Below are 72089 nucleotides of genomic sequence, written 5' to 3'. Positions count from 1 at the left end.
GTAACAAATGTACCATTCTGATGTGGGATGTTGATAGTTGTGGGGGGGTGCTAGGGGTTTGCAGGGAGAGACAATAGGGGAACTTTCTGTTCTTTCTGCTCAATTTTGAGGTCAACCTAAAACTGCTCTTAAAAAAAAAATAGTCTATTTAAAATGAAAGAAAAAAAGCAACAGTCTTTGACGGTTTCACAATTGTTTCATCAAACTTTTGAAGACAGGTAACAAAAATTTAAATAAAACATTAGCAAACTAAATCCAGCAATGTATTGAAACTTAAACACATACACACACACACACACACACACCCGTAAGGCTTATTTCCAGAGTGAAACAATGGTTTAACTACAGAAAATCTATCAATGTAGGAGACAGCCTAATAAAGAAAAATAAATAATTTAAAAAGAGAAAATATATAAATATTTCAATAGATCTAAAAAAATTCATTTAACAACTTTAAAGCCCATTAATGATCAGAAAATATACTGTTAGCAAAGTAGGAATAGAAGGGAAACTCATGGGTCACCTGGGTGACTCAGTCATTTAAGCGTCTGCCTTCGACTCAGGTCATGATCCCAGGGTCCTGGGATCGAGCCCCGCATCGGGCTCCCTGCTCTGCGGGGAGCCTGCTTCTCCCTCTCCCACTCCCCCTGTTTGTGTTCCCTCTCTTGCTCTGTCTCTCTGTGTCAAACAAATAAATTAAAAATCTTAAAAAAAAAAAGAAGAGAAACTCATGACCCCACAAAAGATGTCCTCTAAAAAATAATAGCAAACATTATACTTAAGAATGAAATATTAGGGCGCCTGGGTGGCTCAGACGGTTAAGCGTCTGCCTTCGGCTCAGGTCATGATCTCAGGGTCCTGGGATCGAGTCCCGCATCGGGCTCCCTGCTCCTTGGGAGCCTGCTTCTCCCTCTGCTTCTCTCTCTCTGTCTCTCATGAATAAATAAATAAATCTTTAAAAAAAAAAAAAAGAATGAAATATTAGAAGCATTTCCTCACAATCAAGAAAAACTCAAGGATTTTCCAGTATTATCACTTCTATTTCACGCAAGGTTTTAGCCAACACAAGAAGCCCAGAGGTGAGGGGTGCCTGGGTGGCTCAGTTGGTTGGGCGACTGCCTCCGGCTCAGGTCATGATCCTGGAGTCCCTGGATCGAGTCCCGCATCGGGCTCCCTGCTCAGCGGGGAGTCTGCTTCTCCCTCTGACCCTCCTCCCTCTCATGCTCTCTCTATCTCATTCTCTCTGTCTCAAATAAATAAATAAAATCTTTAAAAAAAAAAAGAAGCAGCCCAGAGGTGAATATAAAATGTATAAGGAATGGAAAGGAAAAAACAACCTTGCCATTAATTGTAGACAATATATTGTTTATGTGTGTATCTGTCTTCTGTGTCTAGATAACAAATTACCGCAAATTTAGCAGCTTCAAACAGCACACATTTATTATCTCACAGTTCTGTCGGTCAGAACTCTCTTCTCTGCTCAGGGTGGGAGGAGGCAGAAATCAAAGTGGGGCTCTGCTTCTGTTCTCAGCTGGATCACAGGGTCCTTTTTCAAGCTCACATGGTTGTTGGCAGGATTCAGTTCCTTGTAATTGTGGGACTGAGGTTTCTGTTTCCCTGATGGCTGTCATCTGAAAGCTGCTCTCAGCTCCCTGAAGCTGGCCACATTCCCTTGCTACACGGTTCCCACTGTGACAGCATACTTATTTAAAGCCACCAGGAGAATCTCTCCTTTCTGTGGGCTATGTCTGAGTCTTATATGATATAACGTCATAGTGGGAGTGACTATCCCATCACCTTTGTCATACAAAATAACCCAACCAAGGGAGTGACCGTTCTATCATATTCTTAGGTCCTGCCCACACTCAGGGGAGGGGATTAGATGGGGTGTGTACACCAGAAGGTAAAAATCTTGGGGGCCTTCTTAGAGTTTTGCCTACCACAACATGGTAAATCCAAGAGATTTTTTAAAACTATTATAAGAAATGTGACAGTTTAACAGGTTGCTAAATACACAATCAACAGACGAAAGGCCAAAGTATTTAGACCAGAATCAACTAATAAAAATGTAATAGAAAACAAGATTTCAGTATTAATACAAAATAAAACCACCAGGTACCTAACTAGGAAAAACAAAACAAAACTAAAAACAAAAGCAGTTCAAGATCTAGGGAAGACTCTCAAACTATAATGAAGGACTTGAAAGGAAACCTGAGCATGTGGCCCTATTTACCACAATCACAAATGGTTAAAGTTAATATCTTAAATAAGTCAGTTCTCTCCAAATTAATAAATGCAGTGCAATTTAAACAAAACTCAACAGACTTATTTTCATTGAACTTGTCAAGTTCATCCTCAAAGTAATAGTGAGGAATAGAAAAATTACAGCTAAGAAAAAACTGAGGAAGGAGAAGGAGACTCATGTTTCTGGATAATGTGACTGACTATGAAGCTAGAAACTCTAAAATAATGAGTGCCAGGTATTGGCCCAGACAGAGCAAGGAACACATCTAGATGCAGGTCCTCACACATATGAAAACCCCATTTATGACAGAGGTGGCATTACAATTTAGACCATTAAATGATACTGAGACAACTGGCTGTTGATTTGGGAAGAAAATCACTTTCACACGCATATTCAAAATTATGTATAATGGAGACTCAATATGGAAAACAACATCTTAATATCTTTATAAGAAAATAAGAGATAATTTTTATGACATTGAGATTATTTTTATGACGTTTCCTGAATAGGATATAAAAGCATAAACCATGAAAGAAAATTTTGATTACATTGAAATGTAAAACATGGGACACCTGGGTGGCTCAACAGGTTAAGTGTCTGCCTTCGGCTCAGGTCATGATCTCAGGGTCCTGGGATTGAGCCCCACATCGGGCTCCCTGCTCAGCGGGGAGTCTGCTTCTCCCTCTCCCTCTGCTGCTCCCCCTGTTTGTGCTCTCTTTCTCTCTGACAAATAAATAAAATCATTTTTAAAAATAAAATAAAATGTAAAACATATGTAGAACAAAAGTCAATACACATAAAGTGAAAAAAAAACAATGCACAGACTGAGAGAAGATATGTTATAGGCATATAATTGACTACATCAGCAAGGTCCCCCACTCTCTTGCTTCCATTGGGTTTATCAGTGAAGAGCTCAATAGACTGGAGGCAGGCAAACGTTACAAAGCCAGAGCATCTCCCAGTATCCATGGATGTCCCCATAACTGTGACTGTCAGCCAAAGACCACAGCTCCTGAAAGAGCCCTCTCCACATAGCCTCACTGTCTCCAGGTTCCTTCTCTGTCCCGTCAGCCTAGGGGTACAATACCCCCCATATTAAGAGCCCTTATGGTTTCCCTAAGTCCTGCCCACACTTTTATTATACTCGCTTCTAATTGCTCAACTTAAGTTTGCCATCTGCTCTCTTCCTGGACACTGACTGGTATACCTAGTACAAATTCTGCTTCTTTTTTTAAAAAAAGATTTTATTTATTTGACAGAGACACAGAGAGGGAGGGAACAAAAGCAGGGGAAGTGGGAGAGAGAGAAGCAGGCTTCCCGAGGAGCAGGGAGCCCGATGTGGGGCTTGATCCCAGGACCCTGGGATCATGACCTGAGCCAAAGGCAGATGCTTAACAACTGAGCCACCCAGGGGCCCCACAAATTCTGTTTATAACCTATTAGGCAAGTTACTTAACCTGTCTGACTCCAATTACTTCATCTATAAATGGTCCTACCATGGGAATTAATTCAAATGATCTACCCAAACTCCTCAGTGCAGTTTTCAGCATGATGAGCAGTCAATAAATTGTTACTATTATTATCATGATGAGGGTAATTATTATTGTTTCTAGTATTTCTTCTTTGCCACCTAGTGATCCGAGTATCAACTAAGCATAGCTGGGCAAAAACACCAAAGCTGAACCTACACAGAAGAGCTAAAACATAATTTGCTATCAGGCTTAGAGAACGTCTCAGGATTTTCCTAAAGTCACTGTTGTACTAGTAAATGGGATGCACTCTTTATCAAGTGGAATTACAGAGAGCTGTCTTCTGTCCACCTACGATGAATGGGCCAGTCCAGTTCATCTCCCGCCTTCATTATCTGCAAGACCAGTCGGCACCAATCACTCACATTCCACAGACACCTGCAGGTACGTCAGCCCAGCAGTCAGGGATGCTCTTGCAAATGCAGGTCTCCATAAACAGCAGCCAACACAAACCAGTGGTGGGGGCTGGCTAGCGCCCACTCCTGCACCTGTGTGCACCTGTCCCAGCTATAGACCTCATGGGTCAGTTCTGCCAATCAGTTACCATGAAGGTCCTTACATACCTAAAGACGTTCATGACCAGGGAGATGGTCTCCATTTCAATTCAATTTTATATACATATTTGAAAAATACTACAAGTTACAACACAGAATAAATGCTTTAATTGGTATGACATACTGAACTATTTAAAGAAAATTATGCAATGGGAAATGTGGGAAAACAGCATACTTAACACTTGGTTACCTGTCTCATGGAGGAGGATAGGGAGTTTTAAACTATAGGTATTTGTAAATCATGTACATCTGTTTCATTTTATTTTTATAGGATATTTATTCTCTCCCCCCCCATTATATTTGCATAGGGTGTAAGACCTGTTAGAGTGTTAGAGCCATAGAACATGTGAGGGATAAGGAAGGGGACCTTTCTAGGGTGATGGACACGATCTGTAATCTGATCAGGATGCTGGCTACATGGATCTCTACATTTGTCAAAACTCATGGACGTACACACTTAAGATCTGGGCATTTCTCTGTCGGTATTAACCCAGTTTTAATTGACATTACAGGCACATGTAGAGGAATAAAAAAGTTAAAACACGAACTCTAAAAGGTTACACTTGAAGGTATATCCCACCAGTTTCTTTATGATGGAATAAAATCTTGAAGTTTGATAAATAGTCGAAGGTGAGAGGAGTGACTCAGAGACCTCAGAGTGGGAAAGGGAGTCAACTGAAGATTAGGCCTTTGCTGGGAGTATACCGCCCACATAATTACAGGGTCAACGCCTCAATTATCTGTGCTCATTCAGAGTGGAGTTTACCCGATGACACCCTATGCTTTCTGGAAAAGGCTTCAACCCCTAAAGGATCCCAATTTTTCATGAACATGTGCTCAAAAGCCTCTAGGCTTACCCCTGAGAGCCCAACCACAATTCTATCTATTCCTAGGTGGCTGGACAGGAAAACTATAAATTATTGACTGACAGATCCTCAAGGTTCTTAAACATTTGAATCAACAATTCGGATGAGGGCATAGAAGATGCATTTACCAAATGTTCAGAAGCCACACACAGGGGTGAGACCAGTAAGATGCGCCACAGGCTCACAATTCACATCACCTAAACAGGAGCATTGACTGGGCCCAAGCCAAAAAGTTAAACTAGAATAAATTAAAAAGTAAACTGCCATTAGGTCCAGAAGCCAATTGCCAAATCCAGGGTGGGAGTGGGGAACCTGATTTGACAGAAGAAAGCCCTGTGGTTTTCACTGATCACACGTGCAGTTCTATGTCAATGGTGGGTACAGTTGGTGAAAAATTGAACACATTGACAGGTCCACTAAACTCAACGTTGATTATCTCCTTTGGTTTACAGGTGCTGCATTTTAAGAATGACATTGACAAACTGGAGTGTCTTCCAGAGAGGGGGATCAGGTAGAAGTAGACACCTCATTTTACCACAAACATTCTAGGAAATGCATTGTTTAGGCTGAAAAGGAGTAAAAAGGGTAGGTGACCAACCATCTTGGTTTGCCTGGGGCTGAGGGGATTTTCAGACACAGAACTTTCAGGTTTAAAACCTGTGCAGACTCTCTGCCTGGCTTGCAGATGGCCACCTTTTCACTGTGTCCTCACATGGTGGAGAGAAGGAGCATGCTCTGGTCTGTCTTCTGCTTATAAAGATACCATTCCATCATGGAGAATAGTGTCACCCTCATAACCTCATCTAAACCTGATTATCTCCCAAAAGCTCCACCTCCAAATATCATCACATTGGGGATTAAGGCTTCAACGTATAATTGGGGGTTAGGGGAGAGACAGAAGCGTCAGTCCCTAACAGAGAGATACAAGCTATGGGAGCCAGGGTCATGAACCTCGAGACCCAACTCCAGACACTGAAGGCAGAGGCCTTGGGACCAGAGTTGGAGGGGTCAAGAGTCGTGATGAGGCATGGGGAGGTCAGACAGGCCCGGGGCAGAATCCCAGCTCCACCACTTGCTGACTGTGTTATTTGGGCTCGTTACTAAAACCCTCTGAGCCTCAGGATTTGTCATCTGCAAAATGACCTGTCTAGAGCATGGCATTGTTCCCAACCTAGAGTAAGTCCTCGGAGAAGGTGGTTAACACTTGTCACCATCACCATCATCAGTGCCAGGGAGCATTCTCTTGTACCCGCCCCCCGCAATGGCTTCTCTTCTTTCCCAGACCTCATGCTTCCTGAGGCAGGCAGAGCCCTCCCAAGTAACAAAAGCCTGACAGAGAGAGGCTCTGTCTAGTCAGAGGTTTGTTTTCTCACATAAGAGAGTCTGGAGTCCTGCAGCTGCTCAGGGTCCTGCTCAGGGACCCCGTTCAAGAGGCACCTCCTTCTCGCTCCTGCCCCGGCTTCCTCGGTGCATATGGGCGCATAGCGTCTGCTCCGGCAGAGCCGCTGCTGTACCTCCAGGCCTACCATCTGCATTCCAGAAAGAAGAAAAAGAAAGGGCTGAAGGGTAAAGGCCCGTAAGAACACCCTGGCTGAGCCAAACCCCGCCTTGTTTAAATTTTACTTTTTTAAAAATTTAAATTCAATTAATTAACATACAACATTTTATTGGTTTCAGAGGCAGAGGTCAGCGATTCATCAGCTGCATACAACACCCAGGGCTCATCACATCACGTGCCCTCCCCGATGTCCATCACCCAGCCACCCCACCCCCCTCCCCCTCCCCTCCAGCAACCCTCAGTTTGTTTCCTGTGATGAAGAGTCTCTTATGGTTTGTCTCCCTCTCTGGTTTCGTCTTGTTTCATTTTTTCCTCTCTTCCCCTATGATCTTCTGTTTTGTTTCTTCAACTCCACATATGAATGAGATCATATGATAATTGTCTTTCTCTGATAAGCCAAAGCCATTCCCAGAAGCCATGTGTGGAAACTCCTTGGATGTCATTGGCCAGCATCAGGTCCCACAGCTACCCCAGCTGCAAGGCCACCGGCGCAGTATTTGGTGGACACACAGCCACTCTGAGCAACACTGGGGTTCAGTTAGTGAGGAAGAAAAGGAGAATGGATATTGGGCAGGCAGAGAGCAGCGCAACCCCCCGCCCCCGCCAGCTAGCTCCTTTGGGCTATACATTCGTCCGTCACCTTCCCACCTCACTTCTCCTTGGGAAACTGAAAAACCACCAGCCCTAACAGCACAGCCTGAGTGTGCAGCCCCCAAACAGGAAGGCACGAGGACATCCGGAAGAGAGGGAGTGTGGGCTGTAGTGCTGTGTTCTGGCAAGGAGCTCTGTGCCTCCCAAAGCAGAGGTAGTCACAGTTAACACTGGGCCCTGGGATTTTCCTTTAAGAAAAGTAGCAGTTGGACAGTGGGACATGGAAAAAGGATTAGGTAAGTCTTTTTTTTTTCCTCAAGACTTTGGTGGCATTGGCATAGCAATTAAGAAGAATGTTCTACCAGGACCCTCTGTTCTAAAAACAAAAAACAAAATGATTGAAGAGTGGGCCAAGAGGAAGCAGCCTTGTGCAGAGTGGGTAATATTATATGGCTTGTATTGCGATTAAGAAATACAAAAGAAAATGCAAAAGAGCTAGGCCTGGTTAGATGATTCACAATTCTGACTCTCTTGCTCACTGCCTGCCCATGCCTGGAAGATGCCAATGGGTGTACCTACATTAACAAGGTTGCCTTTTGGCATCTCCCACGCAGGCACCCAGAGACGAGATGTATACGAAGGCGGTTCTCCATTATGCCAACTGCAACTTCCTGAACCACTGGTGTTTGATGTCTGATCCCTGGGCTGGTACCAGCAGCATCCGAGTCCCCTGGGAACTGGTCAGAAATGCAAAGGCTCAGGCCCATCCCAGGTCTACTGGGATTCTGAGACATACACAGGTTTGAGACCCACTAGCCTAAGTCATTGTCCCATAGCAGGGACGTATTCAGTAAGAACAATCAGTCTATGGTTTTCTAACACATTTTGTAAGAAACTCATTAAAATCAGTAAGAAGTTAAATCAGGACTCTGAACTATCTAATCAATTGAGAGAGTTTAGGGTAGAGAAGAATGAGGGAAATCCTCCACAGACCTGTAATTAAATTTGTATTTTTTAATGTTTTTTTATTATTCTAATCACAGCATCTCTTTATATCTGTCTTGAAAGTTGTAGTAAGAAGTGATTTATTTACAAAAATTGCTCTCATTAGAGTTTTGGCACCAGGTATAGGGATAAAAATGTACTGAAAAGTTTTGCATATTCCTGTCATTGTTATAGCCTTACTTAGTGAGACAGGCCCCAATTTTAAGATCATATCTATTATGGGCTGAATCGTGTCCCCCAAAATTCATGTTGAAGTCCTAACCCCTAGTACTTCTGACTATATTTGGAGATAGGACCTTTAAGGAGGTAATGAGGTAAAATGAAGTCATTAGGGTAGGCCCTAATCCACTATGACTGGTGTCCCTATAAAAAGAGGTGATTGGGACACAGACACACAGAGAGAGAAGACCACGTGGAGACACAGAGAGGGCAGCCATCTGCAAACCAAGGAGAGAGGCCTCAGATGAAACCAACCCTGCCAATACCTTAATCTCAGACTTCTAGCCTCTAGGACTGTGAGACAATGAACTTCTGCTGTTTAATCCACCCAGTCTGTAGTAGCTTGTGATGGCAGCGCTAGCAGACGAAAATGACATACAAAAAGACTTAGGACTAAGTAGGGCCTTGCCTGATAATTACTGTTGTGGTAGACATGTGTTACCGTTCCAGATAGCTCCAGCTTGCCACCTCCCGGGGAACATAATGTTATGGTACCTCTCCACCCCCTGAAGAAGTTAGGCACGGCCACGTGACATGCTTTGGCCAATGAAATGTGATGGGAACTTTAACAGCCTGAGCACACTCCCCCTTGCTCCTTTTCCCCCTCAGCCGCAGCAAGGAGCCCTGCCCCCGAAGAGGCTGTTCCCTCAGCCTGCTCCCTGGAACGAGGGATACAGGCATAGCCTCCAGCCAAACCTTAACGGACTTGTAGTGAGAGCAACAAAGTAAACCTTTGCTGTTTTAAGTCCTGAGATTTAAGCCTCGTTCACTATTGCAGCATATCCTAGCCTATCCTGACTGCTCCATCAGTCTAAAACGTGCGTCATCTCATTTACCGAATCCCAAACATCCGATTGTCTCATTTAATTCAGATAACAGGCATAAAAATTAAACTGTGAATCTTTTTTTGGTTTGGATTTTTAAAAATCCAAAAATAGCTGAGAAATACACAAATAAAATGTAAATTAAATAAAAGAGAAGTACTGAAAATAAGATAAAATATCAGGTAATAAGTCTATCTATGATAGCTGCATGCTGGTGAGAGAGAACGGGGCTTCTTGGAGAAGATGGGACAGTAGCACTGAGACTAGTCCAAAGAAAGGACAATCCAGCAAGTCTCTCTGCCTTGGGTAGGCACAGCTAAAGGAGAATATAACCACAGTGTTCCAAACTGGCTCTTCTTTCTGATTATCATCCAATTCCACCGAAACCCAGCACCTTACCCAGAGGAGACCGAAGCCAGTTAGGACAGCTGAGCTGAGCTAGAACTCTTTCCTCTTGCCTCTCAGACCAGAGCCCTTTGCACTCTTCTGTACTTGTTAGTTCTTTAAGAATCAAAAGATAGAATTTCATATCAGCCTACACTAGTACCTCCTTAAGTCTGATCATATTTGTTATTTACCAGTGAAGAGAAAATCATTTTATACACTAGCATTTATTTCCAAAAAATAACGTTCATATAATCTTACTCACCTTGTGCATTGTGCATTCTTTTCAGCCTACGTGTGTGGGAACTTCTGGGGCACCTCTAAGAACAAAATGCCTGTTTCTGGGCTTCAAGGTCTCCCACCTTTTTTCCTTTAGCTGAGGGAGCCTCTGGCACCACGCCAGCCAGTTCACTGCTGTCCTGTGCTTGGCCCTCCCTACAGTTCATTCATTCAGGCCACCCCTCCTGCCTGGAACAGTCCCCTACCTTGATATTCTCACAACTTGCTGACACTTCTAAATCCACCACAAATGCAGCTTTTCTTGAATAACTGCCCAACCTGAAAATCCACCCACTGCATCATTACAAGGAACTCAACCGACTCTGTATGTATATAAGTTGTCTAGGTGATTGTGTCATCTATTTATCGGCCAGGTGATTTACTTATCAGTATTTTGTTCTCACTATTCGATTCATGCCTTGTCATGTCTGTGGAAAGAATGGTGACAAGGAAAAAATACAATGTGGATTTTATAACACATTGTCTTATTATCTAGGTTGCCGTATGTGGGCAGATGCATCCTTCTGCAGTATGAGGAATTGATTTTAGTTTGCCCTGATAACATACTCTATGAAGTTTGATTGGTGAACACTAGTGTCATTAAACAGAGTTTTGTAAATCAGTCACTCCAGGAAGTTCATGGTATACAAATATTAACAATTACTAGGGATTTTTCTTTGAAGAACATAAAATTATAAGTATTACTGCCAGGGGGGAAAAACTTTAAAATTTTTTATTTCACTCTGAACAAATACAGCATCTTCTCAAATAAGAAAGAAGAAATTTTACAATTTCAAGCTTTACTTGAATATCCTTTGCTTGGAAAATTAAAACAGTCCCAACTTGTAATTTACTTTACATCACAGTTTATAAATCAAGTAGAATGTTAATTCATTCTTGGAATGGCAAATATCCTGTCTTAAGTAATTGATAGAAAAACAAAATGCCATGCCAGATTCGTCAGAAAATGTATAATTGATCTATAAAGATGGTGCATTCCTAACTAGCATGACATGACAAAAATGAGGGCTTACTTTGGAAAATTGCAAAATCCAATACATTGGGTACTGACCATGTTCATCACATTTTTAAAAACATCTGTTGGCAATATGTGTCAAAACGGGCTTGTCAGATCTTGGCAAGAGAAGAAATTTTTGTCAAAGCCACACCATCTAAGTTACTTTCAGTTTTAACTGTGAACACGTGGTGGATTTTAAAAGAATTGTTTCATGCTCACAGGTAAGTGGAAGAGAGAATTGGGTAGCGGTTCTATTCATCTGCTCAAATGTAGCAATGACTCCAAATCAAGAGTATCAAGCAAACAGGTTGTCCTCACTCACTATGTACATTAGCTAACAACCAGTGTTGTGATCACCAAATAATTTGGATATAGGAATCCTGATACTTATCTTCTTTAGAAGCCACCAGTTTCTGGTCAGCCCAAATGCCACTCATACAGTGTCCTAAGGCTCAGGCTGTTGAGTTCCTTCTGGGGCCCTGAAGTCCAACCAGGCTCATGAGATATAAAGAGAGATGCCCACACCTCAGAACCAAGGCTATATTAATCCCTCCATGTCCCTGAGAATAACCAGAATAAAATGAAATTTTCGTTAGTGGTAATAGAGACAGCCCACTGCTCTCCTCTAAAAAATCTTTTAATTTAGCACTGAAGATTGAATGGATCCTTCAGTATTCTTCTCTTGATATAAAATAATCCCAAGTCTTCTGACTGCACAGTTGTATTTTCTCGCCCTTCTTTAGCTTTGTTGTTGTAATCTAAACCCCTCCATCTCGAGTCTCTGGTTGTGGAATCTACCAAACAGTGCTTGGAGAAAAGGTGGGCCACACCTGAGTGTGGACCCCTTTCCTGACCCTTGCTAGTAATGCAACCTTGGGCAAGTCATGTAACCTCTCTCTGGCCTCCAGTTTACTCCTCTAGACTGTGAAGATTGAATGAGATGATTCTGTCACAGAAAGCATGTAGCATCCTATCTGAAACACGGCTCCCCAAAATCTTATTTTCCCTCTTTCCCCAAATCATTGCTGTAGTGAAAAGTCAGTTGTCTATAACTGTGCTGTCTAATACGGCAATCATCAACCACAAGTGACTATGTATATTTAAATCAATTAAAAATTCAGTTCTTCAGTTGCACTAACCACATTCCAAACAGTCAGTAGCTCCATGTAACTAGTGGCTGCCATATAGACAATGCAAATATAGAAACATTTTCATTAGAAAATTCTATTGGATAGTGCTGGTTACCTTATCCACTTGGATTGTGAGGCTTTTCAAACACACCCATGTCAGTCTCTAACTATGTCATGTGAAATCTTTCCTTGGTGACAGGAATAAATGTTAACTACTCTGTTTTCTATCACATCTCTTTTAGAAAGAACTTGTCTCCAGTTCTGCATCTCAAAGGATTCATTCTCACTGGTTCCAGCTAGAAAGTCTCCCTTCTTAACCTCACAAATTCAGAAAACTATCACAGCCCATCACAGCCCAGACTTGCATTCTAGAGCCCTTGGTGCTGCAGGTGCCCCTCGCTGTTTGCCTTGCTATTCAGAGTCTGGTGGGGTGTAGGGGTGATGCTCCAAGCCCTGGGTCTTGTGCCCATCTCTGGGGACTTGCTGCAGACAGTGTGAGCATCAGGTAGCTTTATGGGCCCAATGTTGAGGACAATGAATTCCTCATAAGTCCTAGGCACCTTCAAGGAAGCGATCAGGAAGCCAAATGTTCTAGGAAAACAGCTCACTCCGTCAAGCAAGGTTTCTGTTCTTTCCACAACCAGCAAAATGCCTTCCTCCAGGGGTTTTAGGACAGACGTTACAGGCCTGGAGACATAGCATGGAAAATATGTAGGTCTCCAGGGCTTAACTGAAACAAAAGCTCGAGTCACCTTAGAGCATGCAAGATGCAGACCCAAGGAACCAGGTGAGCAGCACTTTCTCCACAGGTGTTCCTGGTTCAAGTCTCAGAGAAAAAGGATCATCTCAGTCACACCTGAGCTTTTGTTAATCAGGTTTCAGTAGTCAAGGGTTGATATCTATATTCTCCCAATCCCACCTACCTTTGCTTTCACCTGCCAAGGAGAATAGAAAAGGGGTATAGATTCACATTTTCCGACTTGCTAATAGCTCTGATAAAAGGTTGGGTTAAAAAGGCTAAAAGTAAATAGCTAAGATTTTATTTAATGGCCCAGCAGGTTTTAGTCCCTGCCATCCCCTCTCATCATTTGTGAAAAGAAATCCACAGCTGACTGCATTATTTTCAAGATTATATCTAATTTTTTAGGTTAACACAAGCAATCACTCACATAGCCATTACTGTGTGCTTTACGTATGTATAGATATTAGCACATGCAAACCATTAGGAGGCACCACAAAAGTGCGGAGCAGTCCAGGAACACGCTGGTGAAGCTGCTCTTCAACCCCTGCGGTCTGGCTCCGCCCCCACGCTCCCAGCTGCTGTTACTACCAGTAAGAGATGATAGCAAAGAATCAAAGTCTTGCAGTTAGAGTAAGCTCCTCCCACCCCCAGTTCCCTCTTCAGAGGCAACCACGGTTCCCGGTTTCTGATTGTCCCTCCAGACGGTCTGTGCAAACATCAGCATGTAGAAAGGGAGTTGTGTTACAGCGTGTGGTCTCTCTCATGTATAAATAGTTGTTTTTACCGGTTTTCTAATAATTGCTACCATCTGTGCTTTCCAAGCCCCACGTGGGTGCTTGCACTGGAGAGACCAGGGGTGACGGGAAGGGAGAAAACTAAGTTATCAATAGAGTACTCAGGCCTTTACAAAATATTCCATCCACCCCACTGATTCCATCATCTCTGGATGGGACTCTGAGCCCTGGCCCAGGTTCAAGTCTCCAAGGGATTCCAGCCGGGTCCCCGACTGGGCTGGGGGCGCGGCGCTCCCTCGGGGGAGGAGTCTCCACTGCCCCCTCGTCCCTCTGCCAGCGCAGCCCGGGCCAGGCACCCCCGGCCCCGCGCCACGGAGGCGCCGCCGCGTCCCGGCTTCGAGCCGGAGCAGCTGGGGCCCAGGCGGAGTGGGGCGGGGCGGAGGGGCCCCGGGGCTGGAGGAAGCGCTGAGAGGGCGCGGCCGAGCGGGGACCCGGGCTCCCGGCAGCGGGCCGCCCCGGGGGCGGAGGGGAGTGGCCCGCCGCGGCCTTATTTCCTCCAGCGCCAGCGCAGCCCGCCCGGAGCCCGAACCGTCGAACCCCGCGCCCGCCCGCCCGCCCGCGTCCATGCCGCCCCGCCGGCAACCGCCAGCCGCGTCTGGGCCTGGGGGCCCGCGCCCCGCCGTCCTGCTGCTCGCGCCGCTGCTGTTGCTGGCCCTCCAAGGGGTGGCGGCGGCACCCGCGGCGCCCGGAGGGGCCGAGGACTCCCCTGGGCTCCAGGACGCCGAGCTCCAGCGCGGACTCCTGCAGCAGGCGGCGCGCGCGGCGCTGCACTTCTTCAACTTCCGCGCGGGCTCGCCGAGCGCCCTGCGAGTGCTGGCCGCCGTGCTGGAGGGCCGCGCCACGGTGAGTGCCCGAGTGACACGGCCGCGCACCGCGTGGGCAGCGACACCTGTGCGCGCGCGCCCGTCCGCCCGCCCCGCGGCCGATCCGAGACGGGGTCTGTGAGGAGTACGACGTTGGGGGAGATCGGGCTAGTGCCTCGGCGCCTCCGAAGTGGTCAGGCCGTGCAGCGGCCCGTGGTTGCGCAGAGTGCCCGGGAAGCTGGCTGGCTCTTTCGGCGTTTACGAGGCCGTAGATTTTTCACAGGGCAGCTCCCATTCCTGGGAGAGAGGTGCATGGGGAAACTGAGGAACAGGCCCCAAAGGCGAGGCTCGATCTTGTTTGGGGGTATCCAGAGGTGCTTGCCAAAGAGGTGGTCACTGCGCGACCCACCATGGCTCCAGCAGAAGTCCTGGGTGGGATTTCTAAAATCTGCGCCCGTTCCCCTGCGGACCGTAGACGGACTGTCTCCACCGCAGGCGACCCTGCAAGGGCTTCCGGATAAAGTGGTTGGAATCGGTGCGCTGGCCGAGGGTGCAGGCACCTTCCTAATACTGGCGTCTGCTTTAATGGGAATGGACCAGGGCTGTTATCCATGTGAATGGAATGAATGAGAATTTGGCAGCTCCTGATTTGGTTGCTGATTTCCAGGCACTGGCTGTTGGAACCTTATTTGTGTGTGTGGAGCTACACTGCTTGCTTCATCAAACAGAAGATTGCAAAGTTACAGAACTCCACTCTGTCCCAAGAGCAGCGACACTCTTTCCAGTAACCCCCAAATATTCCACAAAGCCTGCGGACTCAGCCTCACAAAATCTAGAATTGAGTGTAGAGTTTTAAAGAGGGGCAGTAGGATTTTTGTTTAAGATTGTTCTAGTCTTGGTGTCAGATACAGGGGTGGGGAAGGCCTTTTGGAAACACAGACTTTGTTCCTCAAAGACTTAATCCTGTAGCTAAGGTGGCTAAATTTATTGACTGATGAAATCAAATTTTTCCTAGAAAAAGGCAACCTACTCTTCTCACCTTTTTAAACGATCCTTGCTGTCTCAGGGAGAAAAGTTCAGTTTTACTAGTTCAAGAGAGAAGTGCAGAAACAGAGCTTGAGAACTTTCTATCAAAGTAGGAGAGTAGCCACCTCCCAGAGAGTCTCCCTGAAGATTTGCTCCCTGGTTATCATTGAGGAGCATTGCCTACAGAAAACTCAGTTTTCAAGTTCCAGGAATTCTTTTCTTCCTTCCAAGACCATAAAAAACTAATAATACTTTGCTTTTTTAATGAATTTAGTCATCCCCTTGAAAGAACATTAAATACTTGGCATCTTTCACAAAATAACTAAGTTCTCAAAACCCAAATGAGTTAAGTAAAAATTCCCCTGCTCTTCCTCAAAGAGCTCAGTTAGTGTTTTTCATTTGTAATAGTATAATGTTCCTGAATTTTAAAGGAATTTTCCTTGTGACCAAAAAAAAAACCACACAAAAAAAAACCAAAACGGGGTGGGGCAATAAATCAATAAGTTGGAGGCAGATATGCATGTGGGGAGTGGTGGGGGGGAGGGTGGTAGTTAATAAGTAGGGGAATGCAGGGTATTGACCCTAAGAAAGGATAACCTATTGTCATTTGGTTTACCTTTACATTTCTCCTGAAAATAGTTATAAATGTTTTTAAATCAAGGAGCCAGGAAAAAGAGCTCAGTGACTTTCAGGACCAAGAGACTCTAGACACTAAAGTGGTTTCAGTTTTTCCCAGAAATTCAGTGAAATTTTTTCTCCATTCCTCTACCACTTTCAAACATCACCACTAAATGGGGGCCCACCTTCAAGGGTGATCAAGGCAGCCTAGGGCAAGGTATATCTTAATTTGTGGCCGTGGCCTGCCACGATCCTTGGGGCTGGGGTGGGGGGCGCCCTGAGAGTGGGGTGCTGTCTCCTACTGGGGAGCTGCCATGGGCTGGTTGGTGTGGTGTTGTAGGGAACCCAGATTCTAGCCCCTGCTTTGCCTCCAGTGAGCCACACAACCTAGAGAAGAAAGATCATGTCTTTTCTGATTATTTCCTCATTTGGGGTGGAAATAATCCATGATCCATGACCTCGCCAACCATGCTAGGTGTTTTTAAGAGTTCTTTAAGAGGATAGAAGTACCAGTTGTAAAATATAAAAAATATGAGTCACCATTATACTGTCTGAGGGGTGATCCATTTATCCATGAGTTATTTCTTGAGCACTTACTATGTGCCTGGCACTGGGCTAGATATTATGGCCCTAATTCAGATTGGGATGGGATCATCGGGAAAGCCTCTTTGATATTCATTCAGTTTTGAAGCAGTTTCTTGGCTACCTGAATGAGCAGTGCAGACCTCACCTGAGTGGAGCTTTCAGTGTAGTGGCTGAAGGAATTTCTGCTGTACTTACAAGAACATAGTATTGACAAGAAGTGAAAAATGGTACAGCCCCAAATGGGTCTGCATTCTTTTTTTTTTTTTTTTAAAGATTTTATTTATTTATTTGAGACAGAGAGAATGAGAGACAGAGAGCATGAGAAGGAGGAGGGTCAGAGGGAGAAGCAGACTCCCCGCCGAGCAGGGAGCCCGATGCGGGACTCGATCCCGGGACTCCAGGATCGTGACCCGAGCCCAAGGCAGTCGCTTAACCAACTGAGCCACCCAGGCGCCCTTTTTTAAAGATTTTATTTATTTTTATTTGAGAGAGAGAGAATGAGAGAGCGGGAGTACATGAGAGGGGGGAGGGTCAGAGGGAGAAGCAGGCTCCTCCCCGAGCAGGGAGCCCGATGCGGGACTCGATCCAGGGACTCCAGGATCATGACCTGAGCCGAAGGCAGTCGCTCAACCGACTGAGCCACCCAGGCGCCCCTGGGTCTGCATTCTTTATTAAATCGGTGCATTTCCAGGATGAGTGCTCAGTTGCTGCACAATGTCTGTCACTCATCCAGGACTGCCCCTAGGGTGAGCAGGTGGCTGGGCGTGTGTGCAAAATGTAGCTCCTGGGGAGCCCTCTTCACCCTAAGGGCCCATGCACCCCTCTGTAAGATGAGAGGCTGGAGCCAAGTCAGCGGTTTTCAAAGTAATGGCCCACTGGTGGGGTAGGAAATCAAGTTAGTAGGTTGCCGATGTTTTGTGGCTTGTTGGTTAATTTTTAACAAAATTGGTTGGCATACAAACTAGTGGAGTGTTTCAAAAATAAGAGTAATTAGTACCTACAATGTGTTTCAAATATATGTTCACGGGGCGCCTGGGTGGCTCAGTCGTTAAGCATCTGCCTTCGGCTCAGGTCGTGATCCTGGAGTCCCGGGATCGAGTCCCGCATCGGGCTCCCTGCTCAGCGGGGGGTCTGCTTCTCCCTCTGACCCTCCTCCCTCTCGTGCTCTCTCTCATTCTCTCTCACACACACACACACAAATATATATATATATATATATATATATATATATATATATATGTTCCTGAACTGGTTCACTATGAAGAATGCAGTTCTTGCTGTGGTTTCAGCTAAAAAGATTTTGAAAACCGGTGAACCAAGTGTTTTAAGACCTCTCCCAGCCCTGATTGATTTGATTTCCTAGCTGTACAAGAATCTCTCATTTTAGAAACCTTTTCGCCCTCTTGTGGTGAAATCCAGTAAGAGCTGTGGCAGTAAATGTAGCCAAGTTTTGGGAAGAAATCCGTGCTAGCTGCTGAAAGAGCCAAGCGAGCATTCTGTTTCCTTTTGTTTACTAAATAATAGGGAGAGATCTCAGACCACAGCTTGTGTCCCCTCACTGTCCTACCCGGTGCCGTCTTTTTTCCTGGCTTTCCCCTCCACTTAGCATGTGGCACAGCCTCATGACCCACAGTGCAGAGTGGTGGGAGATGATGGGTGGTGTTGATACCCAGGGTATCCTGGACCAGCCCCACTCCCAATTCCTTCTTCCCTTAAGAGGCTGCCCCTTACACTGAGACGAGTCTTAGCAAGTCCTGAGACCACTGCCCCTAGCAGATGATGAGAGGCCAGCCCCTCCCCTGACATTTAGAGATCTTTGCATGCGCGTACTTTATGAGAAAGGCAACCCACTCCGGAATCCGCCATTGCCTGGGGATTGGTCACTTAAGGTGAGTGCCCGCTGCACTTCTTGGCTCCTGTGTTTGGGGGAGGGAGGTTATATACCCATGCCTCAAAATGCTTCGATTTAAATTAAAATCAATAAATGTAAATCTATCACCTATTTTTGGGTATAGGGCCAAGGCCATTTCATTGTCACCCCTTGCAGTTTTCTGGCAAGAAAACTCAGCCGTTATGGATCCTCTGTGATTTCTATTTTGCTTTACTTACAGTGCTGGGAGCACTTGCAAAGAATACAGCACAGTCCTCTGCTTTTACCCTTTTTTCTTCTTTCTTGCTCAGTCTTGACTCATCCACACCCTATTCAACAGCAAGAGTTTGAGAGACTTAATTTCTTCTACAAATTTAACTTGGATTTTGTGGACATGATACCATGATACTTTTTTTTTTTGTGCTTCCACTCTTCACAGTTTATGGGACCGTTAGTTTGCAATTAGGCAATAGGTACCCCTGGCAGGAGCGAGTTTGGGAGCAAAACAGTGGACTTCTGGCAAGCGTCAGGCCACCGTCAGGGCAGACAGGCTGGGCTACTGGAGGCACCCGGCCACGTGTCTGACAGCGGAACGGAGCCTGTCTGCTGAGTCACAAGCGTTTAGGACAGCACTTCCTCTACTAAAAAAAACCTTCTTCCTCTATCACTTTCCAATCTTTACTTTCACTCAAGGAAGCCTCCCAGGCATCACAGAAGAACAGGGGTGGGATTTGCAAGATGAACACTCCCTCACACTGCCCTGGGGATGGAACCTAACAATCCCGAGAGTGCAAAACAGATACACTCTCCTTCCTTCCCAGGCATTGCTCGTGCTGAAAAGGCCCAGGTGCTCCCAAGGTCTCTGCCCAGCCTTCCACCATAGCACCCATCTGGTCTGCACGCTCTGACTGCAGAGTCTGGGTCGAGCACGAGACGGGAACAGGCCACCTGGCCCTGATGATAAACTTAGGCCTTGGCCTCCTTGGCACCTAGCCCCAGTCACCCAAACCAGCTGCCCCCGGATGAGATAGTAAGTAGGAATGCTTCTGACCTTAGTTCTCCTTGTATGGACAGTGAGTCGCCCTAGAGATTTTCCTCACATATGCAGCCTCGCTACTTATTTGCCTTTGCGGTAATGCCTCAGCTGGAGAGGTTTTTACAGGGCCGGTCCCACAGGAGACGTTGGGGATAGTAACCATAGCAAGTGTCCACTCTAGGTTACTTCTTGTGCTTGTTCAGCATGTCTCTACCCAGTAAAGTCAAGTTATCAAAGGGGGTCTTGTACCGTAGCTGTGAGCAAGATGGATATAAACCCACAATGGCCCCCAAAGGACCTGCCCACACAGAGAACAACATTAAGAATCACTAACATCTGTAATTAGTTTCACTGCTGTAACAAATGACCACAGACTTTATAGGTTAAAAGACCCCACAGATTTATTCTCTTACAGTTCTGGAGGTCAGTAGTCCAAATGAGTCTAGATCAGCGTGTTGGAAGGGCTGCCTTTCTTCCAGACACTCTAGGGGAGAATCTGTTTCCTTGTCTTTTCCAGGCCCTTGGCTCCTGTTTCCATCTTCCATCTTCAAAGTCAGCAGCACAGAGTCTCCTGAATGAGTCCTCAGAAGGACTCTTGTAAATACGTTCATTCAGCCCACCTGGATCATCGGGCTGTCTGCCAATCTCCAGATCCTTAACTTGAGGATCCTCAGTCTTCACACTGAGGACATTCCCTTTGCCTTGTTAGGCCACATACTTAGAGATTCCAGGAACTGGACGTGGGCATCTTTGAGGGCTATTAATCGGCCTACCTCACCCAGTTTCTGGGGTAGCTATGGGCTCATGCAAGTACTCCCCAGACTGCTGGACACGTGATTGTGCCCAAGAAATAGCAGCTCTTGCCCACACCTCTTGTCTGGCTGATCTCTGCAGCCTTGGTAACCTCCTCACCGCCAAACACGTCTGCCCCCCGCACACCGTCTCGGTGCTTGACTGGGGGCTGCTTTATGCTTGCTCCTCAACAGGGCTAGGCCTGTTGCTCTACCGTGGAAGGGCTCAGACCTCTTTGTTCCTCCATTCCTCTGACATCAGGCTCTGTAAGAAACAAATGCTATTTGTTCAATGAACGTAAAGATAGCTGGAAGGGTGCTGGGACCTGGGGCATCTGGAACACAAGCTGGGCCGGGCCCAGCCCTTCTAGAGGAATGCGGCAGACCCAGCACCTCTTATCCCTCTCACGGCCAGCCTTTTCTACTTAGCCCCACCCTGAGCTAGAGGGGAAGCCGAGGGTAACATCGCCTCGGGCCATGTCCACTTTAGCTTCTTTCCAAGGGCCGAGAACTTGGAACTAGAGTTGGCTAAACAGCACTCTTGAGTCTTTCTGTCCACTGCTACTTAACCTAATAAAGCAGAGTGTCCACGTGCAAAGGTCTCCTTGGACCCCACGGGATGGGGCCTGATCCGAAGGTCACGGACTTTCGTTCCATAGACTCTGCTTTATCTGGCATTGCTGAAGAGAAGGAAAACGCAGGAAGATAATTCCCGGGTATAATGTAATACACTGAAGCTCTCTGTCCAGAACATAAGAACAGCACAGCAATTTTTATCCACAAATGATTCTTTTACTTCTCTGCCACCGAGCCTGACTCATAAAGCTAACCTTACAAAATGAAGGAGTTTGCTTTTACTGAAATGGCATGACATTTATGTTTTTTTTACCAAATGTGAAGGCTGGAGGGGACATTTAGAAGCTGAGTCTGTCAGACCAGCGGGGCCCAGTGTGTGTGGGAAGGGAGATTAGAATCACCTGGGAGGGGGGTCTGGGTGGCTCAGTCGTTAAGCGTCTGCCTTCGGCTCAGGTCATGATCCCGGGGTCCTGGGATCGAGCCCCGCATCGGGCTCCCTGCTCGGCGGGAAGCCTGCTTCTCCCTCTCCCACTCCCCCTGCTTGTGTTCCCTCTCTCGCTGTATCTCTCACTGTCAAATAAATAAAATCTTTAATAAAAAAAAAATCACCTGGGAACTCGATGACAACAGGAGTTGTCCCCACCACCCGTCCCCTCAGGCTGAAAGCATGAAGTTTAATGTTGTCACCACCAGCCCTAAGGCAACATGAAGGGATTGTGCTGAGCAACCATCCACAAAGAGAGGAAAAGCAAAGACAGCGTTTCCCCAGAGCACAGGGTTTTCTTTCTGTAGATTAGCTTTTGGCAGAATTGTGTCTTTGGAACCCCCCCGAGTCACGGCATTTTCATGGCCCCCTGTGACAGCCGACAGCAGGGCTTCTTGCGGCCGTTCCTGCTCTTTTGTCGGTTCCCAATTTTTGAGTGAGTGTAAAGGGGGTGTTAGGTTTCTAAAAGGAAATAAATACCTATCGTCTCTCCCTCATGAAGGTCCTCAGGTTTATTTCCAGTATTCACACCGATATTTCAGTGACTTGACTTCAAACAAACATTGTATCGTATCTAATATACATATAGTCCAGACATGTGGTGGAAGAAGAATCTTTGACGCGTTGACATGAAAAGAAGCCTTTACGTTTTACAGTACACAGCTTTTTACTGAAAATAAACCATGACTTTGTAGAGGTGCTATTAGAATGGGCAGTTTTAACTTATTTTTTCAGTTTAGTTTTAATTTTTGAAAGCTTTTATGTATTCATTTACTTTAGAAAGCGCATGCATGAGTGGGGGGAGGGACAGAGGGATAGAGCGAGCAAGCGAGAGAATCCTCACACACACTCCCCACTGAGCATAGAGCCGAATGTGGGGCTCCCCATCCCGGGACCCTGAGATCATGACCTGAGCTGAAACCAAGAGTCGGATGCTCAACCGACTGAGCCACCCAGGCGCCCCAGTTTTAACTTCTTGATGCATATATAAATGTCTTTACTTAGCAAAGTAGCTCTCCATGTAATAGGAAGCTAGGAGTGAATTTTCCTCAACACTGTATGTATTTGAACTGTTTCAGTCCGGAGTGCCGCCTTCAAAGGTTCCTGCTTGCACAAGAGCCCACGCTGGGTTGCCATGGAGTTTACTGACGGCACTCCCTGGAGCAGGGGCCAGACCTGCCCCCTTAACCTCCTGAGGCCCCATGACCTAACTGCCAAAGACCCTATGTCAACCAAACTTTGAATTATGTTCCTCCATTTCCTTCAGTCCTCATGAAAGCCTTGGGCCCTCCGAATTGTCGTGTCCTTGGACTCTCAGTCAGCTGTATGCTAGTGACGGTCACTGGAGCTACTTGTCACTTCTGCGCCTCCCTCAGAACTTCAGCTGTTCCACCCAGCACCTCAGGAGAAGGGCTCAAACGGTGGTCCCCAGACCAGCAGAAGAGCCCCCTTGGAACTCCTTAAAATGCAGATTCCCGGGGCCGGCCCCCAGTTTGCCGACCCCAAACTCTGGAGGGAAGGCCCACCACACTGTGTCTCTGCAGGCCCTCCGGGAGATTCCATTGCCGCTTAAGTTTGAGATCCACCAACTCGAGAGTAACCTCTCTGTAAGAGGCCTTCTCAAATCTGGCCCCAATCCACCATCTTAACCTTCACTCCAAGTATATCCTTCCACTAACTCGCGGACCTCCCAACCTGGCTGCTCACCTCCTTCCTTGTGCTGGGCGCCTCTCCCTTTCTCTCGGCTTCTCTCAGTCCCGGTCCTCCCTGGAGATTTCCTCACCTGCACTGGCTCATGCTCCCCTTTGTGCCTCGCCTGAAATAACACACCCGAGGCTCCTTACAAAATCTCAGATTGTCTTCACTTTCATGCTGTTGGGGGTTCTTGTGCCATCAACCATCAAAGAAGATACACCGAAGTCCTAACCCGTGCACTTGTGATCCTGACCTTGCCTGGAAATAGTCTCTGCAGATGTAATCAGGTTAAGATGAGGCCATGCTGGGTTAGCTTGGGCCCTATATCCAACGACTGATGTCCTTAGAGGAAGACCACTTGAGAGAAGATGCCCCCTAAAGACGGAGAAGAGGTTGAAATGCTGCAGCTGCAAGCCAAGGAAACGCCAGGACTGCCGGCCATCACCAGAAGGCAGGGAGAGGCAAGGAGGGATCCTACGCAGAGTCGCCAGGGGGCACAGCCCTGGTAACACCTCGATTTTGGACTTCTAGCCTTCACACCTGTGAGAGTATCAATTTCTATTCAGGCACCCGATTTGTGGTACTTAGTTACAGCTGCCCTAGACACAGGCCTGGCCAGTTCCTTCCAGAGGGTTTGGGTGGTCCTGTCTGTAGTACCATGGTTATAAGCACCGTCAGTCTCCCTCCCCTCCCCCACCCCCCCATGCACGCATTCAACAGCTTTCTTTCCACCCTCTCTCAGAGGCTGCTGGCTCTGTCTTACAGCTTCTGTGCCGTATAAGGGCCGAGCAGCCGTCCGAAGCCAGGCTTTATTACTTACTAGCTCTGTGACTTGCGGTGGTTGACTCCACTTCTTCATCCTTAAAATGGGGCAATGATGGTATCTACCTCAAACGGCTCCCGGGGGGATGTGCTAATCCACAGGCACTGTGTAGAACCACAAGAAGCATGTAGCAAGAGCCCATTATATGTATTCTAACTTTATCATTTGTTCTTTCCCAGTGGTTAGCAGGATGCTTTACGTACAAGCATTAAATAAATGCATGATATTGATTTGCTAAGGATGTGAGGAGCATGTTTCTTACGCTCTCCCCCAAAATCTAATATACTGAGTTCAGTCATCCTTTGTACACTTCCCTTTGAACACTTTCTCAAACAGGACTTTAAAAGCAGCCGGTTTCCCTCCTTACTGCAGGGGAAGCCCCAATCAAAGTGCTGCTCATTCCCCTAAGAGCCCGTTCCTTGTGAGGCTCGGTGTGTGGAAAGCACACATGGGAGGGGGCTGCCTTCCCTCGCGGCCAGTGGGAGCAAAACCAAGAAACCTGGAAAACAAAACACACACAGAAGCCAGGTTAGAATATAATCCATATGATTAGTGGTCCCTGATTGTAAAGCATTGTGTTCGAGGCTATAGCCCATAAATCCTCTTTTATACATAATTAAAAAGAAATCTGTAGCAAAGAGCTACTAATTCATCCCTTCAGGTTATATAGTCACACAGTCATTTGCTCTGTTTGCAGACTTTTCTTTTATATAAAGCGCCAATGTTCTGGAAAGTATTAGAGCAGTGCGGTACCTCTTGCTGTGTTTTAAGAAACGGGTATGAGACTTCCTAATCTGTCTCCCATTTGGACACTTGGGAGTGGGGGTGGGGGGAAGGGAGATGAAAGGGTGTAAGCACCGTGACCTGCTATTCCAGGAACACTTCTTCCCTCAGGGAAGCCAGAACTGTTGTCACCTTTCCCAGAACTAGAGTAAGCTCTTTCAAAAAGTATCTACTTTTTTTTTTTTTCATAGCTTTGAATGGATGGATTAGCTCTGCACCATGCAGCTGTAGCAAACCAAGAGCCAGCGCAGAGGGAGGGCCACCTGACCTGGAGAGTTTGGCTCCATCCCGGGAGTAGAACGTCTAGATTCGAAACCAGGTCTCATTTGTTTAGCACACTCCTCAAAGCTAATCCCACTAACTGGGAAAAAAACAAGGACCTAAATCTAAGATATGGGGTCAAGACATCCATGCTCAGTTACTTTAGACTTAACATTTTTAAATGACTTTTTATCTTTTTAAAAGCCTGTTCATGTGGTCTTGGTCCCAGGTGCAAAGCTGAGGGAGGACCACGCCTCATTTCGGGGACCATTTTTGTCTTTGGTCCATGGAGGCTCCTTCTGGAATTTATTCTTTTATCCGCATTCCCATTCCACCCCCACCCTCCCATGGGCCACCACTCAAAAAAGTCTGATGTGTATTCATCTGTTTGTCAGTATTCTTATAAAAGATATTGTTGGGTTTGTGTGCAAACTTTTAAACAATTTTTTGTAAATCGTTTTATGCTATACATTTTGTCTGTTTCTGTTTTCACTCACAGCCTTTAGGATCTATGTACATTGCTGTATGTCAGCTAGTTTGCTACCTGTCCCCCCCCCGCCCATGGCACTCTGTGGCCGGCACCCCCATTTTACCTGCCCACCCTCCAGGGATGGACACCAGATTGCCTCCAACTCCCACTACACATACGGTGCCTCAAGGAACCTCCTCCTATGAGTCCCCTGGAACCAGCGTCATGGTTTCTCTGGGATACGTACCCAGCGGTGGGTTTGTTAGCTTGCAGGGCGTATGTAAGCTTGATGTGACCACGTCAGCCAGGCTGCACCGGACTACTCTCCATCAGCCCCCAGACCTGGCCCACAGTTGGCCCTAACCACTTTCTAATTTATTGCCATTCTGATAGTTGTACAGCGATACCTCAGGGCTTCTTTAATTTGCATTAGTCAGAGGATTGCTCATGAGTCTGAACCGGCCTTCGGAGCTCTGAGTTAGGACATGTGGAGTGCTCAGAACTGTACCCAGCACAGACCCACTAGGGTATCTGTTGTTGTTCTCTAAATAGAAGCATCATTTAAATGATGGTTGGTGTAATAATGTCCTAATATAAAACTTACATTCTAGAGGTTATTTCTGCCCTTGAATTACATTCATTGTTACCTTCTGTAGCCCTCCTATCTGTCCACCGTATACTTCTCTCCATTTCCATGGCCCTCCGCTCGCCTCCTGCAGTCTCTGTGCCTTGTGCTCACTCTGAACACCTCCTCACTCCAGCTCCAGCTCTCCACACTCCAGCTAGAGGACTCTTAAAAATCTCTCCTGTCTGTGGCTTCCTATTTCTCTTATGATAAAATCCTCACCATCGCCTGTGAGCCGGGCCCTCCTTATCCTGGTCTGTCTCTCCGCCCTCTGGCCCCACTGGCAGCTCCTCGGGGAACTTCCTCCCCACTGTTCCTTCCCTGTGGAATGATTTGCCTGCACCGCTGTCCCCACCCCCCCCCAACCCCCCAAGTCAATTCCTTCTTAATCTTCACAGTTCAGTTTAGGGGTCACTGACCCTGGTCCTGAGACTGGATCAGTCCTCCAGTTATCCTTTCCTAGCTCTTCAGTCATCTGTAATCAAATCTTCAGTCCCACAGGGATCTCTCTGAAGTCCTTCTCCCCGCGCCCCTCCCCCCACCCCCCACTGTGCGGAGGGTGCAGGCTACCACTGTCCGGTCGCCCCGTGTTCCAGCACCTAGCACAGCTCTCTGAGCTCCACCAGTACTGCGGAGGGGTGTCCAACCGCCGAGGCCTCTTTACTGCAGAACAGTTGTAATCAAAGATAGCCAGAGGGGAACACGGTCCTGCACCGAGACACCGTCCCAGTCGGAGCGGACTCTGGCTGGCGCGGCTCGCGGGCCTTATCTCGGGAGGACCGGCAAAGCGGCCTCACAGGGGCTTGTGACTCAGGCAAGGAAGAAGGGAGAGGCCCCTGTGGGAGATAAAAGCTCTGCGTCTTGGTAACTGATAAAGCACAACCCAAAATACAAAAATCTTATTTTGGACAAAATGTAGATGCTTTTAAGGGTGCCTGATTAAAATAAGGAAATCAAATCAGCAAGGAAAATAACTCTTCAAAAGGCCAGGCTCCATTCTGACTCAGCTCACAGCCTTTGTTAATCGAGTTCTGTTTCTTTCCCTACAAAGAGTACATACTGATGCTTCATTTTGCCCCTGTGTGTTTTCAAAAAACTGTTTTCAAATACTATCCTAAGTAGTTTATTTAAAATACGCCCAGTTGTATCAAGGATGAGGAAGACTTGTGAATCCTTGTCTATGGCAAGTAAGCACCCCCCCCCCCGCAATGTATTATTGATATGAAGGTTGGTGGTCCTCAGGATTCTTTTCTATGTACAAGTAGATCTTCCCTGGGGGGTTGCATCCATTTCTGTGGCTTCGACCACTCTACTCCACTGAATCTCCTATAACATCCAGCTGCCTTCTGGACTTCTCTCCCTCGTTCCTGGGCACCAGAGATTGTACCTACCAACTCTGCTTCCCCCTTCTCTCCTCACGAATGGTCACACTACCCATCCTCCCCACCCCCTAACTAGCAGCCTGAGGGGGTTCCTGACTCCTGTGTAGGAGGCCTACACTCAGGGGGGGCCTTGAAGTGGATGCAAGCAAAGGTCCTGCATGTAGCAGGTGAGAGGGCCCCAGGGCTGGTGCAACAAGTGATTCAAGGCTTAGAACCTACTGGCAAGCAGAGGGGCTGCATTCTGTGAGTACTAGTTCTTGGTGGGTCCCAGTGTGGTGGGGGAGTCACAGGCAGCAAGCCCATCATTCCTGTGTTCCTTTGACTCGGGAAGCAAAGATCCCAAACTTCAGGAGTCTCGGAGACTGAGGCCATGGAGAGCCTTATCCAGTGACCCTGGAGCAGATCTCAAACCCGTTAACCACTCATTGGGAGCTTCAGGCAGGAGTAAACCAAAGTAAAAGCAAACTTGAGTCTGTGTTGCCCTTCTTCCCTAACCTGGAACTTGGGCCAGACTCGAATTTCCAGCATAGTTCTTTCTCTCCCTCAGGTCCATAGATTTTACTAATGATAAAAATAGTGACCATACATTGAACTTTTACCCTGACCCTGTCTAAGCCCTTTTAATGCCATATCTTATCCTTCCAACACCTTAAGTATTGTAGTTATGTTTACTGGGGCCTCCCTCCCCCTCTGAGTTCAGGATCAAGTTCCAAGTCCTCTTCATTTAAAAAAAAAAAGCTTTCCATGACCTTGTGCCATTCTCCCCACATTCTTTTTTCTAGCTTCATTGCCTCCCCTGGAATGCCAGCCCTTGTACTCTATTCCCACACCTCAAAGAGCTAGTTCAGGCCTCCCTTGCTGTAGCCTCCCCACACTTAGCACCCTGCACACGTGCAGCTTTCGGCCACACTGATGAACACTCTGTCTCTAGTGACTTGCCTGTTGCCACAGTAGAAGGGGGTCTCTGGTAAGGCTGGACTGGATGTTCTATTTCTTTGTATCCCATCCCACACACCGTGCTTGGCAGGGTGGGTGGTGAACAGTGAAGGAAGGAGAAGTCAGACTGGTGCGTGTGAATTCTGTAAATTGAAATCTGTGTTGCAGCTTACACCAGAACTTTTTCAAGATTGAAAATGAGTCCTAAGCAAACTACCCCTGTGCTGTGCTCTGGGTGCTCCCCACTCCTCAGCCCCTCCCCCACCACAGTGACATCTCTACATTCACATGTTTAAATATTCTTTGCATAAATGATTGCCAGAGAATCCTAGCCCTCCATTCTCCAGCTTTTCAGAATTGTTTAAGGATTTAAAATAGGAATGGATGGTATCTGGCCTATTTAAAATAACTATCCTCTGGGGCGCCTGGGTGGCTCAGTCATTAAGTGTCTGCCTTCAGCTCAGGTCATGATCTCAGGGTCCTGGGATCGAGCCCCACATCAGGCTCCCTGCTCAGCAGGAAGCCTGCTTCTCCCTCTCCCACTCCCCCTGCTTGTGTTCCCTCTCTCCCTGTCTCTCTCTGTCAAAATAAATAAATAAAATCTTTAAAAAAAAAAAACAAAACTATCCTGTTTGGTTGTTGTGTTCCTGGGCTAAGAGTCAAAGAAAATTGATGTTTCCAACTTGATGGCAAATAGCATGAAGTTCTTCTAAACAGTTGAAATTGCCTCAGTGATATGGCTTTGTCAAGTCTAAAACTATGCATTGGAATCGATGACAAGTTTAAAAGGCTACACGTGCATTTCCAGAGTTTAGAAGTACACCCGCTGGTGAAAGCTGCCAGCGAGGGAGAGGCCATACATCTGAGGATCTTCAGTGTCGGTACTCCATCCTGTCCTAGACCTCCGGCCTCAGCGGCGGGTCCCCTCTGCCCCAAGGTCTGAGGGGTGGCTGCTTCCCCACTGTGTGTTGGAGCTGAGGCATCCTCCTCAGGGTGTTCTCCTCGGCCACCTTAGTGGAAGTAGCCACTAATGCCCATCCCCCCTTCTTCATTTACCACCATCTGAAAACCCATTATCTATAATGGGGTGCACCATTGCCGCCGTCTTCCCTCTTGACCATGACCGTGAGCAGCATGCGGGCTCTCCCTGGCCAGCGACCTCCCGGATGCACGGATGCACGGGCGCCCGGGGTGGGGCAGGGAGAGGTGCTTCCTGCCAGCCTGGCCTGCACGTGCCTGCTCTCACAAAGCCAACTGGCCCCCTCAATACAACCATTTCCCTTCTGAACTCCCCTTTGTGAGTATGTGTCCCACTAGCAAGCAGAATATCATGATCAGAGCAAAATTTGAGATCTTTTCTCCTTGCAAAAAAGGACTGCTTTTATTCCATTATAAATGCTACAGCTACCATTTGCATGCCATGCTATGTCACGAGAGTGATTCTTCAATAGGACGATGTTAACAGAGCTTCTACTAGGCTAAGATTCTGTTTCTATGTCTCAGGTTAATCCAAAGAAGGAATGTCAAGTTGACCTGGTGTTTACCACAGATCACTATAACCGAGAGGTAAGCTGCCGTAATTGGTGAAGTATCCAAATTAGCAGCTCATGGGGATTTATTTTTTTAAAAAGTGAAAATCTGAATATATAGTGACCTGGAGGTTAGCTTCTGGTTTGGTTTTTTTTATGCTTTGTTTTCTCTTCTCAAGACTTGAAGAACAGAACTAACAGGAACCCACGATGGAACTCCTTCAACTTCATGGCCTTATGCAGGGTTGCATTTAAAACAGTCCCCAGAGCCACCGTCCCCTCCTTCCTTTGCCCCTGGGAGGGAATTTCACAGTCCCTTTGGTACCCCTTCTAGCACCTCTGAATGCTTAGAATGACTCACTCCCAAATGTCAACCCGTTCCTCTTCCTGTCAGCTGTTGACATTTCTCGTTAGCAGGCTGGCATCCTATGAGGCCGATTCCAGGAGCTCCCGTACAAAAGTATTCTAGAAAACACAGAGCGGTACCAATGTATGCCACAGACATTATTAATGTCTCTACGATCCTGACCAAGCCAGGTCATGGTTGTCAAGTTTCCTTTACCCATTCTTAGGAAGAGAGTAAAGAGAAGACTCATACACAGATTAGAGCCAGATGAACTGCCGTGTGCTGGGCTGAGTTGGGAGTCAGTAGCTGGAACTTGGGTGGAGAGCAGCCCAGATGCTCTTTGTGTGGTGCATGAGTCAAAGTAGGCAGCATTGCATTCAAGTATCTCGGGGGGCAGAGCTTCCGAGGGGAAGGCATGACCCCCACCCCCCAGCCCAGAGGGAGGCTTCTGGAAGAATGCTTACCAGTACACAGAAACAAGTGCTAACAAGATAACGGTGTATTCTGACTTTGCTACTTCACCTAAGAATTAAACATTTTCTTAAAGCATAAGGAAGACCCCTTTGATTTCTAGTGTTACAAACTGAAAGTGTTAGATTAAAGCTAAAGGGAAAACAATTACTAGATTATTTTGACTAACAGTGTTTCTGTGAAGAGCACAGCTAGCTAATTGAAATGTTCCATTTCAGAGGATGAGGAGAGTGCTTTGCTTTGATTCTGTGGAGCTGTTTTGGGGTGGGGGGGCAAAAGGGAAGGAAAACAAAAGGGAACAATACCCAGTTCCTTTTCTCTTTCCTGGAAACGGCTTAGACATCAAAGGAGATTGTGTGCCAGCTCTCTATTCTGCCTTTGATAAAGCCTCTTCTGGGATGCACCCTTCACCTTCTTTGTTGCAGCCGATAATTGGGATTTTAATGCACTACTGAAATTTCCTCTCATTCCAAGTAGCACTCACAGGAGGTAGAGCCTCCCGTTGGAAAGCATACTTCAGTTTTTTGAGTTAGTGCTAGACATGGACTCACTAAGCAGATCCAACTTTCATTAAAATTTGTTTCCTTGTGGGCTTTTTTGTTTAAAGTTTCTTTTTGGTTGTTGTCATCCAGTTTCAATGACTGTAAAAGTGAAAAGAACTGAACTGCTCAATCAACCACTTGGTAACAGGAGTTCTTAACTAGGGGCCCATGGGTGGGTTTGGGTGGGGCCATGACTAGAGGCCCACGAACTTCCGCCAATTCTAGGCTCAGTGGTGAGGGTCTGAGCATACGTGCACCTTTCTGGGAATAGATTCTGGCTTTTTGTTGTCGTTGTTGTTGGGGTAAGGAATTTGTGACCTATGAGGATGGAGAAGCACTGTCCTATGGTTGAGTCATGCATTGAAGCATCCAGTTGTCTACCTCCAGGTGTCTCTGGATTGGAAGAAAAGCGAGGGTGATCCCAGAATACTCAGTATGTCTGCATTTAAATACAAATGCAAACAAACATCCCTTGGATTGGTCTATTTTGGGTGACATCTGCCTCCATTCCTTCCAGATGAGATCTTGGAGTAGAGAGATGGAGTTAGTATAGAGCCAGGCTTTGGCGTCAGACAGACGTGAGCTCAATTCCGGGCTTAGCATTTACTAGCTGTGAGACCTTGGAGTAGGTTCCTCCTTAGACTTCAGTATCTTAATCTGTAAAGTTGGTATAAGAGAACTGAATTCATAAGGCAGTATGAGGATGTTGTCACTTTTGTTAATGGGAACCAGCTTCATCTTCTGGCTCAAGTTAGCAAGTGTGAGGTCCAGCTGAGCATTGTGTTGGTCCACAGTGGAGAGTAAAGTACCTACTGTCCTTGAGGTTTGAACCAAGCAGTACTCAACAGACATCAACAATCTTATCTTTCTTTCGAATATGCCCAGCATTACTGTATAAGGGCATCGTCAGAAAGCAGGAGTTTAAATGACAGCAAATAGTGAAGGACTGTTGTGTTCAGCTGTGAGCACAAAAATCACTTTCCACAAAGCCAAGACCACTGCCTCTATATTGATGCCAATGCATCCTGCCACATACGAGGAACTTCTCAATCCTGTGTGTACCTATGTAATTGGGGTCGGTGGGGAGTGATAAGTAGCCATTCTGTTTAATTCCAAAATCTTTATTTCAGGATGGTGAGGAACGTTTGGGGAAATGTTCTGCTCGAGTGTTTTTCAGGAATCAGAAACCCAGACCGGCCATTAATGTAACTTGTACACGGCTCATCGAGAAGAACAAAAGACAACAAGAGGATTACCTGCTTTACACGCACATGAAGCAACTTAAAACCCCGTTGGATGTAGTCAGCATACCTGGTACGAAGTAGTGTCTGGAATTTCTGTATTAGGAAATGTATGTAATGACTGAATCTTAAATAGAATTATCATTTACATTTTTATCCCCAAAGTGGCACTTTAATTCATCTATAGAATGTGGTACACCTCATTATTCAAACAGAACTCAGAAGTCTCAATTTCCTGTTCTTCATCTCCAGGACAGTATGGTAACTCCATCAAGAGCTCTCTGTGCCCTTTTAATCTCCCCACTTCCCATCCCAGACAAGGGTCAGGGCAAGAGCTCAACCTTCAAAGAAGAGGTAGAGTTGCCACAGGATAAGAACGTGGCAGGGGAGGGGGGGCAGTTTTCAGGGCTGAGTCCAGCGCCTGAGGCGACATTTCTAAAGATTTGTGGTGTTGGCCTTGGAAACTTACGTGATGAGACACCATCGCCAGAGCCCCACGGGGCCCACTGCAGACTTGGGTGCAGGGCTGGGTGAGCCAGCTGTCTCCGGGCCTTGCTGGGAGGCTGCCGCGGAATCAAGTTTGTCTCATTTAGGTCAAGAGCTAATGGGCAGCAGTGCCGTCTTTAATAAGAAATGAGCCCTGCCCTCCCAAATGACTCAGCTGAAGTGAAGCAGGGCTCATTTTTTCTTATGCTCAGTACTATTGAGTGCGTGTGTGGGCAGAGTGAGACTCAGCACTTACTGGCAAATCCAATTTGCAAAACCACAAAAGTCATCTCTGGACTTGTGCTTGGGTATTAAACTTGACATCTTGCCACTGTGGCACTCCACATCCCACACTCTCTCCAGCTCCCTCATTTGCGAGGGACATTTACCAGCGACTGTAACGGACCCATGTCCACATGGCGGGACCTGTGGTCTCCACTCCTGAGTGCATCTGTGCCCCCTCCATTTGTCAAGACTAAGTAGTCTTAAAAACCTGCAGGCAGAATACTGCTCCTTGCCTTTCTAGAATTCAGAAGCTTGGATGTTTCTCATAGTAATTCTTTGACAACTCAGCTTAAATCCTGTTCCAAAGAATTATGAGGGATAATTCAAAATCTTACGTTGTAGTAGAATTTGCTTATATTTAGTACTGTCTGAAATAAATGGGATAATGACTGATGCTTACAATCTACAGTTATTTAGGAATTTTCCCCCCTTTTGCATTAGCTGGGGAAATAAGATTTTATATATTCTCCTTAAAACAAATTTTAGAAATTATATAAGACCTTTTCTTTGAATATTTGCTTTGGGATCACTAGATTTTGGACACTTTTTAATAGTGAAGGTAAACTGCCTTATGTTCAGTTAGTAAGTCCTACATGCCCACAAGGATCATTCTGTAACAATCTAACTTAGTGTGGCATGAAGTTCCAAGAACTTCTTTAATAGAAGACACCTTTTTATTAACAATTTACAAGTTCTGTTGTCACTTTAAGTTCAGTGGAGGCATATAATGGTACTATTTATAGCCTATCTGCGTACACAAAATTATTAAAACTGGAAAGGTTTGGTTTTAGACAGAAGTGAGTCAGAACTGTGGAGCTGTCCTTGGATTGGCCAGTTCGCATCTCAGCAGCCTCAGTTCAACATGTAGTCAGTCCGGGGCTCTGGGCTCTGTAGGGCAACGTTCTCTACAATTGATAGGTGAGACCATTTAATCCGTTTCAGGATATCCTTGCTCCACACTGTTTTTCCCCTAAAAAAGTGGTCATTTGGTCTTTATGATGAGTACAATTTTCACTTTTCTAATGAATTTACAAGCCTCCTTTAGATGAGCCCAAGTACACTACAGAAGAAAAGACTGAAGACCTGGGAAGAACCAGCCCAAGTCCAGCCACCTGAGTGATTCTCTAGCAGTGCTGCCCACATTTTTACGTTCAGCTGTCCCTGTTATTCCCAGCATTTCGTGTAACAAACTCGCCTGCTAGCAGTGGGCTTTGTTGAGCTCACAGTGGCACGTAAGGTGAAGCCCGTGATGGGTAGCTGGATGAAGGAAGCTCTCACTCTCTCTCACTCCCACCCTCTCATACACCACAGGAGTCCGAGGCTCAGCTCAAACCTCCTCTCTGTGAAGCTTTCCCCAGACTTCTCCAGCCTAAAGAAACCTCTCCCTTCCCTGTGCTCTGTCAGCATTTTGATCCTCCTCCTCTTGAGGAAGGTATCAGCTGTGTTTCTGCAGTGTCAGCAAGTGGAGGGTAGGGACCCATCTTCGGGTCTCTTGCGGCACCTTGAATCGACCATCATTCTAAGCCAGCCAAGTCAAGTTCCACCCGTACAGAGAAGAATTTGTGCTAAAGATTATTTTTCCGAGGAGGATTAGTTTCCTAATAAGTTTGTTCCTATCCTTCACATATTATACTATTATTTAGCCTTTATTTAAACTAAGGATATCTCCACCAAATTGCATAAAATGATGGTCCATGAGCAGTTATCTCATAGATTAATTATGTGCTAAAATTTGAGTTCCTGAAAGTCACAAAAGGTAATTTCTTATCATTGTATCCCTACCTCTAGCAGTGTCTGATATGAAGTAGGTTTTTATGAAGTATGCTAAAATGAAAAGATGGCAGTTCCAAAAACAATACCACAGAAAAAACTCGCTTGATTTCTTCATGTGTTCAAAATCAGTAACCGAGATACTGCCAATTCATTGATTAGCTTTAAAGCCAATGATCAGAGGACAGACATTTGGCAATTGGTAAAGACCATTGCAAGGACTGCAGACCCGGACCAGAAGGTAATGTGGAGAAGAGAACTGATAGACTTTTCAATCTAATTTTAAAATGCTTCTCAACTAAGAAGACTTTAGATTAACTTTGAGTATCATTATAGCTGTTACTTTGCGTTAATATGGTACAGCAAAGAGCCCTTAATTTTTTTTATAGTAGCTTTACTCAGCAGGACACGTTGAAGCACATAAATCAGCATATGATGTAGAAACAGGTAAGAACAAGTCGTGTCCAGCACAAGGTCTTGCTGTAAGAGAGGACTGATGTGGCTGAGCTTACGTTCCTGAAACATACGAAATTGTGTCTCCAAAATGCCATAATGAAAATGTCCTTTTTTTTTCTTCCTCTCAGACAGTCATGGACATATTGATCCCTCTCTGAGACCCATTTGGGATTTGGCTTTTCTTGGCAGCTCTTACGTGATGTGGGAAAAGACAACCCAGTTCTTACACTACTACATGGCACAGATCAGCAGTGTTAACCAATGGGTAAGAGAAAATCCCGAAAGTCAATTTATGTCATAAGAGATACAACCAATGCAGTGTTCTAAGACTAAATTAATGTGAATTTCTTAGTTTTATGGACACAGTTTTACTTGCATTTCATTCATTCAGTAAATATGTCCATGCCTGCAACGGACCAGGTATAGTTTTAGAGACCGTGGACCTAGCAGTGAACAAAAAACACAGTGTAGCTGCCCTCACTGAAATTAATTCTGGTGAGAGAAGATAAAGACAGTGGACTAATAAATAGTTAATAGGTATCAAATGGTGGTAGTAAGTGCTATGGAAAAAATCAGGGAGAAGGGAATGCAAGGGATTGATAGAATTGCTACTTATATTTTCTCAGGTAAGACCCCTTTCATTTGAGCAGGGGTGACAGTGGAGCAGAGACCTAGGGGAAGTGAGTGAGCCCTGCCTCCATAAGGGAAGACAATTTCAGGCAAAAGGAACTGAGGACAGCAGTGTGGCTGATGGGTTGGAGAAATAGTAGTGGGGTATAGGGCTACTGTGACCGGAACAGAGTCAGCAAGGAGAGTGCACCAGAAGATGAAATCAAATGGAGAGGACCAGTTCCTGTAAGGCCTCACAGGCCAGTAGAAGAACCTTGTCTTTTACTCTTTAGAGGGTTTTTAGCACAGGAGTGACATGATCTGACTTAAAATACCATCATTCTGGCTGCTGTTTTGAGAACAGACCAGAGAGAGACAACAGTGGAAGCAGGGAGACCAGGGAAGTGTTGCAATAATCTAGACAAGGCCTGGGGGTGACTGGGACCGGTGGTAGAAGTGGAGGTGGTGAGAAGTGTTTGCAATCTTCATATAGTTTGAAGTCAGACCAACACTGTTTGTTGATGGGTTGGATGTAGATCTATCCAAGAAGGAGAAAAGTCAGGGATGAATCTTAGGATTCTGACCTGAGTAACTGGAAGGATAGAGTTTTCATTTACTGATTGGGGAAGACTCCAGGGGGGAACAGATTTGGGAAGACATGAGCTTGATTTGGGGCAGATTAAATTCTACTAAATTACCATGTAGATGGTATTTAAAGCCACAAGAGTGGATGACATCACAGAGAATGTGTAGATAGAGAAGAGAAGTTCTGTATGGAGTCCTGCAACACTTGCAACTCCAGAGGTTGCAGATATGAGAAAAGAAGGTATTTCGAGGATGAAGCTTGACTGTATCCAGTGCTGCCAGAGAATCACGTACGAAGAGGCCTGAGATTGAGCATTTGGCTTAGTATGGTTGGAAGTGACTGGAGAGCTTGTCCAGAGCTGTCTCACTGGTACAGTGTGGGCAAACACCTGAGTGAAGTATGTTGGGAAAGACTGGGAGAAGGGAAGTGGTCACTCCATCTCTTTCAAGGAATTGAGCTGTAAAGGGGAGTACAAGAAAGTAAGGGGCTGTAGCTGCCGGATGGGTGAGCACAGTGTTGAAAGAGAGTTGGTTTGCTGTTGTATTTTTCTACATCTACAGAGATGATCATATGGTTTTTATCCTTTCCCTTGTTGATATGATGTATCACGTTGATTGATTTGCAAATGTTGAACCACTGTTGCATCCCTGGAATAAATCTCACTTGATTATGTTGAACGATCCTTTTAATATATAGTTGATACCAGTTTGCTAATATTTTGTTAACTATTTTTGCATGTATATTTACTAGAAATATTGGCCTGTGGTTTTCTTTTTTTGTACAGTCTTTATCTGGTTTTGGCATCAGGTAATGCTGGCCTGGTTCTGACTTTTGTAGGGAGTTTTTATTACTACTGATTCAATTTTATTACTAGTAATTGGTCAGTTCAAATTTTCTGTTTCTTCCTGGTTCAGTTTTGGAGGATTGTATGTTTCTAAAAATTTATCCATTTTTTCTAGGTTATCTAATATTTGGCACATACTTTTTCGTAATATTCTCTTCTGCTTCTTTGTGTTTTTGTGGTGTCAGTAGTGTTTCTGTTTCATTTCTGGTTTTATTTATTTATTTATTACAGCAATAATTTACATTTTTATTCTTGTTTTATTTGAGTCCTCTATTGATAACTTTATCTAAAGAGTTATCAATTTTGTTTATCTTTTCAAAGAACCAGCCCTTGGTTTCATTGGGCTTTTCTATTGTTTCTTTAGTCTCTATTTCATTTCCTTCTGCTCTAGTCCTTATTATTTCTTCTGTTAGCTTTGGCTTTGTTTGTTCTTTTTCTTTTTTAAAAAATTTTTTGAAGATTTTATTTATTTATTTGACAGAGAGAGATAGCAAGAGCAGGAACACAAGCAGGGGGAGTGGGAGAGGGAGAAGCAGGCTTCCTGCTGAGCAGGGAGCCCGATGTGGGGCTCGATCCCAGGACCCTGGGATCATGACCTGAGCTGAAGACCGATGCTTAATGACTGAGCCACCCAGGTGCCCCTGTTTGTTCTTTTTCTAGCTCCTGTAGGGGTACGCTTGTTGTTTATGATTTTTCTTATTTTTTTATCATTGTTTTAAAAATTATTTTCCATATGAATTTCCTTTTTTTATCAAAAAGGATGGTCTGTTATTTTATTGACAGTAGGAAACTGAGTCATAAAACTTAATAAAACTTTTTAAAGAATGTGTGACATTCCCTTGTACAGTCATTTTGTTATTTCCTTTATGCCATTTAATAACACTAAACAAACTTATCTTTATTAACCCCCAAAATAAATTATTTCTTTCAGGAGAAGTTACTCAAGAGATACCAATTGAATTTATCTCAGATATTTGTTTATGCAGGTATTCTTTGTAGTTAGCTTACTCTGAAAGCTCTTTGTATTTTTTAAATCATAATTTTAGTATAGTTAACAGTGTTATATGAGTTCCAGGTATAAAATGTAGTGATTCAACAATTCTATACATTACTCAGTGCTTATCATGATGAGTATACTCTTAATCCCCATCACGTATTTCACCCACCCCCACCCACCTCCCCTCTGGTAACCATGACTTTGTTCTCTAGACTTAAGAGTCTTTTTTGGTGCATCTATTTTATTTTTTGGTCCTTTGCTTTGTCTTAAATTCTACAAATGAATGAAATTATATGGTATTTGTCTTTCTCTGATTGACTTACTTCACTTAGCACTATACCCTGTAGGTCTATCCATGTTGTTACAAATGGCAAGATTTCATTCCTTTTTAAGGCTGAATAATACTCCACTGTGTATATATACCATTCATCTATCGATGGACACTTGGGCTGCTTCTATAATTTGGCTATTGTAAATAATGCTTCAGTAAACATAGTGGTGCATATATCTTTTTTAATTAGTTGTTTTTTGTATTTCTTGAGTAAATCCCCAGTAGTGGAATTACTGGATCATATGGTAATTCTATTTTTAACGTTTTGAGGAACCTGCATACTGTTTTCCATAGTGGCTGTACCAGTTTGCATTCCCACCAATAGAGCTCAAGAGTTCCTTTTCTCCACATGCTCGCCAACACTTGTTGTTTCTTGGCATTTTGATTTTAGCCATTCTGAGAGGTGTTATTAGGCAACATCTCATTATGGTTTTGATTAGCATTTCCCTGATAATTACTGATGTTGAACATCTTTTCATGTGTCTGTTGGCTATCTGGGTGTCTTTTTGGGAGAAATGTCTGTTCATGTTTTCTGCCCATTTTTAATTGGATTGTTTGTTTTTTTGTGTTGAGTTGTAGAAGTTCTTTATATATTTTTGATACTAACCCTTTATCAGATATGTCATTTGCAAATATCTTCTCCCATTCAGTCGGTTATCTTTTAGTGTTATTGATTCCTTTACTGTGCAGAAGCTTTTTATTCTGAAGTAGTCCCAGTAGTTTATTGTTGCTTTTGTTTCCCTGGCCTCAGGAGACATAACCATAAATATGTTGCTATAACCAACATCAGAGAAATTACTGCCTGTGTTCTCTTCTAGGATTTTTATAGTTTCAGGTCTCACATTTAGGTCTTTAATCCATTTTTAATTTACTTTTGTGTATAGTGTGAGAAAGTGGTCCAGTTTCTTTCTTATCTATAGCTGTCCAGTTTTCCCAACACCATTTGTTGAAGAAACTGCCTTTTTCCCACTGTATATTCTTGCCTCCTTTATAAAAGATTAATTGACCATATAATCATGGGCTTATTTCTGGGCTCTCTATTCTGTTCCGTTGCTTTATGTGTCTATTTTTGTGTCAATACCATACTGTTTTGATTACTACAGCTCTGTAGTATATCTTGAAATATGGGAGTGTGATACCTCCAGTTTTGTTCTTTTTTTTCCCCCAAGATTGCTTTGCCTATCCAAGGTCTTTTTTTTTTTGGTTCCATACAAATTTTAGGATTGTTTGTTCTAGTTCTGTGAAAAATGCTGTTGGTATTTTGATAGGGGTTGCATTAAGTGTGTAGATTGCTGTGGGTAGTATAGACATTTCAACAATATTGTTTCTTCCAATCTGTGAGCATGGAATATCCTTACTTTTGTATCTGGCGTCCTCAATCTCATTCACTTATTCTTTATAGTTTTCAGAGAATAGGACTTTTACCATCCTTGATTAACTTTATTCTTAGGTATTTTATACTTTTTGGTGCAATTATGAATGGGATTGTTTTCTTAATTTCTCTTTGTGCTGCCTCATTATTAGTGTATAGAAATGCAACAGATTTTTTTTTTAAGATTTTATTTATTCACTCAAGACACAGAGATACAGAGAGAGAGAGAGCACGAGCAGGGGGAGAGGCAGAGGGAGAAGCAGGCTCCCCGCTGAGCCAGGAGCTGGACGTGGGGCTCAATCCCAGGACCCTGGGATCATGACCCGAGCCGAAGGCAGATGCTTAACAATCTGAGCCACCCACGTGCCCCTGCAACAGATTTCTGTATATTGATTTTTGTATCCTGTGGCCTTATGGCATTAATTTATCAGTTCTGGTAGTTTTTTTTTGGTGGAGGCTTTAGGATTTTCTCTCTATATAGTATCATGTCATCTGCAGATTGTGAACATTGTACTGCTTCCTTACCAGTTTGAGTGCCTTTTATTTCTTGTCTGATTGCTGCAGCTAGGTCTTGCAGTACTATGTTGAAGAAAGTGGTTATAGTGGACATCTGTCTTATTCCTGACCATAAGAGGAAAGCTCTCAGGTTTTCACCATTGAGTATGATGTTAACTGTGAGTTTTCATTTATGGCCTTTATTATGTTGCAGTGTATTCCCTGTAAACCTACTTTGTTGAGGTGTTTTGTTTTTTTTTAATCATGAATGGATGTTGTACTTTGTCAAATGTTTTTTTCTGTACCTATTGAAATGATCGTACAGTTTTTGTCCTTTCTCTTATTGATATAATGAATCAGTTTGATTGACTTGCAGATATTGAACCACCCTTACATCCCAGGAATAAATCCCACTCGATCGTGATGAATGCTTTTTAAAAGGTATTATTGTAGTTCTCTTTCTTTGTAGTGTCTTTATCTGGTTTTGGTATCAGGGTAGTGCTCATAAAATGAATTTATAAGCTTTCTTTCCTTCTGTTTTTTCAGAATAGTTGGAGAAGAATAAGTATAAACTCTTCTAAATGTTTGGTAGAATTCACCTGTGAAGTCTTCTGGTCCTGTTTGTTGGGAGTTTTTGACCACTGATTGGATTTCATTGCTGGTGGTCAGTCTGTTCAAATTTTCTATTTCTTCCTGATTCAGTTTTGGGAGGTTCTCTGTTTCTAGGAATTTAATTCTAGGTTGTCCAATTTGTTAGCATATAATTTTTCATAATATTCTCTTACAATCCTTGTCTTTCTGTAGTGTCGGTTGTTATTCCTCCTCTTTCAGTTTTCATTTTGTTTGAGTCCTATATATCTCTCTCTCTCAATCTCTCTCTCAATCTCCCTCAATCTCTCTCTTTCTTAATGAGTCTGACTAAAGATTTATCAATTTTGTTGATCTTTTCAAAGAACCAGCTCTGGTTTCATTGATCTGTTCTATTGTTTTTTTTAGTTTCTACTTTGTTTATTTCTGCTCTAATATTTATAATTTCCTTCCTTCTACTGTTTTTTGGTTTTGTTCTTTTTCTTGCTCTTTAGATGTAAGGTTAGGTTGTTTGAGATTTTTATTGCTTCTTGACGTGGGCCTGTATAGCAATAAAATTCCCTCTTAGAACAGCTTTTGCTGCATCCCAAAGATACTGGACTGTTGTGTTTTCATTTTCATTTGTCTCCATGTATTTTTTTTTATTTCCTCTTTGGTTTCTTGATTGACCCATTCGTTGTTTAGGAGCATGTTCTCTAACCTCCATGTATTTGTGCTCTTTCTAGATTTTTCTTATGATTGATTTCTAGTTTCATAACATTGTGGTCAGAAAAGATGTATGGTATGGCCTTGATCTTTTTGAATTTGTTGAGACTTGTTTTGTGGCCTATTATGTGATCTATTCTGGAGAATGTACTTGAAAAGAATGTGTATTCTGCTGTTTTTGATGAAATACTCTGAATGTATGTGTTAGATTCATCTGGTCCAATGAATCATTCAAAGCCACTGTTTCCTTGTTGGTTATCTGTTTGGATGACCTATCCATTTATGTAAGTTAAGTGTTAAAGTCCCCTACTATTATTGTATTACTATCGATTACTTCTTTTATGTTTGTTATTAGCTGGTTTATGTATTTTGGTGCTCCCATGTTTGGTGCATAAATATTTACAATTTTTATAACTTCCTGTTGGATTGTTCGCTCTATGATTACATACTGTCCTTCTTTGTCTCTGTTAGTCTTTGCTTTCAAATATATTTTGTCTGATATAAGTATTGCTATCCTGCTTTCTTTTCCCCTCCATTTGTATGATACTTTTTTTATATCTTCACTTTCAGTCTGCCTTTGTCTAGGACTGAAACTAATCCCTTGTAGGCAGCATAGAGATGGGTCTTGCTTTTTTATTCATCCATCACCCGAGGTCTTTTGATTAGAGTATTTACTCTATTTACATTCATAGTATTATTGATTATTGAGGTATGTACTTATTGTTTTGTTGCTCTATGGTTTTTGTATTTTGTCTCTGTTCCTTTTTTTTCTCTTGATCTCTTCTCTCATTGCTCTTTGGTGGTATACTTGGATTCCTTTCTCCTTATTTTTTGCATATCTATTACTGATTTTTGATTTGTGGTTACCATATTAAGTGGTTACTATATTAAGTTGATGGTCACTTAAGTTTGAACCCATTCTTTACTCCTCTTCCCCCACGTTTTAGGTATATGGTGTCACATTTTACATTCTTTTATTTTGTGAATCCTTGACTGATTTTTATAGATATACTTAATACCACTTTTGTGCTTCCTACTTTTGTTACTCCTACTTATGGTCTTTCCTTTCTACACAAAGTGTCCCCTTTAACATTTTCTATAGGGCTGGTTTAATGGTGATGGATTTTCTTTGACTTTTGTTTGGGAAACTCTTTATCTCTTTATCTCTCCTTCATTCTGAATGAAAGCCTTGCTGGATAGAGTATATATATTTTTAAAATTTATTTATTTATTTGAGAGAGAGAGAGTGCACAGTGGGGAGAGGCCGAGGGAGAGGGAGAGAGAATCCCAAGCGGACTCTGGGCTGAGCATGGAGCCCGAGGTGGGGCTCGATCTCACTACCCTCAGATCATGACCTGAGCCAAAACCAAGAATCAGATGCTCAACTGACTGTGCCACCCAGGCGCCCATGGATAGAATACTTTGCTTGCAGGTTTCTTTCCATCAGCATTTGGAATACATCATGCCACTCTGTTCTGGCCTACAGAGTTTCTGCTAAAAACTCAGTTGATACCCTTGTGGAGTTTCCCTTGTACATAACTATTTTCTTTTTAATTGCTGCTTTTAAAATTCTCTCTTATTTACTACTTATTGCCATTTTAATTACTATGTGTCTTGGCATGGACCTCCTTTGGTTGTTATTGTTAGAGGCTCTGTGTGCCTACTAGATCTGGATTTCTTTTTCCTTCCCCAGATTAGGGAAGTTTTCACCTATTATTTCTTGAAATAAATTTTCTGCCCCCTTTTTTCTCTCTTCTTCTTCTAGGATCCCTATAAAGCTAATGTTACTATACTAGATGGTGTCGCTGAGTTCCCTAAGTCTATTTTCATTTATTATTATTATTTTTTTCTCTCTCCTGTTAGGCTTGATTGCTTTCCATTACTCCATCCTCCAGAGCTGATCCATTCTTCTGCTTCTTCTTGTCTACTATTTATTCTGTCTAGTGTATTCTTAATATCAGTTATTGAGTTCTTCATCTCTGGTTCTTTTTTATGTTTCCTATCTTTTTGTTGAAGGTCTTATTGAGGTTCTTCACTCTTTTCTCAAGTCCAGTATCTTTATGATGATTACTTTAAATTCTCTATGAGGCATATTACTTATCTCCATTTCATTTAGCTCTTTTGCTGTGATTTTGTCCTATTCTTTCATTTGGGACCTATTCCTTGTCTCCTCATTTTGTCTAACTCTCTGTTTTTATGTTAGGAAAGTCAGCTACATCTTGCCAGTCAGTTACATCATGCAACAGCTCTCTTTGCCAGTTTGTGGGCAGGGTTTTGTCCCTGTGTTGTTAGTGGGCTTGAGTTGAGTCTGATTAGGCATTTACCAAAGATGCAGTAGCACTGAACTGCAGGGCAGTCCCTGTGTTGTCCCCCAGGAAGCTTTCATTGGTGGGTGGGGTCTGTAGTCAGACCATATGTCTGCCCCCAGTCCGCTGCTGGGGCTGCAGTTGGACTGGTGTGTGTGGTTATCTTCCCCTCCCTCCCAGGGTAGGAGTCACCTTGGAGTGGTGCTGCCCCTGTGAGGGCTGCTTGCACACTGCCAGACTTGTGGCACCACTTTGGATGGGCTCTGGTGAAGGGCGCATTGGATGGGGTAGGTCTGCAAGAAAACATGGATGCAGGGTATGCAGTGCCAGCCAGGTCTGTGTGGTTCCATGGGTGCGGTCTTGCAGCCACCTGTAAAAACCCCTGCTGAGCCCGGCCTGGCTGGAGGGGGCAGATGCATGGAGACATGTGGTAGTGGGATGTGCTGTTAACAAACTAGATGGAGAGTGTTGGCACTATGCTGGTTCCCACAGGTGTCTGTATATCTAGGCTAGGGGGCAGGAGAGGGATATGGTGCCTGCCAGCTCTTTTCTTCTTGGAGAAGTCTCCCCGTGATCCCTGCATCTCCAGCACATGTTCTGAGATTAGCAAATACTTCTTCCCATATACCCCAGGCATTTTTCAAACTGTTGCTTCCATGTCGTATCTCAGTGGGGCTGTTTGTTGTGGTGTCTCTTTAAGGGCCGGGACTCCACCCTCCCAGTTCTCCCAGAGCCAAGCCTACTGATTTTTAAAGTTCCAGGTGTTAAGCCCCACTAATTTTTAGGCCCCTCTAGTTTTCAAAGCCAAATGTTATGGGAATCCATCTTCCTTGTGAGGGTCCCCCATGCCTGGGGTGCCTGGGGTGGGGATCTGCCCCACTCCTCTCTCCTCTCCGTGTCCACTGCATACCTCCCCATGGACAGTCCCCTGGGTCTGACTCCGCACCTCATCTCCACCTTTTCTACCCTCAGTGTAGTCTGTTCTCTACATTTAGCTGTGGAAAGTCTCTTCTGCCAGTCTTTAGGTCATTTTCTGGGTTATTTATACTAATGTGGGTGTTATCTAGTTGTATCCCTGGGATGAGTTGAGCTAAGGATCCTTCTACTCTGCCATCTTTTCCAGAAGTCCCAAGATTTTTCTTATTTGAGTTAGGCCTGTATCACTATAAACTTCTCTCTTTGAACTGTTATTGCTGGGTCCCAAAGATTTGGGCTATTGTGTTTTCACTTTCATTTGTCTCCATATGTTTTTTTTGTTGTTGTTGGTTTGTTTTGATTTCTTTATTGACTGTTTTTTTTTTTTTTTTAAGATTTTATTTATTTATTTGAGAGAGAAGAATGAGAGACAGAGAGCATGAGAGGGAGGAGGGTCAGAGGAAGAAGCAGACTCCCTGCCGAGCAGGGAGCCCGATGCGGGACTCGATCCCGGGACTCCAGGATCATGACCTGAGCCGAAGGCAGTCGCTTAACCAACTGAGCCACCCAGGCGCCTATTGACTGGTTTTTTAATAGCATGTTGTTTAGCCTCTCTATGTTTGCGGGTTTTTTCCAGTTTTTTTTTTTTCTTATAATTGATTTCTAATTTCATACCATTGTGGTTAGAAAAGATAATTAATATGATTTCAGTCTTCTTAAATTTATTGACACTTGTTTTGTGGCCTAACATGTGTTCTGACCTGGAGAATGTTCCATGTTCACTTTGAAAAGAATGTGTTTTCTGCTCTTTTTGGATGGAATGTTCTGTACTTACCTGTTAGATCCATCTAGTCTAATGTGTTGTTCGAAGCCACTGTTTCCTTCTTGATTTTCTGTCTTTATGAACTATTCTTGGATGTAGGTGAGCTGTTAAAAGTCCTCTACTATTATTTTATTGTTATCCATTTCTCCCTTTATGTCTGTTAATATTTGCTTTATGTATTTAGGTGCTCCTGTGTTGGGTGCATAGATGTTTACAATTTTTATCTACTCTTATGGGATCAATCTCTTTATCATTTTGTAGTGCCCTTCTTTGTCTCTTACTAAAGTCTTTGTTTTAACGTCTTTTTTGTCTAAGTATTGCTGTTGTTATTTTATTTCATTTTTTTTGCTTCCATTTGAATTGGAAATGTTTTTCCATCCCTTCACATTCAGTCTCTATGTGTCTATAGGTCTAAAGTGAGTCTTTTTTAGGATATAGATGGGTCTTTTTTTTTTTTTTTTAAACCCACTCAACCAGTGTCTTTTGAGTGGAACATTTAGTCCATTTACATTTAAGGTAATTATTAAGAAGTATGTACTTATTGCCATTTGTTAACTGTTGTCTGGTTGTTTTTGTAGTTCCTCTCTGTTCCTTTATTCTGTGCTTGTTCCCTTACTTTCTGGTTTGATGGCTTTCTTTAGTGTTTGCTTGGATTCCTTTCTGTTTATTTTTTGTGTATCCATGATAGGTTTTGATGTGTGGTTAATGTTTGGTTCATATATAAAATCCTCTGTGTTTCTCAGTCTATATTAAATTGATGGTCACTTAAGTTCAAACACATCCTAAAAGCACTACTTTTTTTCTCCCCTCTCCACATTCTATGTACTTAAGGTCATATTTTACATATTTTTGTGTATCCCTCAACTAATTTTTGCAGATATAATGGATTTTACTATGTTTATGTTTTAACCTCCATAGTGGCTTTTTAAGTAATTAATCTACTACCTTTACTCTTTGTATTTTTACCTGTAATTTTTTTTCCTTTCATAATTTTCTTAACTCTAGTTATGGCCTTTTCTTCCTCTTTAACTTTTTTTTTTTTTGTAAGGCTAGTTTAGTGGTCATGAACTCCTTTGACTTTTGTTTGGGAAATTCTCTCTCTCCTATTCTGAACAATAACATTGCTGAGTAGAGTATTCTTGGTAGCAGATTTTTTCCTTTCAGCCCTTTGAATATATCATGCCACCACCTTCTGGCCCACAAAGTTTGTGCTGAAAAATCAGCAGAGCGCCTTATGGGGTTTCCCTTGTATGTAACTCTTTTCTCTTGCTATTTTTAAAATTCTCTCTTTATCATTACTTTTTGGCATTGTAGTTATGTGTCTTGGTGGGGACCTCCTTAGATTCATCTTATTAAGTGTTCTTCCTGCTATCTAGATATAGTTCTTTTCCTAGATTAGGGAAGTTTTCAGCTATTATTTCTTCAAATAAATTTTTTTGCTCTTTTCATCCTGTCTTCTCCTTCTGGGATCCCTTTAATGCAAGTAGTATGCTCAATGATGTCACTTAGTCCCCTTAACCTATTCTCATTTTTCACTGTTCTTTTTCTTTTTATTGTTTTGCTTGTTTGCTTTCCACCCTGTCTTCCAGAATGTTGATCCATTCTTCTGCATTCTCTGATCTGCTCTTGATTCCCACTAGTCTATTTTTTGTCATTGAATTCTTCATCTCTTGACTGGTTCTTTTTTTTATATTTTCTATCTCTTTGTTGACGTTTTCACTGAGTTTATCCACTCCTTTCTCAAAAACAGTGAATAATCTTTATGACCATTACTTTAAATTCTTTTTCAGGCATATTACTTATCTCTGTTTTATTTAGCTTTTTTTCCTTGATTGTGTTGTTCTTTCCTTTGGAACATATTTTTCTGTCCCCTCATTGTCTCTCTCTGCTTGTTTCTGTAGAAGGGAGGTGAGCTACATCTCCTAGTTTTGAAAGTAGTGGTCTTGTGTAGAACGTGTTTGGTGCCCTGTAGTGCAGTTCCCCGCCCCCCCCCCCCCCCGGTCACCAGAATCAGGCACTCCAGGTGTGTCCCTTATGAGGGCTCTGTGTCATGGCTGAACCTCCTTTGCCTTCAGTCCAGTCAACTACAATGTCCTGCCTTGCCAGCTATGGACAAGATTTAGTTCCTGTACTGTTGAGAGGCTTCTCTGAGGCCACTACAGGCATATTGATGAATGGGGCCAGCAGTCAGACTAGGTCTCTGCAATCTGCTTCTCTGTCACACCTGCAGGCACACCCAACATGGCAAGATTTGATCCCTGGGCAGGTAACAAAAAGGATTGGCTGCAGGAACTGTGGGTTTGCAGGTTTGTGGGGTTATCTCCCACCTCTCCAAGGCAGGAGTCACTTTGGAGTGATACCAGTCCCTGCTCAGAGTTGCTTGCAGAGTGTGTTAGGACAAGACCTGCTTTGGAGGGACACCTGCTGGTGCAGGTGTTTGGATGGGGCAGGGCCTGTCGTGCTAGCAAGATAGATGGAGAGTGCTAACACTGGTTTCCAAGTGTCCAACCGTCTAGGCTGGGGGAGGGCAAGAGAAATGGCACCCACCAGCACTTTTGTTTCTGGAGAAATCTCTTGAAGATCCCTATTCCTCCAGGACATTTTCTTGGATTAGTAAATAAATGTTCTTCACATATGCCCCAGGGACTTTTCAAACTGCAGATTCTGTGTTGTGTCTCAGGCCAACTGTTATTGCATTTCTAACCTTATATCTAAATATTTGTCAGTTTCTCCCTCTATGTCTGTTAATATTTAATGTATTTAAATGGTCCTGTGTTGCATAGGTGTTTATAATTATTATTTCCTCTTGTAGGATTGATCGCTTTATCATTATGTTGTGCCCTTCTTTGTCTCTTGCTATACAGTCTTTGTTTTAAAGTCTATTTTGTCTGATAAAAGTATTGCTACCCTAGCTTTTTTGTTCCTTCCATTTGCATGGAGTATCTTTTTTTGATCCCTTCACTTTCAGTCTATATGTGTCTTTAGGTCTGAATTGAGTCTCTTATAGGCAACATATAGATGGGTCTTTTTTTTTTTTTTTATCCATTTTTTCATCCTGTGTCTTTTGTTTGGAGCAATTAGACCATTTACATTTAAAGCTATTATTGATTGGTATGTACTTACTGCAATTTTGTTAATTGTTTACTGGTTGTTTTATATTTTTTCTCTGTTCCTTCGTCTTTTTCTTTCCCTTTGTGATAACTTTTTTTACTGTTATGCTTGGATTCCTTTTTCTTTATTTTTTTTTTGTTATCTAGTATAGGTTTTTCATGTATGGTTACCATGTAGTTCGTATATAATATTCTGAATATATAGCAGTCTGTATTTAGTTGATGGTCAGTTTATTTCTTACACATTCTAAAAGTACTATATTTTTACTCCCCCCACATTTTATGTATATGTTGTCATAATTTACGTTTTTATTTTATGAGTCCCTTAACTAATTTTTTTGATGTAATTAATTTTACTACTGTTCTTTTAACCTTCATACTAGTGTTACATGTGATTGGTCTACTATATTGTAAGTTTGCTTTTGATCATGAAATATTTCCTTTCATTTTTTTCTTCTACTTATGACATTTTCTCTTTTTTTTCTCTTTTCTTTTCTTTTTTTCTTATGACCTTTTCTTTTCCACTTAAGGAAAAGCATTTCCTGTAAGGCCAGTTTAGTGGTTTAGCTCTTTTAATTTTTGTTTGGAAAACTGTTTATTTCTCCTTTAATTCTGATTGGTGACCTTGCCAGATAGAGTATTCTTGGTTGTAGGTATTTTTTCCAGGACTTCGAATATATCATCCCATTCCCTTCTGGCTTGCAAATTTTCTGCTGAAGCCTTATGGGATTTCCTTTGGACATAACTAGTTCCTTTTCTCCTGCTGCTTTTAAGATTCTCTATCTTTAATCTTTGATATTTTAATTATTTGTTTTGATGTACCTCCTTGGCTTCGTCCTGTTTTTGGTCTTTCTGTGCTTCCTGGAACTAGGTATCCATTTCCTTCCCCAAATTACCAAAGTTTTCACCTGTTATTTCTTCAAATAAGTTTTCTGCCCCATTCTCTGTCTTCTTTTTCTGGAATCCCTATAATGCTAATGTTAATATACTTGATGTTGTCCCAGAAATCCCTTAACCTATCCTGATTTTATTTTCATTCTTTCTTTTTTCTTTTTGCTGTTTCGCTTAGATGCTTTCCATTTCTGTGTCTTCCAGATCACCAATCCATTTTTCTGCATCTGCTAATCTAATGTTGATTCTCTTTAGTGTATTTTTCATTTCAGTTATTGTATTCTTCAACTATGATTTGTTCTATTTTTATATTTTCTATTTGTTGAAGATCTCACTAAGTTCATCCACTCTTCAGTCTGGCGAGCATCTTTATGATCATTACTTTGAACTCTTTATCAGATAGAATGCTTATCTCCATTTTATTTGGTCCTTTTTCTGAGGTTTTATCTTATTCTTTCATTTGGAGTATATTCCTTTGTCTTCCCATTTTGCTTGACTTCCTGTGTTTGCTTCTGTGAATTAGTCAGAACAGCTACTTCTAAACTTTAAGGGATAGTCTTGTATATGGTCTTCCCCTGTGTAGACTGTGTACCTGGTGACTTTGGCTGGCCAGCTAGAACTGTGGTATGAGGCCCTTTGTGCTGAGGTTGTCCTGGTGGGATGGCTGGAGCTGAAGTGGGCATGGGCTGGAGACGTCCCAGGCTCTTTGCAGAGAGGGTGCCCTGGCACGTCACCTACAGCTGAATTGGGGACAAGTTGGAGTGGGGGGGAGTGGCTTTCTGCACAGAAGGCATCCTGGCAGGACAGCTGTAGCTGAAGTGGGTACAAGCCAGGGGGTGGTCCCAGGGTGCTCAGCATAGGGCACCCGGGCAGGGCAGCTAAAATTGAGGTAGGTGTGGGCCAGGGTGTCCCAGGGTGCTACATGCAGGGAGTGCTCTGGCTGGAGCCAAGATGGGGCACATGCCAGTGTGTTCTGTGGGTGCTCTACACAAGGGGTGCCCTAGTAAGTCATCTGGAGCCGAAGCAGGTGCAGGCCTGGCATGTTTCAGGGTGTTTTGCACCTTGTCGCCTTGGTGATATGGCTGGAGCTGTAGTGGGTGCTGTCCTGAGGTGTCTGGTATGTGCTATACTGGGGCCATCATGGTGGGATGGCTGGAGTTCAGGCTGTTGGGGGGAGCCTGTTTGGGGGGACAGCTGGGGCTGGTGTGGCTAGGAGCTCTGGGCTCAGTAAAGGCAGTCAGCTGGCCAGGGTTACTGTACCCTGCTCCCATCCTTCCATGATCAAGGTGGAAGGCGCGGGGGGAAGGGGGATATAAACTTTAGTGTGTGCCAGTCCCTCTGACCCTGGAGAGCATTCCTGCAGCTCCTCTAGGGCGGTTTCCTTTATACTCTTGTTTTTTTAATCCATGGCTTTTTTTTCTGTCAACCGGGCAGAGGGATTGCAATGGTGCAGCCAACTAGGGTGCTGGACAGTACTCCCATCTGCACTATCAAGGTGGGGGGGGGGCATAAATGACTCTCACCAACCTCTCCAACCCCAGAGAATGTTCCAGGGGTTCCCTGATGTTTGGAAGACACTCAAGGGCTAGTTTCTTTAAATTCTAATTGCCCTTTTAAACCGTGGTTTTTCTGTGGCCCAGGGCACAGAAAAATTTGTTCCCAGTCCCTCAGTATCATCCGCCTCACTGCACTTTGCATCCTTGAGGCTGGGGTTCCCACGGTTACAGTGTCTCCATCTTTCCTGCTATTCTCTCTGGAACCCCTTTATCCTTTGTTATTCCAAAGCTTTTCCATCAGCTCTCAAAGTTCTTTAAGAGGAACTGTTCTATATGGAGGTGTTGACTCAGTGTATCCATGGAGGAGGTGAGTTCAGGGTCTCTGACCCTCACACCATGTCAAGTAAGCATTATTAATGCCAGTAAGTTTGGTGTGTTGTTCAAAAGCCACTTGTAAAATAGATGAGATATATAGGTTTTTGACAGAGAGAGACACAGCGAGAGAGGGAACACAAGCAGGGGGAGTAAGAGAGGGTGAAGCAGGCTTCCCCGTGGAGCAGGGAGCCCAATGTGGGGCTCGATCCCAGGACACTGGGATCATGACCTGAGCCGAAGGCAGATGCTTAACAACTGAGCCACCTAGGCGCCCTGAGAAATATAGGTTTTTATTAATTATCAAAATGAACACATTACTTTCCCTTTATAGAATGCTTTTAATGGAAACTACCATTTATTTTATTTTATTTAATTTTTTTTGAAGATTTTATTTATTTATTTGACAGAGAGAGACACAGTGAGAGAGGGAACATAAGCAGGGGGAGTGGGAGAGGGAGAAGCAGGCTTCCCGCGGAGCAGGGAACCCGATGCGGGGCTTGATCCCAGGACGCTGGGATCATGACCTGAACCGAAGGCAGACACTTAATGACTGAGCCATCCAGGCGCCCCTGGAAACTACCATTTAATTGATTGTTACTAGTTGAACAATAGATTGTTCAAGTCAGGATGTCACATAAAACTTTATCTACCTCTTTCTGGCTCTCTCTTTTATCCACCAAGATGATTACATCCACAAGAGACTTTTACCTTAACTGAAAGTTTAGGGGAAACTTGGTTTACAGTGTAGAAAATGATGTCAAGATAATTTAGAACTAATTGTAATGAATGTGAGAGAAAAACACAGCAAGAATACAGCAATACAGACACAACAGAGGAAAAAAATGGATTTTTTCAAACATTTTTTAATTATTTTATTGATTTATCTTATTATTCAAGTATAGTTGACATAATATATTACATTGGTTTCAGGTAAACAATGTAGTGATTCAACAAGATTGTACATTAGTGCTCATCACAGTATAGTCACCACTTCATAATACATTATTTAATATTATTGACTATATTGCTTATGCTCTGTTTTCCATTTCTGTGACTTATTTATTTTATAATTGGAAGTTTGTACCACTTAATCCTCTTCACCTATATCCCCATCCTTCCCACCTCCCTCCCCTCTAGCAATGAGCAGTGTGTTCTGTTTTTATGAGTCTGTTTTGTTGTTTTTTATATCCCATATATAAGTGAAATCATATGGTATGTGTCCTTCTCTGCCTGACTTATTTAAATAGTACTCTTCTAGACTCATCCATGTTGTTACAGATGGCAATTGCATTCTTTTTATGGCTGAGTAAAACTTCCTGGTATATATACACGTCTTTATTACCCACTCATCTATAAATTGATGTTTAGGTTGAATCCATATCTTTGCTATTGTAAATAATGCTGTAATGAATATAGGGGTACATTCATCTTTTCAAATTAATGTTTTTATATTCTTCAAGTAAATACCTGGTAGTGCAATTATTGGATCTTATGGTATTTCTGTTTTTAATTTTTTGAGGAACTTCCATACTGTTTTCCACAGTGGTTGCACCAATTTACATTCCTATCAACAGTGTGCAAGGGTTCCCTTTTCTTTACATATTAGCCAACACTTGTCATTTTGATACTAGCCATTCTGACAGGTGTGAGGTGATGTCTCATTGTGCTTTTGATTTGCATTTCCCTGATGATTAGTGATGTTGACCATCTTTTTATGTGTCCATTGGCCATCTATAGGTCTTATTTGCAAAATGTTTATTCACGTCCTCTGCCCATTTTTTTAACTGGGTTGTTGGAGGTATCTTTGTTTTGTTGTTGTTGCTGTTGTTGTTTTGGTGTTGAATTGAATGAGTCCTTTATATATTTTAGATACTAACCCCTTATTAGATAAATCATTTAGAAATATCTTCTCCCATTCAGTAAGTTGCCTTTTCATTTTGTTGATGGTTATGTTTTCTTTTAGTAGTTTTATGATTTCACATCTCACATTTTTGGCTCTTTAATCCATTTTGAGTTTATTTTTGTTTATGGTGTAAAAAAATCCAGGTTTCATTCTTTTGCATGTAGCTATTCAGTTTTCCCAGCATCACTTCTTGAAAAGACTCTCTTTCCCCATTGTATATTCTTGCTTTCTTTGTTGTAGATTGACCATATAAGTGTGGGTTTATTTCTGGGCTCTTTATCCTATTCCACCAATGTATTTGTCTATATTTGTGCTAGTATCATACTGTTTTAAATACTATGGATTTGTAGTATATCATGAAATCTGGAATTGGGATACTTCCAGCTTTGTTCTTTCTCAAGACTGCTTTGGCTATTTGGAGTCCTTTGTGGTTCCAAACAAAATTTAAGATTATTTGGTCTACTACTATGAAAAATACTGTTGGCATTTTGATAGGGATTGCACTGATTTTGTAGATTGCTTTGGGTAGTAGGGACATTTTAATGATACTCATTCTTCCAATATTCATGAGGATGGTATACCTTTCCATTTGTGTCATCTTCAACTTCTTTCATCAATATCTTGTAGATTTCAGAGTATACATCTTTAACTTCCTTGTTTAAATCAATTCCTAGGTACTTTATTCTTTTACTGGATGGAATGTTTTAATTTTGCTTTCTGCTAATTCATTATTAGTGTGTAGAAATGCAACATAGTTCTGTATATTACTTTTGTATCCTGCAAATTTACTGAAGTCATTTATAAGTTCAATAGTTTTTTGGTGGCGTCTTTAGGGTTTATTATATAGAGTATCATGTCACCTGAAAATATATAAAGTTTTGCTTCCTCCTTACTAAGTTGGATGCCTTCCTTTTATTTTTTTTCTGACTGCTGCAGCTAGGACTTCATATGACTTTATGTTGAATAAAAGTGGTGAGACTGCATATCCTTGTCTTGTTCCTGATCTTAAAGAAAAACTTTTCAGTTTTTCAATATTCAGTTTGATGTTTGCTGTGGGTTTTTCATATGTGGCCTTTATTATGTTGAGATATATTCCCTTTAAGCCTACTTTGTTGAGAGTTTTTTTTATCATGACCAGATGTTGAATTTGCTAAGTATCTTCTCTGCATCTATTAAACTGGTCATATGGTTTTTATCCTTCCTCTTGTTAATGTGAGGTATCACATTGATTTGCAAATATTGAATCACCTTTGCATCCCTGGAATAAATCCCACTTGATTGTGATGAATGATCCTTTTAATGTATTGCTCTATTTAGTTTGCTAATATTTTGTTGAGTATTTTCACATCTATATTTATTAGGCATATTGGCATATAGTTTTCTTGTAGTGTCTTTGGTTTTGGCATCAGGGTAATTCTGGACTCAGGTGAACTTGCTAATTTTCCTTCCCCTTCTATTTTTTTTAATAGTTTGAAAAGAATTCATATTAATTCTTCTTTAAATGTTTGGTAGAATTCATCTGTGAAGCCTTTGGTCCTGGACTTTTGCTTGTGGGGAGATTTTTTTTTTTTTTAACTGATTCAATTTTGTTACTAGTAATCAGTCTTTTCTGATTTCTCTTTCTTTGATTCAGTTTTGCGAGATTGTATTTTTCTAGGAATTTACACATTTAGGTTGTCCAATTTGACATTTAATTTTTCTTATCTCTTATAAACCTTTGTATTTCTGTGGTGTCAGTTGTTATTTCTACTCTTTCATTTCTAATTTTATTTGCGTCTTCTCTCCTTGTTAATGAGTCTGGCTAAAGGTTAATGAATTTTATCTTTTCAAAGAACCAGGTCTTGGCTTCATTGATCTTTTCTATGTTTTGGTGTTTTTTTTTTTTTTTTTTTGTCTTATTTCTGTCTAATCTTTATTTCCTTCTAATGACTTTGAGCTTTGTTCTGTATACACAGTATATTCCATCCAAAAACAGCAGAATACACATTTTTCAAGGCGTACATGAAACATTCTCCAGGATAGACCACGTTTTAGGCTACAAAACAGGTTTCAACAAATTTAAGTCCCATCTGGTCTAATATGTTGATAAAACCTTGTTTCCTTAATTGATTTTCTGTCTGAATGATACATTCATTGATGTAAGTGGGGTGTTAAAGTTCCCTACTATTATTGTGTTTCTCCCTTTATGTCTGCTAATATTTGCTTCATGTATTTATGTGCTCCTATATTAGTCGCATAGATGTTTACAATGTTCTGTGCTCTTGTGGAATTGATTTATCATTATGTAATGCCCTTCTTTGTCTCTTGCTACAGTCTTTGTTTTAAAGTCTATCTTGTCTAAGTATTGCTACCCTGGCTTTTTTGTTACTTCCATTTGCATGCAATGTCTTTTTCCATTACTTCAGTTTCAGTCTGCGTGTGTCTTTAGGTGTGAAGCAAGTCTCTTGTAGGCAGCATATAGATGGGTCTTGTTTTTTTTATCCATTCAGTAACCCTCTGCCTTTTGACTGGAGCCTTTAGAGCATTTAAATTTAATTATTGATAGGCATATACTTATTACTATTTTGTTAATTTTTTTTCTGGTTATTTTTGCAGTTCTCTGGGTCCCTTCCTTTTCTTGCTCTCTTCCCCTGTGGCTTAATGGCTTTCCTTAGTGTTATTCTTGAATTGCTTTCTCTCTACATTTTGTGTATCTATTACAGGTTTTTGATATGTGGTTACCATGGTATTCATATATAGCAATCTATATTAAGTTGATGGTCACTTAAGTTTGAACACATTCTAAAAGCACTAAATTTTTACTCTTATTTTGCATATTTTTTAGTATCTCTTGACTAACTTTTTTTTTTTTTTTTTTTTTTAAGATTTTATTTGTCAGAGAGAGAGAGACAGAACACAAGCAGGGGGAGAGGCAGGCAGAGGGAGAAGCAGGCTCCCCGCCGAGCAAGGAGCCCGATGTGGGACTCGATCCCAGGACCCTGGGATCATGACCTGAGCCGAAGGCAGCCGCTTAACCGACTGAGACACCCAGGCGTCCCTCTTGACTAACTTTATTGAATTTACTACTTCTGCATTTTAACTTCCATACTGGTTTTATTAGTGATTAATCTATTACCTTTACTATTTGTTTTTACCAGTGAAATTTTCATCATTTTCTCCTAGTTATGACCTTTTCTTTTTAAAGAATTCCCTTTAACATTTTTTTGTAAGGCTGGCTAGTGGTAATGAAATCCTTTGATTTTTGTTTGTCCGGGAAACTATCTTTCCTTCAATTCTGAATGATGACCTTGTTAGGTATTCTTAGTTATAGGTGGTTTTTTTTTTTTTTTTTTCCTTTCAGCTGTTCGGTGCATCATACCATCTTCTGGTCTGCGAAGTTCCTGCTGAAATATTAGCTGACAGCCTATGGGGTTTTCCTTGTGTGTAACTATTTGTTTTCTCTTGCTGCCTTAAAAATTCTCTTAATCATTACTTTTTGTCATTGTAATTATTATGAGTCTTGGTGTGGACATTCTTTGTTCATCTTATTTAGGGCTCTCTGTGATTTCTGGATTTGGATGTCTGTTTCCTCAGATTAGGGAAGTTTTCAGCTATTTTCATAATCTTCTCCTTCTGGGATCCCTGTGATGCCAATGTAATTATGCCTGATGAGGTCACAGAGGTCCCTTAACCTACTCTTATTTTTTAGTCTTTTTTTCTTTTTGCTGTTCAGCTTGGGTGCTTCCCCTTACCTGGTCTTCCAGGTCACTGATCCGTTCTTCTGCCTCCTCTAGTCTGCTGTTTCCCTTTAGGGTATTTTTCATTTCAGGTATTGAATTCTTCATCTCTGACTGGTTCTTTTTTATATTTTCTATCATTTTTGTTGAAGTTCTCACTGAGTTCATCCACTTTCTTCAAGTACAGTGAGTTTCTTTATGGCCATTACTTTGATCTCTTTTTCTGTGATTTTGTCTTATTCTTACATTTGGGATATATTCCTCTGTCTCCTCATTTTGTCTAAGTCTTCTGGTCTTGAAATTAGTGGCCTTGTGTAGAAGCAGTCCTGTGGTGTCCTGTACACAATCCCCCCACCCGAGTCTTCAGAGCTGGGTGCTCCAGGGATGTCCCCTGTGTGGGCTGCATGTACTCTCCTGTTTTTGATAAGATGTGATTGCTGTGGGCATGCCACTGGTTGGCCCTCAGATGGCCTTCAGCGCATCTGTTGCAGGCATACAGGGCAGGATTTGCTCTCCATGCTGTTGAGGGTCCTGTCTACAGCAGCTGTGGGATCACTGGTGGGCAGGGCCTGTCCTCAGCATGGCTGGATGCAGTTAGCCATTGCAAAAGCTGTGGGCACCCCAAAGTACAGGGCCTTCTCCCTGCACAGTCAGCAAAGAGGCCCAGCCCCAAGAACTGTGGGCATGCTGGTTTGTAGGGTTATCTCTGCCTCCTGTCCCCAGGGCAGGGGTCGCTTAGAAGGGGCACCAGTTCTTACCAGTGTTGCCTGCTGGGTATGGTGGGTCTGCAGGGGAACTCCAGGGTGGGCACAGGGTCCTAGCAAGGTAGATGGAAAGTATTAGAACTGGCTCCCATAAGCATCTGGCTACCTAGGCTGGGGAGGGCAAGAAAATGGCATCCACCACTTTTGTTCCTGGAGAAATCTCCTGTAGATCCCTGTCCCTTTGGCACATGTCCTAAAATTAGTCACTAAATCCCCTTCAAGTATACCCCAGGTGTTTTGCAAAGTGCTCCTTCTGCACTGTGTTGGACCTTATTATTTAGTGTCCTGGCTCTTGAAGGGCTTCATTTCCTGTAGCCTTCCATCTCTCCCAGAGCCAAGCCCCACTGATTTCATAGCCAAATATTATGGGGACTCTTCTTTCCAGGGTGGATCCCCAGGGCCAGGGGGTCTGGTGTGAGGTCTGATCCTCTCACTCTTCTGTGCTTGTGATATCATTCCCATTTGTGATTAGGCATTGTCAGGGGTCTGGTTCTCCACCATGTCTCCACCTCTTTCTGATGTGGCCTTCTCTCTACAACCAGCTGTCAATGATCTCTGCCAGTCTTCAGGTTGTTTTCAGAGTTAGTTGCAATCCATGCAGTTGTTGCTTCATTGTGTCCACGGAATGAGATGAGCTTGGGATCTTCCTATTGTTCCTTCTTCCTACTCCTTAGGAGCTCTTAACGTCAGTGCTTTCTTTTCATTTGCAATTGTACATGACACATTACCAAACCAACAACCACCAGGACATAGTATGGTCCAAATACAGCAGCTCCATTTCTGTCTTGTTCTAGCCAGTCTTTGATGCCTCTCATCTGTCCATCAATATCACTCACCCAACCTACAAGTGGGAAAATTGGTATAAAAGTAATTGTAGAGTTAAGAAAACAAAAATGCAGAGGGAGTATGGTCACTTAAGTAGAAGCTTTGGCTTTTTTTACCCTGTGAAATTTGGGTTTTAGATAAATAAAAATTGAATATACAACTGGCTTGCTGGGCCACCTAAGGCAAATCACTTCATCTCTTAGGGCCTATTAAATGAGGATTAAGAAACTTAATGAAGTCCTTGAAATTAACATAAATCTAAATCACTGAAGCAATTGGTAAATTTGGTCTCAAAGTTGATACAATTTAGAGTTTCCTTAAAGAAAATTATGCACATATCCACATAGATTTCTGGATTCTGCTACTGTGTAGCCACTAAGGATTTGCATGATCTTTCAGCAAAAGAAGCAACCAGCAACAAGCAAAACAAGAAACTATGTTTAAAAAGTCACTAAGATCAGATCTATATACTGTTCTACAAGACTAGATACAGGATAGTAGGGCTGATAAAGCCAAGACAGTACAGAAGCAGGAAGTGATGGGAGGTGCTCTGTGGCTCAAGGGTATAAAGATTAGTTTTTCCAAAAGCTTTTTCAGTGGGAATTACTTTCTTTACACTCAGGGTTAAAGTCTCCTTTTAATGCAATAATGTAAGGAAGGGCGGGGTTACAAACTCATAGCTCCAAATGAACAAGGCCTGGGAGAAACAAGACTAAAATACTGACCAGCACAATTATCACTTTAGAACTGAAGATAGATGCCATTCCTAATGCCATGAGGACTGTACCAAGGGCAAGGGAGATATGTGCTGGCGACAGAAACAAAAACAAAAACAAAAACAGATGAGGACTTTCCTCACACCCTTAGCCTTTAATATGAATTGAGAAAAGTAAAAGTGGAGCATTGTTTCAACTCTTAAGAATCAATACCAGACACTGTCAGCACCCCAAATTATCCTGTAGCAATCAGCCTGAGGCCTTACCCTGCCTAGAGGGCCCCCCCTGCCGCCAAGGGTGCATTATAGAAGGCTTCTTACCAACCTTATTATTTATTCGACTAGGAAGTCTACTTTGGATGGTATATATTAATAATTTAAGCCTGCTTACTCTCTACTAAAACCACACGGGTTCTGGTGGGGATCATGAGTAATAAAAGGGCACAAACAAAACACTTCTAGTCTGTCTCTAGGAAGATTAGAGTGCTGAGTTACTGGAAGATGTAACAGTAAATCATCAATTTGGATTATAAGGATTTGGCATTTGTGATAATTTGAACAGAAGCCAAGGAGATTATTTCTGAATAACATTAAAAATAATTACTACTTGGCAGAGCTTGCGTTGGTGAGGGCAGCCCAAGCCTGGGCTACTTTGCCAGGCTGGAGTGTGCAGTGTCCCCTGCTGCAGTTTTGTAATAAACCCTGCTTTTTGGGTTGGTGTAAGGGTGCTTCCTCCTGGAGGAGGAAGGATCTATAAAAACAAAAATGGAAAGGTTTAATAATGTTATTGAGGAAGGTCTTAATTAAATGGCACAGGGTTTACAAACATTATAATAACCCAAGTTTTTGTATTAAAAAATATGTAACTGTATTTAGCAAAGTAGTTTATCAAATGGAGTTGGAAACCCATCATTTGTTTCAGGATTTCCTTTTTTGCCTAAAATCTAGGGACTGCTATGATTTCCACCAGAAATGCTATTTTCAAAAACAGAATAAGAAGGCACTCTCCTGAAAAAAACACTTCAAGTTTATAAGTAAAACCAATTTTTAAACATATATATATATGTCAGGGCTAACATATCAAATGGAGGTGCATAGACAGTATCTAGATTCCATAGGTTGTCAAAAGATTCTCCCTATTCCCACAGAACTTAGCCTCTACCAAAACCATACTTATCAGAGAGCAAAAGTGATGGAAAGATATTCAACTAGATTTTCATCTAACTCGGTGACAAAACAGAATCCATGACTTTCATATCTCAATGCAGGCTTCTACCAGAGGAACTGAGGTTCAAATTGAAGAGGCAGCAGGAGATTCAAGGCACTCATCCAAATAGGAATTTAAGATATAAGCCTTCCAAACTCTGAACTAATATAAATCTACGCTATTTATTACACCCACTCTTTTTTTCTTTCTCTAGAAAACAAATGATGATGCAGTTGATTTTGATTATACCGTTCTACTCCATGAATTCTCGACACAGGTAAAACAAAATGGAATGTATGTTACACGGTGGTGGTGGGGGGGCAGTAAAGTATGGTCCAAACTGAGAAGGCCCCTTGAGACCAAAAAGCAAAGCAGGCAGCTCCACATTTACATAGAGTTTGATTCAGGGTAACTTGTTGCCAAGGGGGGTCGGCAGGCAGGGATCGAGGCACTGCACAGCTCTTCTCTGCAAAGTCCAGACTGTTCATTCACAGATCTGATAGAACAAGGGGATGTGCAGCAGCCATTGTGGTGCGGTCAGGGGTCTGATATTTTAACAGACCTCATGGCACCATCTGTGCGGGGTTGGGGGGATCTCTACTAGTGATCAAAATAAGCCTCCCTGCATTCAGGACAGGGCACACATTACCTCCGAGGGGCCTGGAACGTGTTCCTGAGGGAGGTCACTGCCCGGACATGAACAAGACAGAGGGCCAGAGGCTGAGTCAGTATGGCCAGCACTCCTACAGTACAGAACTGTGTTCACCAGAAATTTCTGCAGATCATAATATTTTAGAACTCTTATTTTCTAGGAAATCATTCCCTGTCGTATTCACTTGGTCTGGTACCCTGGTAAACCACTTAAAGTGAAGTACCACTGTCAAGAGCTACAGACGCCAGAAGAAGCCTCTGGAACTGAGGAAGGTTCAGCTGTGGCACCAACAGAGCTTAATTTCTGAAAAGAAAAAAGGATCTGCTTATACCAAATTCTAAACAAAATGACTATACTAAATAGCCTAAATAATTACTCTGATAAAATAGGTAAGGTATAAGGTAGTCTAATATTTGAGAAAGCCTGCAATTACAATACTCAAAAATTAAAAGATGCTTTAATTCTGGGAACATAGGCATACACTGAACTCTGCTCAGTGCTAAACAGTTTCCTCCACGGGTTTCTCAGGGTTTCAGCCCTAAAATCTAAAAAAGTTAGTGTATGCTGTAATTGGATCAATAAGTGTTTAGCAAAACAAAACAAAAATTGATGGTCTCACCTCTGTATTTCTCATTACTGTGAATGTAGTGCAACCAACCATTTTCTATTGCTAAATTCCTTCTACCTAGGATGTAAAAAAGATAATATATCGCAATGAAAGCAAATTGTAGGGAAAATGTTATCAGTTTAGAGGAACTTTACTATTTATCATTCCAAGCAAGTATTCTTTTTTGATATCTACTTTTAAATAAATGTTTACATTTCTATATAAAATGTGTTCACTGTGTTTGTAGAGATTTGTATACATTGGCAAAATTTGTGCTAAACTGAATAAAATTAACTTAATATTGCTTAATTCGAATTTTATAGATAAAAATATAGTGCTTCATGGATAAAGCCAAGTGTCTGCAAATGGAATAGTGATGTAACTGAAATTCTAACAGTTTGCACCCAGTATTGCCCTAAATTAATTTATAAAAGTAAACACAGTATGTACCATAATCAAATTCAGTAGAGTACCTCCCCAAGGCAAGAAGAAGTGATCCAGGAAACGTGGCCATCATTTGCCTTTCAAAATTCGTATCATTTGTAGGGAGGAATTCAAATTTTCTTCTACCCATCAAGGTTCTTCCATCTGGTCTAAGACTTTAATTAATTGATATGAGACAGATTAACAGGAGAAAAAAAACCAGAGAGGCCTAATAATGCAGTTGAGACCCAAAGAAATGACCAAGGCAGGCAGTTTTTATACTTTTTAAACAAACAGAGTATAAATCTATAAGGAATTGGCAGGACAAAGAAAACTTAACTTTGGGAGCCTCAATTAGTAAGGAATTCTAAACAGAATCTGGACTGAGGTAGTAAATTAATAACAAGTAACCAGGGTTGTCTATGTAACCATCTTAGCTCTTAAATTTCCTATCTCTGGTTACGATGTCTCTTTACCTCATGGTATAGAAAGAGTACCTTTTCACATGGGAGATTTATTTCCAGCTTTCAGGAAGACAGAAGAGGATCTGAGTGTCCCTCTTGTATAGTCTGTCTCTTAAGTAACTTTTATTTAAAATAATCAATATGCCAAAGGGGACATTTTGGGGTGGCCTGCCCTTGGCCTCTACAGTCCCTACCACGGAAGCTTTCCTGAAAGTTTCACATATTACAAACTGAGCTGTAGATTGTTCCTTCTTGTTGAATCTCTTAGTTCTGACAATAGGTCAATTCAGTTAAACTCGTTTCAGGACATAGTAATGTAGGTGTCTTCTCAAAGTTAAGCCTGTGGTTCAAATAATCAGGTAAGAGGCATTTCTATGGAAATAAAAAAAACAATGGTTAAGGACTGGATCAAATTTATAAACCAGTTTCTGAGTACTGAGGGTAGTTAGTCGAGAGGACTTCTAGATGCAGGGTTAGAGCATCTTCAGATAGGTGCTTTTAGGGGTGATGATGGCGATCTGACAGATTTTCTTTGTAGTTTGGGTATTTCTGGTGATCGTTTTGAGTGGCCCATAGAACAACAGGCATGAAGATTGAGCTGTTGTGGTGATTTCTCTGAATTTTACACCAAGTTGTTCATATTCAGTTCGCAGGGCTTTAGGAAAAAGGCCAGTTTTAGTTCTCAAATGATTGCAAGTCAAAAGAATGGCAAAGAAATCAAAGACATTCATTTGGAGAGTTGTAGCCAGGCATTGGAGGAAACTAAAATCAGGATCTAGCCCAGTTTATAATGAACTGTGTTAGAATCTAATATCCACAAAGGAGGGTTAGTGAAACAAAATTTTTCTCTGTATAATCACCCTTATTTTTACCAAAGATAGCCAGATTAAGGCTAATTTGTTTGCAAAATAAATAATAAACTTGGCCTGATTATTTTATATAAGTACAGCAAGAATAGTGATTGATCCTAAAGGCTCTTTTAAATCTGCTTTGCTTGAACTTTTTGTAAGGAATCTTCTGACTGAATTTTTAATAGCCTCTGAAGTTCAGAAGCCAAGCCAAATACTTGCCATGAGACTTTGCCTATAATACCTATAGTTGGGGTTAATTCCTCTCTTCTTGAGGTCCCCAGAATATCCTGAAGTTCTTGTACCCACAATGTAGTGACCATGCTTACTCACCTAGTAAGGCTGCTTGGATCCCTGTAAGCAAGACTTTCCATAAAGTCAACCTTAAAGTTGTATGGCCATGTCTGAGTCTATTCATGTCTACCTCAAATACAATATTCCGGTGAAAATCGTGGTAATATAACCAGTGTTTCCAATTGTGTCCTGTTACAAGGAGAACAAATTTTTATTTAACTTATGCAAATAAAAAATTGTTATGAAAATATAAGAATACTCAAAGTTTAGGAATTCTGGGAAGATCAGGTAGGGAGAAAAAGGTAAAATATACCTTTGAACAAATTGAAATATTTATCAAATTGCTGTAAGTCATAGCATAAGAGAAAAACTTTCCCTTAAATCTGAAAAAAAAACCCAAAATATTAAAAAAAATCATTAATGGTTACAACAGAAATGTCACAGAAATTATAATCATCCTCTTCAGTTCATTCAGTCCCATGTTACTAATTCTTGTTCTGCTTGAATCTAGTTTTTCCACAGTTTCAGAAATTCTTACCCCATTCAGTTTTATAATCAAGGTCATCAAAAGAAACCTGTACTCAGAGTTCCTTCCACGAGTCTCACTGAAGATGAAACACATCTGCAGGGAAGCTTTTGTGAAAGCATCTGAGTAAAAGTATATGTGTCTGTAAATGATTAAAGACTTAAAAATGGCCACAGTGATATAGCTGATTAGAATGAATTATAATGCAGTGGACAAGTAAATTTGGTTGTTTCTGTGACACATAAAACATTGAGATAACATACTAGGACATATCAGATTTCATACAATTTTCTAAACAATTTTTTTTTTTTAAGATTTTGTTTATTTATTTATTTGACACAGAGAGAGAAACAGCATGAGAGGGGAGAGGGTCAGAGGGAGAAGCAGACTCCCCACTGAGCTGGGAGCCCGATGTGGGACTCAATCCCAGGACTCCGGGATCATGATCTGAGCCGAAGGCAGTCGCTTAACCAACTGAGCCACCCAGGCGCCCTAAACACTTATTTTAATAACCTAACTATAGAAATATAATTTAAGAGTGTTTAGTATCACTTATTGCCAATGCTTCCCATGTAATTGAACATAACAAGCCTAATTAGTGTAATATACCTCCCTTTGTATAAGGAGAACAAATCTTTTGAAATGTTCCATTGGCCCTCTGGAATATTCCAGAGTGTGGTTAAAAGATTTCATTTTAGACTTTGAATTTGGCAGGTTTCTCAAAAAATATCAAAAGGTTTGAACATTTGATTAAATGGGCTCACAGATCATTCTGAAACAATACTTATCTATTTACCCAAAGTGATAAAAGATTTCAAAAGCAAGTACAGAAGGTTATATAGTTGTGAGCAAGGCGGCTCAGGTTTTTTAGATAAAGACCCAACAGAGACAAAACATAGCATCTTTGTGTTTCTAGGCAGATTACATGAAAGGTAAAGGAAAACTGTTTACAAACTCTTATAAAAAGCAAATCAATAACCTAAGAAAATGTTTTCCTTTTAACAGAAAAAAAGAAAAAAAACCAAATTCTAATTTTGTACTAGTGTACTTTTGATAAAACTCATTTTTTTTTCTTTTTAAAGATTTTATTTATTTATTTGAGAGAGAGAATGAGATAGAGAGAGCATGAGAGGGGGGAGGGTCCGAGGGAGAAGCAGACTCCCCGCCGAGCAGGGAGCCCGATGCGGGACTCGATCCCGGGACTCCAGGATCATGACCTGAGCCGAAGGCAGTTGCTTAACCAACTGAGCCACCCAGGTGCCCCAAAACTCATTCTTAAATAAATTTAATCTTAGCCAGTAATGACCACGAATAAAATTCCTTTCCAAAGGCTCCTTTGCTATGAACCTTCTACAACTTTTTTTACATTCAGATTTTGTCCTAAGTTTTCCATCTTCAAATAATTAGCCTCACTTTAGGACAAAATTGTTTTCTTTTCTCTCAACAAAAATGTATTTTTTATATCTCATACTTTTTCTTACCAAAAACATCTTACTTTTTCCTTGAATACAGAGTTGTTTCTCTTACTTCTAGTACATTTAATACCACATATTAGAATTCCTCACCCTTAGAAAATTTAATCTCTAGGGAAAACTAGTAAGCAATTGTGAATTACTGTTACACCAGTAATTTTTACACTGGCAAATTTATGAATGCATTTGATAATTTCCAGAAACATGAGTTTCTTCATAGTGTAATCTTTTAATAAAGCACAAAACATGTTTACTAACAGACCCAAATTGATTTTTAGTTTCTCTGTAATAAGGAAGCCAAAGTAGATAAACTTATGCTTAGTAATTAAAGTTTCTTATTTTGTTTAATTTGGAAATGACCTAGATATTCAATGAATTCAACAAAATTCATCACTTAAACTTAACAAAACTTCAAAGTTTCAGGGTTACCAAAAAGATCTGGGGGAAACTGTTTAAAAAGTTGACCTAAAAACTTTTTTCTTATTTACATCTATTCAATTTACTTGTTCTTAACAAGTATGCTTAAGTCACCCATAAAAACTTCAAGAGATAGCAAAGTCAGTCATCCTCCCAAGCTATGATGATTATTTTTTTAAACATTTTGTAACAGATAACATCAGCTTACTTGACTCTAAGTAAACCCACGCAGAATAAAAGTTTTAATTTTAATGCTGGTAACGTTAAAAACATGTCTATTTTAAACCAGCAAACTTAAATTAGCTTCAATACAGAATACTTTTTCAGATCATGTGTTTCTGAACTTGAAAAACATCTGGGTTAGTTTCTAAGAGTTTTAGAATGCCCAATGCTTACGAGGGCTTGCCTTCAAACCAACTAAATAGAGCTCTTTTACAAACTAATTTTGGCTAGATAGATAGACAGACATACAGATACAAATAAAAATCTTACAGCTTTTGTTTTTACTAATATTTGTGGTGAGGACATTATAGGCCTGATTTCCAACCTCTTTTTTTGTTGTTTTTCTGATGAGAAACTTCTTTAAACTTGTATTTCAAAGAATGGCTTTTAGGTCCCAGAGAAGATGGGGGTAGAAAATTTACATCACAAAGACAGGAAGAATCCAAGTTTTCTTCAAGGTGAACTTTTTGGGACATACTGGCTTCTTTTTTTTTTTTTTTTTTTAAAGATTTTATTTACTTATTTGACAGAGAGAGACACAGCGAGAGAGGGAACACAAGCAGGGGGAGTGGGAGAGGGAGAAGCAGGCTTCCCGCCAAGCAGGGAGCCCGATGTGGGGCTCGATCCCAAGACCTCGGGACCATGACCTGAGCCAAAGGCAGATGCTTAACCATCTGAGCCACCCAAGTGCCCCGGGACATACTGGCTTCTTATCAGAGCTGCTAGTCTGGGCATAACAGCACTTTTAGCAGTCTGTATTTCAAAAAAGCCTCTTTTCTCTTTTTAAAATACCATCTCAGGTGAAATAAAACCAAAAATAAAGTATTGGGACTATATCAAAATAAAAAGCTTCTGCAGAGCAAAGTAAACAATCAACAAAACATAAAAGACAACCTACTGAATGGAAGAAGATATTTGCAAATGACGTATCTGGTAAACGGTTAGTATCCAAAATATATAAAGAACTGCTACAACTCAACACCCAAAAGCCAAATAATCCAATTAAAAATGGGCAGAAGACACGCACAGACATTTCTCCAAAAAAGACATCCAGGGGCGTTTGGGTGGCTCAGTCGGTTAAGCATCTGCCTTCAGCTCAGGTCATAATCCCAGGGTCCTGGGATCAAGCTCCGCATCGGGCTCCTTGCTCACCAGGAAGCCTGCTTCTCCCTCTCCCCACTCCCCCTGCTTGTGTTCCCTTTCTTTTTGTGTCTCTCTCTGTCGAATAAATAAATAAAATCTTAAAAAAAAAAAAAAAAGACATCCAGATGGCCGACACATGAAAAGATGCTCAACATCATTCATCATCAGGAAAATGCAACTCAAAACTGCAATGACATCACCTCACACCAGTCAGAATGGCTAAAATCCATTAACACAAGAAACAACACGTGTTGGAGAGGTTGTAGCAAAAAAGGTTGTGGCAAAAAGAGGTTGTGCACTGTTGGTGGGAATGCAAACTGGTGCAGCCACTATGGAAAACAGTATGGAGGTTCCTCAGAAAGTTAAAAAGTAGAGCTACCCTTTGACCCAGCAATTGCACTACTGGGTATTTACCCCCAAAAAATATAAAAACACTAATTCAAAAGGATACATGTACCCCTATGTTTATTGCAGCATATTTACAATAGCCAAATTATGGAAGCAGCCCAAGTGTCCATCCATAGATAAATGGATAAAGAAGATGTATATATACACAATAGAATATTATTTAGCCACAAAAAAGAACAAAATCTGCCATTTGCAACAACATGGATGGAGCTAGAGTGTATTATGCTACATGAAATCAGTCAGAGAAAGACAAATACGGTATGATTTCACTCATGTGGAAACAAAACAAAGGAAAAAATAGACAAACCAAAAAAGAGACTATAGTCAAAAAACAGGTGGTTACCAGAGGGCAGGTGGGTGGGAAGATGGGTGAAATATGTGAAGGGAATTAAGAGTACACTTATGGGGCACCTGGGTGTCTCAGTCTATTAAAGGACCGACTCTTGATTTCAGCTCAGGTCATGACCTCAGGGTTGTGAGATCCAGCCCCTTGTCAGGCTCCATGCTCAGTGGGGAGTCTGCTTTTCTCTCTCTCTCTGCCCCTCCCCCCACTCATGCTCTCTCAAATAATCTTTAAAAAAAAAAAAGCCCACTTATCATAATGAGCACTGAGTATTGTATGGAATTGTTGAATCACTATATTGTATACCTGAAACTAATATAACCCTGTATGTTAACTATACTGGAATCAAAATTTAAAACTTAATTAAAAAAAAAAAGGTGGGCTTGAAAGACTTCTAGAGTTGCATTTCTGGTTTTGTAACGCTTTGTAAGACAAAGAGGGTTGTTTCCAATTTCCCCAAAGAAATGGATTATAGACTGAATATTTATGGATTGCTCTGCCTTTTTAATTAAACTTATTTTTTTAAAGATTTATTTATTTTAGAGAGAGCGTAAGAAGAGGAGGTGCAGAGGGAGGGGGGAGAGGGGGAGAGAGAGAGAGAGAGAAGCAGACTCCACGCTGAGGGTGGAGCCTTGTGATGCAGGGCTCAACACAGGGCTCGATCCCACCAAGCTGAGATCGTGACCTGAGCTGAAACCAAGAGTTGGACACTCAACTGACTGAGCTACCCAGGCACTCCAAAAACTTTTATTTATTTATTTTTTAAAGATTTTATTTATTTATTTGAGAGAGAGAGAATGAGAGACAGAGAGCATGAGAGGGAGGAGGGTCAGAGGGAGAAGCAGACTCCCTGCCGAGCAGAGAGCCCGATGCGGGACTCGATCCCAGGACTCCAGGATCATGACCTGAGCCGAAGGCAGTCGCTTAACCAACTGAGCCACCCAGGCGCCCCAAAAACTTTTATTTTTTTTTTTATATCAGGGAGATTTTCAACTAAAAAAGGAATCAAAAGATTTATGCCTTTATAAAATCTGTATCAAGCATTTTAACAAAAGTCATCTTTTCTTAGTACAGAATTTAACCTTGGCTTCCGTTAGTGCCTGAATGTTGGCCTTCCCCGGTTCATTTGTAGGAGGGCTAGGAGACATTTTGGTCTTGTTTTCACTCTGTGAAGGGAGGGTTTCTCCAAGGGCCTGTCTGGCCAAATAACCACAGTATCATCATGGGTGGAGGAACTCACCTTAGCAGCCAATCAAGGTCTCTGTGAGTGGGCCTGGGAATAGCCATTAAGCTAATTCTTCTCTGAATTTGGTGGGATCTTCTGAAAGTGGAGGAAAAAAGGCTTTTCAATTCACAAGATCTGCTGCTGTTCAGGAGACATGGGTTTTGCAGTGGCGGGGTCTAGGACACATCTACGAAGGTACTGCCCACAAATTCCTGAAGCTGACAGGGCCTGATTACAGCAAAGCAGGCCCTACTGCCTGTCCCAGGTGCTTCTGCTACATGCACTTTCTGGCTTTCAGAATGTACATGACTAGCTTGAGTAACCTGTCTACTTTGAACTGAGAGACTAGACCAGAGTGTGCTCTGTAAATCTTCCAGGGAAAGTTAAAATAGGCAGATGGGGCTGGATTTTAAGAAGGAATTTATGTTAGATGTGGACATTAATGTCTTAGGTCTAATTTTTTTTTTTTTCTTTCATCTCATTCGGGGCATCCCTAAGTTTAGTGATTATACTAATCAGACAATTGAGAACTCTCCATAAATGTTTCCTTGCAAATACGGCCAATTTAAAGGACCTCTCTTCCAGCTATTGACAAGTAGGATCTTATTAATTCCAGTAGCAACTCAAACCAGTAAGCCCTTTGATGGCGTAATCCAAGACGCAAGAGGTGTCCCTAGAGAGGGAAGATAGCGTAGCTGCCATTATACAAAAGTTTCTCTCCAAAGACTGTCTAGGCAAGCAAAGGACTTTGTTGCATAGGCCGTAAGGATGATGTAGCGAAAACGGTGTTGTCAGTCTCCCACAAAAGTAAGTAGACCCGCTAATCTCTGACAGCTGCCAGACACTACTAGACTTTCCAACACTAACAAGCAATGAAGGATAGATGACGAAGGCCCCTTATGGGCTAGGACCTTTTATGACAAACTCCCTTGAGAACTGGCATGCCCAGACGAAGTGGGCTGCTTGTAACTGCAGGTCTTGGAACCCCAGTCTATTTGGCCATCAAGTTGCACACCAGTAAGTGTACCGTCCAGAAGGTGAAGACCAGAGAGAATATTCTTACTGATCACGAAGCCAAGCTCTTAGGACATATGACAAGATGAAAGGAAAAAATCTCATCTGGTTTTTCTGATGTACACATTAACAGCTTTAGCTATCTGCTGGGTCTCTCAGAGCCAAACTATTTAATAACTACGAGGGATGTGCCGTGGGTTGCAGACTGTGTGGTGTTAGGCAGGTGACCTATTGTTAATCTAACCTGTTCTGTGACCAACTTATCCTAACATGGGAGTCACTGAGTTAGGCAGTAAGCACTCTAATAGCTTTTAAGTGCTCACCCCATGCCCACCAGTTTTAGGCTCTGGCTTCCAAGATTTCCCATGGCAACAACCTTTACCTCACGTGCACATTAACTCACAGTCAAGTTTGTCTGAGCAGACACCAGTCTGATGAGAGCCATTTATTCATCAGTCTGTGAGGCTGGCTCAAACAGGGGGCTTCTAGAGCCTACGCCTGCTTTCTGCCCCATGGAAATTCCTTTTTATGACAAACAACACAAAACACAGAGACAAAGGAAAACAAAGACCATCTCTGGGAGGAAATGGATCACTAACAGTACTCAACCACATTTTTACCAAGACTTGCTAAGTCCAATGTATTAGTTCCACAAGATTGTTTCTTGCTAATCTAAATTTAGAGAGAGGAAAAAAAAAAAAAAAGATTCTCATTACTCTCACTCCACCAGATTCTGCAGACAGAGATTCTGGGAGGCAGACATGGAAAGAAATCTTACCTTCTGCTGGTTGTATGTCAGATTTCCCAATATCTTAAAACTGCAGAATCTTC

The 72089-nt window shown here is 42.3% G+C and overlaps 1 protein-coding gene across 1 annotated transcript; it reads left to right on the top strand.

Moving 5' to 3' along the window:
* The first annotated feature begins 14196 nt into the window (after positions 1-14196).
* On the top strand, positions 14197-62774 carry RARRES1 (retinoic acid receptor responder 1). The gene is made up of 6 exons (XM_034997931.1): positions 14197-14581; positions 30005-30067; positions 32520-32703; positions 35756-35892; positions 61415-61477; positions 62013-62774. Exons 1-6 carry the CDS (start codon positions 14303-14305, stop codon positions 62157-62159), a joined length of 873 nt encoding a protein of 290 aa, XP_034853822.1. The 5' UTR covers positions 14197-14302; the 3' UTR covers positions 62160-62774.
* Positions 62775-72089: the final 9315 nt, after the last annotated feature.

The sequence above is a fragment of the Mirounga leonina genome, unplaced genomic scaffold, assembly GCF_011800145.1.
Source record: "Mirounga leonina isolate KUSES-001 unplaced genomic scaffold, KU_Mleo_1.0 Mir_115, whole genome shotgun sequence".
Classification (NCBI taxonomy): domain Eukaryota; kingdom Metazoa; phylum Chordata; class Mammalia; order Carnivora; family Phocidae; genus Mirounga; species Mirounga leonina.
Note: the sequence above shows the minus strand (reverse complement) of the source record. Positions and strands in the feature narration are given on the sequence as shown.

Bases quoted from the DNA above. Each gene is read 5' to 3' on its own strand.
- RARRES1 (XM_034997931.1), top strand. From the start codon at position 14,303: ATGCCGCCCCGCCGGCAACCGCCAGCCGCGTCTGGGCCTGGGGGCCCG. The intron at 14,582-30,004 runs GTGAGTGCCCGA...TCTATGTCTCAG, and splicing joins TGCTGGAGGGCCGCGCCACG to GTTAATCCAAAGAAGGAATG. The intron at 32,704-35,755 runs GTACGAAGTAGT...TCTTCCTCTCAG, and splicing joins GGATGTAGTCAGCATACCTG to ACAGTCATGGACATATTGAT.